General features: G+C 43.5%; 1 protein-coding gene and 1 non-coding gene across 2 annotated transcripts; one reads left to right on the top strand and one right to left on the bottom strand.

The window, feature by feature from the left end:
* Positions 1-28,526: 28,526 nt before the first annotated feature.
* On the top strand, positions 28,527-28,633 carry LOC120105659. Its single transcript, XR_005508004.1, has one exon. It is a non-coding gene; the product is annotated as a small nucleolar RNA R71 (small nucleolar RNA).
* A 9,897-nt stretch (positions 28,634-38,530) lies between these two features.
* LOC103697928 (UDP-D-apiose/UDP-D-xylose synthase 2-like) lies at positions 38,531-71,538 on the bottom strand. Its single transcript, XM_039118340.1, has 9 exons — positions 71,059-71,538; positions 70,788-70,880; positions 70,588-70,695; positions 39,810-39,924; positions 39,591-39,724; positions 39,418-39,519; positions 39,249-39,341; positions 39,028-39,163; positions 38,531-38,898 (listed from the first exon to the last, which is right to left on the bottom strand). Exons 1-9 carry the CDS (start codon positions 71,344-71,346, stop codon positions 38,783-38,785), a joined length of 1,185 nt encoding a protein of 394 aa, XP_038974268.1. The 5' UTR covers positions 71,347-71,538; the 3' UTR covers positions 38,531-38,782.
* Positions 71,539-72,089: the final 551 nt, after the last annotated feature.

Raw genomic sequence — 72,089 nt, 5'->3', positions numbered from 1 at the left:
TCGCCTGTCCTCCTCAACCCGCGTTCCTTCCTCTCCCATGGGGAGGAGCGCCGGCGTGAGGAGGATTCTCGAGCACGCTCCATTCTGCCGGGACCTTCCCACCGGAGCTGCGTGTTGGGGTATGTGGAGACCTTTGGTGATGAAGAGAATTGAAGAAAAATCAATTCTGCATAGTTTTCTGTCTGGCGGACTGTCGGAGTCGACTCGAGCTTCAGTCGAGTCGACTCGGGAACAGTCGAGTCGACTCGAGGTCTGTCGAGTCGACCCGAGAGGAGAAAGCCGCAAAAACCATGTTTCTGTCTGGACTGTCAGAGTCGACTCGAACTACAGTCGAGTCGACTCGGAGCATCGTCGAGTCGACTCGAGATATAGTCGAGTCGACTCGAGATCGTGCCAGTTAAACTGGAAGTTGTTCAGACGTGCCAGAGTCGACTCGGACTTCAGCCGAGTCGACTCGGACTTCAGCCGAGTCGACTCGGGCTCGCGAAAAATCGTACGGACGATTTTCTTTTGGTGTTTTTGGTGGCGTTTCGACGGCTATGATCATCTGAAGGTCTTGAGACTATATATAGGACTCATTAGAGCCCTAGGAAAAATGTGATTGGCCGTATATTTGAGAGAGACTCTTGTTTGTGAGGCTAGGGTTCTAGAGAAGAAGAGGATTGGGATCCTACTTCTTGTGCAAAGGGAATTCTGTGTGAATCTCTTGTAGATCGATCGCTTGTGATCGTTCGGGTGTGTGCTATCTCTGTAATCAGTTCATCCTTATTGAGATTTGGAGCGGTGGAGGACGTAGGCTATTTGTAGCCGAACCTCGTTACATTTTTGTGTTTGCTTTGCTATTTTCTTCCTTCTTCTTCCTTTGATCTTTGATAATCCGTTGCGGTGCTCAAGTGTTTTACCCTACTAATACCACGGGGTAATCTTTTGCCCTTCGTAGGCGGAGCGAAGAGGTGATCCTTGAGTCCGGAGTCGAGGGAGCAAGAGAGTGCTTATCCGTTTGTATCTCTCTTGCTTGTCCAACGTCGGTGGCGGCGCTGGTGTGAGTGGGTTCCGGTGCGGGGCGCTGACAACAATTGGTATCAGAGCTATTGGTTATTCTGCAATGGCGGATGAAGGGAAGTTGCGAATTGAGAAGTTCAATGGCACGAACTTCGGGTTTTGGAAGATGCAAATAGAAGATTACCTTTACCAGAAGGATCTCTATTTACCTCTTAGAGGTAGAGCAAAGAAACCAGAGAAGATGTCCGATGAAGACTGGGAGGTCCTCGATCGGAAGACGCTCGGCACCATCAGATTGTCACTTGCATCCCAAGTGGCATTCAACATCAAAAACGAGAAGACGACGATGGAGTTGATGGCAACATTGTCGCGGATGTACGAGAAACCCTCAGCATCAAACAAGGTATTTCTCATGAAGAGGTTGTTTAATCTTCGTATGAAAAATGGCGGCAGCGTAGCAGAATACCTCAACGAGTTCAATGGACTCACGGCCCAGTTGGAGTCAGTGGAGATTAGTTTTGACGATGAGATTCGGGCATTGCTAATCCTCTCCGGATTGCCTGATAGCTGGGAGGGCCTGGTGATGGCGGTGAGCAACTCTTCGGCAACGGGGAAGTTGATTTTTGATGACGTTGTGGGAGTGCTTCTGAGTGAAGAAGCAAGAAGGAAATCTTCTGGAGCTACGGAGTCGTCTGGAAGTGCACTAAACACCTTTGACCGGGGAAGACAAAAGAAGGACGGTCGATTTTGAAGCGACTCGAAGTCGAGATCCAGCAGGTCTCGAGCACCTCAGAACAAGGGAGCGAAGTGCTGGAACTGCGGGAAGACGGGGCACTTTAGGAGGGATTGCAAATCTCCTAAAGGGAAGCAAGGCGACCACACCGAAGGAGTCAGCAAGGATCTGGCAAATCTTGCTGAAGACGGTGATATGGATGCCCTCGTTCTATCTTTGTCTACCTGTGACGAGTCTTGGGTGATAGACTCGGGCGCGTCTTTCCATGCTACATCCCAACGGAAGCTTCTTGGAGGATATGAGAAGGGAGACTTTGGCAAAGTCTACCTAGGGGATGGAGAGCCTTGCACCATACAAGGAAGGGAAAGCGCGGAAGTGAAGTTGGTTTCTGGATCTTCACTTGAGCTTGAGGACGTACGGCACGTACCTCAACTGCAGAGGAATCTGATTTCTGTTGGACAGTTGGCGAGCCAGGGGTACAAGGCTACTTTCACAGCTGATCAGTGGAAGATATCCAGAGGTTCGTTGACGGTGGCTAGTGGCAAGAAGGTTGGGACACTTTATGTCACCAACGGCACGGAGAACTCTATTGGAGTTGTTGCAGCAGATGTGGACACCAAGTTATGGCATTGTAGACTTGGGCACATGAGTTATCAGGGACTGGAGGTGATGCACCAGTTGGGAAAGCTGCAGGGTCTCAGGAGTGTTGAGATGGACTTCTGTGAGGATTGTGTTCTCGGAAAGCAGAAGCGTGTTTCATTCAACAAAGAAGGTAAACCTCGAAAGCAAGAAAAGCTAGATCTCGTGCACACGGACGTGTGGGGGCCTGCACCAGTTTCTTCCATTGGTGGATCTCAGTACTATGTTACTTTTATTGATGATGCTACCAGGAAGCTTTGGGTGTTCTTCTTGAAGCACAAGTCAGAGGTATTTGGGGTCTTCAGGAGATGGCAGGCGATGGTAGAACTCGAGACAGGAAAGAGGTTGAAATGCCTGAGATCGGACAACGGTGGTGAGTATTGTAGCAGGGAGTTTGAGGACTACTGTGCAGATGCTGGGATCGTCAGGCAAAGGACAGTTCCAGGAACACCACAACAAAATGGAGTTGCTGAAAGGATGAACAGAACAATTAATGAGCGTGCCAGGAGTATGAGGATACATGCTGGATTGCCACAGCAGTTTTGGGCGGAAGCAGTTAACACTGCTGCCTACGTGATCAACAGAGGGCCATCAAAGAAACTTGAATTTGGGATTCCTGAGGAAGCATGGACAGCGAAGAAGATTGATTTGGCGCACTTACGAGTATTCGGTTGTACCAGTTATGTCCATGTTGATTCCAGTCAAAGAAGCAAACTAGACGCCAAATCAAAGAAGTGTATTTTCGTTGGATACGGAGGTCAACAGTTTGGGTACCGGCTTTGGGATCCCGAACACAAGAAGATCATTCGTAGTAATGATGTGGTATTCAATGAGAAAATGCAGCAGAGCACTGAATCAGAAACAAAACCTGTTGAGCCGTGTTTTGTGGATCCTGAAGAGGAGTCTACAAATTCTGGTCAGAAGACTCAGTCAGAGCAAGAACCTGAAGCATTGGCACCCCCTCCACAACTAAGAAGGTCCACTCGTAGTACTCATGGGAAGCCTCCTCAAAGGTATGATGGGACTCTTAGTTATTTGCTGCTCACAGATAATGGCGAACCTGAATGCTTCACGGAGGCATTGGAGGTTGATACCAGGAAGGAGTGGGAGTTGGCCATGGATGATGAGATGAAGTCATTGGAGCAGAATCAAACGTGGGATTTGGTGGATCTGCCCAAGGGGAAGAAAGCACTGTCAAACAAATGGGTTTACAGGCTGAAGGAAGAGCAAGGCGGGAAGAAGCGATACAAGGCCAGGCTGGTTGTAAAAGGATTTCAGCAGAGAGCAGGTATCGACTTCACAGAGATCTTTTCTCCTGTAGTCAAGATGAGTACTATTCGAGCGGTGCTGAGCATGGTGGCAGTAGAGGATCTTCACTTAGAGCAGCTTGATGTGAAGACGGCCTTTCTCCACGGAAATCTCGATGAGGAGATATATATGCAGCAGCCGGAGGGATACATTGCAGCTGGCACGGGTGACTTAGTCTGCAAACTAAAGAAAAGCCTCTATGGTTTGAAACAGGCACCCAGACAATGGTATCTCAAGTTCGATAGTTACATGCTTGAGATAGGATACAGGAGATGTCAGGAGGATCACTGTTGCTACTTCCGGGACTTCGGTACATCTTACATTATCTTGCTATTGTATGTTGATGACATGTTAGTTGCAGGAGCTAGCATGCATGAGATTGCAAAATTGAAGCTGAAGCTGTCAAGAAAATTTGCAATGAAGGATCTAGGAGCAGCAAAACAGATCCTTGGGATGCGGATCAGTAGAGATAGGTCTAAACATATCCTCAGACTATCTCAGGCGGAGTACATCAGCCGAGTACTCAGGAGATTCTGCATGGAGGGTGCCAAACCTGTTGGCACACCGCTGGGTGCCCATTTTAAGCTCTCAAAAGGGCAAAGTCCGAAGACGCGGGTGGAGGAGCTCAATATGTCAAAATTCCGTATGCATCGGCAGTGGGGAGCTTGATGTACGCTATGGTGTGTACGAGACCAGACATTGCTCAAGCAGTGGGAGTTGTAAGTCGCTTCATGAGCTACCCAGGCTTGGAGCATTGGCGCGCAGTCAAATGGATACTGAGGTATCTGAAAGGCACTGAGCACATGTCATTGTGCTATGGAGGTTCTGAGATCCGGTTACAGGGCTATGTGGACTCAGACATGGCAGGGGACTTGGACGGCAGGAGAAGCACGACAGGGTACTTGTTCACCTTGGGCAGTGGAGCCGTCAGTTGGATTTCCAGGTTGCAACCAGTTGTTGCATTGTCGACTACGGAGGCGGAGTATGTGGCAGCCACAGAGGCGTGCAAGGAACTAATATGGCTTCAAGGCTTGATGAAGGAGCTTGGGAAGGAACAGAAGGATTGCATGTTATATTCAGATAGTCAATGTGCAATTCATCTGGCAAAGAATTCAGCTTTCCATTCAAGGACGAAGCATATTGACATACGGTACCACTTCGTGAGGTCATTGCTCGAGCAGGGACTCGTCAAGTTGGAGAAGATTCATACAAGTCAGAATTCTGCAGATATGTTGACGAAGGTCGTCACGGTGGAGAAGCTGAGGAGTTGTTCAGCTTCTGCTGGTCTTCATGCTTGAAGACGTTGAGGAGGCATCGTACCTATTTCACTAGGATGATTTAGTTTCAGTGGGAGCACAGAGGAGAGCCAAGTAACAAGAGGATATACCCAAGGTCTCCAAGTGGGAGATTATTGGGGTATGTGGAGACCTTTGGTGATGAAGAGAATTGAAGGAAAATCAATTCTGCATAGTTTTCTGTCTGGCGGACTGTCGGAGTCGACTCGAGCTTCAGTCGAGTCGACTCGGGAACAGTCGAGTCGACTCGAGGTCTGTCGAGTCGACCCGAGAGGAGAAAGCCGCAAAAACCATGTTTCTGTCTGGACTGTCAGAGTCGACTCGAACTACAGTCGAGTCGACTCGGAGCATCGTCGAGTCGACTCGAGATATAGTCGAGTCGACTCGAGATCGTGCCAGTTAAACTGGAAGTTGTTCAGACGTGCCCGAGTCGACTCGAACTTCAAGCCGAGTCGACTCGGGCTCGCGAAAAATCGTACGGACGATTTTTTTTTGGTGTTTTGGTGGCGTTTCGACGGCTATGATCATCTGAAGGTCTTGAGACTATATATAGGACTCATTAGAGCCCTAGGGAAATGTGATTGGCCGTATATTTGAGAGAGACTCTTGTTTGTGAGGCTAGGGTTCTAGAGAAGAAGAGGATTGGGATCCTACTTCTTGTGCAAAGGGAATTCTGTGTGAATCTCTTGTAGATCGATCGCTTGTGATCGTTCGGGTGTGTGCTATCTCTATAATCAGTTCATCCTTATTGAGATTTGGAGCGGTGGAGGACGTAGGCTATTTGTAGCCGAACCTCGTTACATTTTTGTGTTTGCTTTGCTATTTTCTTCCTTCTTCTTCCTTTGATCTTTGATAATCCGTTGCGGTGCTCAAGTGTTTTACCCTACTGATACCACGGGGTAATCTTTTGCCCTTCGTAGGCGGAGCAAAGAGGTGATCCTTGAGTCCGGAGTCGAGGGAGCAAGAGAGTGCTTATCCGTTTATATCTCTCTTGCTTGTCCGACGTCGGTGGCGGCGCTGGTGTGAGTGGGTTCCGGTGCGGGGCGCTGACAACACTGCGCGGGGTACGAGAGGCGGGCCCGGGCGCGTTCCCAGACCCCCTAGTCCTCGAGGAACCCGCGCTCCAGTCGGTCCCCCTCTCGCCGCTCCTTGTCTCCCACCCGCCGGTCGCGTTCCCTGGACCGGCGGGTGGACGATCTCCACCGACAACTCCAGGTCCTGAAGGGCCATTCCAAAGATCCCTTCGCCGACTTAGAGATCTCCTCCCAGCCGGCGCTCGCCTCGAGGATCCTGCGGACCCCGAATCCGCCGGGGTTCAAAATGCCGGCAATCGAGCCCTATGACGGGGCGGCGGACCCGCGGGATCACGTCGAGAGTTTCAGGACCCTTATGCTCCTCCACGGAGCATCAGATCCCCTTCTCTGCAAAGCTTTCCCCGGCAACCCTCCGTGGCCCGGCGAGGGCATGGTTCGCCGGGCTGGAGGCTGACTCAATCCGGTCCTTCGACCAGTTCACTCGCCTCTTCATCACTCATTTCGCCGTCAGTAGCCGGCGGCGACTGGTCTCCGACTCCCTCTTTGATGTCCGGCAAAACGAGGGAGAAAGCCTGCGGGATTATCTTACCCGCTTCAACAGGGCTACGCTGGAGGTCCGGAACCTGAGTCAGGAGGTAGCTCTTTCAGCCCTGAAGCGTGACTTCCGGAAGGGCAGACTCACCTTCTCCCTGGACAAACGCCTGCCGCGGAGCTTCCCAGAGCTGTTGTCCCGGGCGAACCAGTATGCGGACGCCGAGGAGGCGGCCGCCCACCGGATCAAGGAGGCCGCCGAGATCCCACAAAGCTTGGGAAGAAAAGGCGGAAAGAGGCACGCCAGAGGAGGAGCCCGACGCCCCAGCGTCGGCGCAGAAGCCCGTCGCCGGCGAAGAACCCCGGCGCCCCACGCCCTCGTTCTCCGCCCCGACGATTCAACCGGTACACCCCTCTCCTGACTCCCCGGGCCCAGATCCTTATGGAGATCAAGGGCGGGAGGACCTCCCGGCCCCAAGACAGATACGAAGGATCCCTGGGAAAGAGGCCCTCCCGGGCGTACTGTGAGTACCACCGAGACCACGGCCACGACACAGAGGACTGCTTCCAGCTTCGGAACGAGATCGAGGCTCTTATCCGTCGGGGGCGTCTCGGTCGATATGTGAGCGACCGACGTCCCCCCGCAGACCCGCGTCCGGCCGACCCGGCTCCTCCGGGGCCTCGGGAGCAGAATCGACCCGTTGCGGGCGTGATCCACACTATCACTGGGGGCTGCTCTCCGGCCCGTGAGGAACGCAGGGGGCTCGACGGAAGCGACAGGGACGGCCGTCGTAAAGAGGCAGAGGGTCGGCAATGTAATCACCTTTTCTGATGAGGATGTAAAGGGGGTTCAGACTCCCCCGATGACGCCATGGTGATCTCCCTCACTATGGCAAACTATGATGTAAGGCGTGTTCTTGTGGATAGTGGAAGCTCAGCTGATATTTTGTTTTACGAGGCCTTCCAAAAGATGAGCTTGTCCAGACAGTTGTTGCACAAAATGTCCACCCCCCTCGTAGGATTCACCGGTGACGCTGTCCCGGCGGAAGGTGTCGTTGAGCTGCCTGTGACTGCGGGCGTCGCACCCGCAGAAGCCACGGTGCGACTCGGGTTCTTGGTCGTCCGTGTTCCCTCGGCCTTACAACGCTATCCTCGGACGACCCGGGCTGAACGCCCTTCGTGCGGTGGTCTCCACGTACCACTTGCTCATGCGGTTCCCCACGGCGGTCGGGATCGGGAGGTCCGAGGTGACCAATCGACCGCACGGCAATGTTTCTAGCGACCCTCAAAGGGAAGAAGCCCGTGGAAGCCCTAAGCGTCGAGTCCCTTGATGCCAGAGACGAGGTGGCCTTGCGGCAGAGAGAGCCGGCCGAGGGTGTGGTCGAAGTCCCCCTTGAGGAAGGCCGCCCGGACCGGGCGGTCCGGGTCGGCGCCAATCTCGACCCGGGAGCTCGGGCCCGGTTGGTGGAATTCCTCCGAGCCAATGCCGACGTATTTGCTTGGTCGGCGGCCGATGTACCTGGGATCGACCCGGAGGTCATTTCTCACGCCCTCAACGTCGACCCGACCCACCGACCAATAAAGCAGAAGAAGAGACACTGTGCCCCGGATCGGATCCGGGTGGTCGACCAGGAGGTAGACAAGCTCTTGGAGGCAGGATTCATAAGGGAGGTAAGCTACCCCGAGTGGCTGGCAAATGTTGTACTTGTCCGGAAGGCGAGCGGAAGTGGAGGATGTGCGTCGACTATACCGACCTGAATAAGGCGTGCCCTAAGGATAGCTTTCCGCTTCCGCGAATAGACCAACTGGTCGACGCGACTTCCGGATATCAGCTGCTGTCTTTCATGGACGCCTTCTCCGGTTACAACCAGATAATGATGGCCCCACAGGACGAGGAGAAAACTGCCTTTATAACAGACCGGGGGCTGTACTGCTACAAGGTAATGCCCTTCGGTCTGAAGAATGCTGGCGCCACTTACCAGCGCCTCGTCAACAAAATCTTCAAAGAGCAAATCGGCCGGAACATGGAGGTGTACGTAGACGATATGCTGGTGAAGAGCCGCCAGGCAGACCAGCACATCGTGGATTTGGAGGAGACTTTCACCATCTTGCGGAAGTTTCGCATGAAGCTGAACCCAGCGAAGTGCGCCTTCGGCGCTTCGGCCGGGAGGTTCCTCGGTTTCATTGTCAACCAGCGGGGTATCGAAGCCAACCCGGATAAAATCAAGGCCATCCAAGGTATGTCCCCTCCGACCAAAGTAAAGGAGGTTCAGGAGCTCGCTGGAAGGGTCGCCGCGCTTGGACGATTTGTGGCAAAATCGGCCGAACGCTGCCAACCATTCTTCAAGGTGTTAAAACGCCCGAAAGACTTCCTCTGGACGGCCGAATGTCAAGCAGCATTCGACCAGCTCAAGGAATACCTGGCGTCTCCTCCCCTACTGTCCAAGCCGCAAGAAGGGGAGATGCTCTACCTCTATCTGGCGGTCTCCCCAACCGCGGTCAGTGCGGTGCTGGTTCGGAAAGAGGCAAAGCTCCAGAAGCCCGTGTACTACATCAGCCGGGTCCTACGGGATGCCGAGACGCGGTATACGAAGGCTGAAAAGATCGCCTTCGCGCTGCTGACCGCGACTAGGAGGCTCCGTCCCTATTTTCAGGCCCATTCTGTCACCCTCTTAACTGATCAACCACTACGACAGATCCTCAGCAACCCCAAGAATGCGGGACGGCTGGTGAAGTGGGCAGTAGAACTCGGTGAGTTCGACATCCGCTACCAGCCTCGACCCGCCATCAAGGCCCAGGTGCTCGCGGACTTCCTCGCTGAGTGCACGGTGCAGGTGGCGGAACCTAGACCGCCGGAAACGCCCAGCCTCGACCTCCCGACCTGGACGCTTCACATCGATGGGTCGTCGAACCCCGAGGGTGGAGGGGCCGGACTGGTCCTTACCAGTCCTGATGGAGTGATAGCCGAGTATGCCTTGAGGTTTGGATTTCCAGTGACCAACAACGAGGCGGAGTACGAGGCCCTAGTCGCGGGACTCAAACTCACCGGAGAGCTCGGCATTCCGGCATTTGAAGGTCTTCACCGACTCCCAGCTGGTGGTCGGGCAGGTCCGTGGGGAGTTCGAGGCCCGGAGCCCGACTATGCAGAACTACATCCGGAAGGTGCAAGCACTCATTCCCGACCTCGGCAGCGTCGACCTCCAGCAGGTCCCCAGAAGCGAAAATGCCAGGGCCGACAGGTTGTCCCGCTTGGTGGGCGCAGAGGCGCACAACCTGTCGAGGGCAATCTACCTGGAGACCCTGGATGCCCCGAGCATCGGCGAGGCTGGGCGGTGATGGCGATTGATCCGGAGCCGTCTTGGATGGACCCGCTCGTCGCCTACCTCGCCGAAGGGATCCTCCCTGAAGACGAAGATCAAGCTCGGCGACTTGTCAGGAAGTCCGCCCACTACGTACTCTATGAAGGAAGGCTGTATCGGACCTCGTTCACCGCCCCCCTCTTAAGGTGCCTCCGCCCCTTGGAGGCGGCCTACGTCCTCGGCGAAGTCCACGAGGGCGTCTGCGGATCGCACTCGGGGGCTAGGTCCTTGGCGCACAAGATTATGAGGCAAGGCTATTATTGGCCTACCTTGTTGGAGGACTCAAAGGATCACGTACGGAAATGCGACGCCTGCCAGCGCCATGCCAACGTCCAGAGAGTCCCTTCTGTCCCCTTGGCACCAATCACCGCACCCTGGCCCTTCGCACAGTGGGGAATGGATATCCTCGGACTATTCCCCGTCGCTTCTGCCCAGCGAAAATTCTTGATTGTTGCAATCGACTACTTCACCAAGTGGGTGGAGGCAGAGCCGCTGGCCACTATCACGGAGGCGCAAGTCCGGAAGTTCGTGAAGAAAAACATCATTGTCCGATTTGGGGTACCCCGGGTCCTCATCTCGGATAATGGTCGACAGTTCGACAACAAGCATTTCCGTGACTTCTGCGAGGAGTTCGGGATCGAGCATCGGTTCACATCTGTGTCGCATCCCCAAACCAACGGTGAGGCCGAGGTGACAAATCGGACAATCCTCCAAGGAATTAAGGCGCGAATCAGTCGGACGAGGCAAGCTTGGGTCGAAGAACTCGAGAACGTCCTTTGGGCTTATCGGACCACGCATCGGACCCCTACCGGGGAGACGCCTTTCGGCCTAACCTATGGCACGGAAGCGGTCGTCCCATGGAGCTCGGACTCCCCTCGCCCCGGGTGGCCGCGCACCGACCCGAGGCCAATTCGGAGCAGCTCCGAGGGAACCTGGACCTCTTGGAAGAAGCGAGGGAAATGGCGCAGGTCCGGATGGCGATGTATCAGCGGAGGGTGGCCCGATATTATAACTCCAAGGTCCGACCAAAACTTTTCAGAATCGGAGATCTGGTGCTAAGGCGGGCCAAAGCATCTCAACCCGCGGAAGGTGGGAAGCTGGCGCCAAATTGGGAAGGCCCGTATAGGGTTCGCTGGGTAAACCGACCTGGCTCCTACCAGTTGGAGGCACTAGATGGTCGAGAAATTCTAAGGAGCTAGAATTCCGCTAACCTGCGGGTGTATTACCAGTAGAAAGACAAAGCCAGAAAGACAGTTCAAAAAATATATAGTTCTTTTCATTTCAATAATTCCTGGTTACAATGGCGTGTTCGTGTGATTACAAAGAATTCCCAGAGGGAGATTGGGGAGTAAAGAAACTAAGGAAGAGGTGGGGACTCCGTGGAGCTGAAGATCTGGGATCCCGAACCCTCCGCCCGAAGCAGCTGCAATCCCACTGGCCGTGGGTGCTTCCCCCCGGAGGCGCCATCGACGCCTCACGCAAAAGACGAAGAGCCGGCGCGGACGAAGAAGAAGTTCACACTGCTTCTAGAGGAAGGCCACCTCCAAGGGATATTCCGGTCCTCCCCAGGAGAAGGGGAGGAAAGGAATATAAGGGAGAAGAGCGCGAGGAGGCGTGATCCCGGATGAAGCGTCTAGCGCAGAAGCTCCATGGGGAGGTGGGACTGAAAAGAGGGGGGATGTGATCCCGGATGAAACGCCTAGAGCGGAGTTCCACCAGGGAGAATCTTCCCGTTGATCCCAGATGAAACGGCTAGTTGGTGGAAGTCGCGAGGGCGCGCCTCCCGTTCCTCCGGCAGGATTTCCCAGCCACGCGCCGGAGAGGAGGTCCACGATCCATGGCAACCTGAACAGCTCCGGCTTGGCAGGCTCCACCGCACCTGCGCTTATATTTATAGCCAAACTGTGGCCCCCCGGTCGTTCCGATGCGGGTGGCTCCAATAAATGCGGGCACATCGAATCCGGAGCCGTTCCGGCTCTCGAGGTTTATCCCCCATGATCTCCTAAGCTTCGTTCTCCTTAATTGCATTCTTCGTGCAGGACACTTCCGGACGGCGTGTATCCCGCGGCCCACGTATCTCCGCACGCGCCCAGGCCGCATCCGCCTCGAAGAACGCGCGTATCAGCGGCCGCCTTAACTAGCACTCCTCGCAAGCAGCAACTGGCCGGTCCGATTTCCCAGGTAACGCCTCAATAGCATTTAATGCCTTCTGGTGTTCCCCAGGCGACGCTTCGAGAGAGGAGAAACACGATCGCAGCTGGCCACGGATAAACCCCGTCGAGCGGCAAGTGACAGGCACGTGGCCAACGAGCGGAATTCCCGAGGCTCGGCCCTCGGATGCCCAGGCTAACCCGATGATCATTCCCGGGAGGCAAGACTAGCCTGAAGCCCCGACGTTCGCTCGGGCTTGGCCAGCCTGGCCGACCGGTCGCCTCGGCTTGCGCCAGCCTTGGCCGACCAACGAGCGGAATTCCCGAGGCTCGGCCCTCGGATGCCAGGCTAACCCGATGACATCCCGGGAGCAGACTAGCCTGAAGCCCCGACCGGTCGCCTCGGCTTGCGCCAGCCTTGGCCGACCAACGAGCGGAATTCCCCGAGGCTTGGCCCTCGGATGCCAGGCTAACCCGATGATCATCCCGGGAGCAGACTAGCCTGAAGCCCCGACCGGTCGCCTCGGCTTGCGCCAGCCTTGGCCGACCAACGAGCGGAATTCCCGAGGCTCGGCCCTCGGATGCCAGGCTAACCCGATGATCATCCCGGGAGCAGACTAGCCTGAAGCCCCGACCGGTCGCCTCGGCTTGCGCCAGCCTTGGCCGACCAACGAGCGGAATTCCCCGAGGCTCGGCCCTCGGATGCCAGGCTAACCCGATGATCATCCCGGGAGCAGACTAGCCTGAAGCCCCGACCGGTCGCCTCGGCTTGCGCCAGCCTTGGCCGACCAACGAGCGGAATTTCCGAGGCTGGCCTCGGATGCCAGGCTAACCCGATGACATCCCGGAGCAGACTAGCCTGAAGCCCCGACCGGTCGCCTCGGCTTGCGCCAGCCTTGGCCGACCAACAGCGGAATTCCCCGAGGCTCGGCCCTCGGATGCCAGGCTAACCCGATGATCATCCCGGGAGCAGACTAGCCTGAAGCCCCGACCGGTCGCCTCGGCTTGCGCCAGCCTTGGCCGACCAACGAGCGGAATTTCCCGAGGCTCGGTCCTCGGATGCCAGGCTAACCCGATGATCATCCCGGGAGCAGACTAGCCTGAAGCCCCGACCGGTCGCCTCGGCTTGCGCCAGCCTTGGCCGACCAACGAGCGGAATTTCCTGAGGCCTAACCCTCGGACGCCTGGCCTAGTGCCGGAAGAATTTCCTGAGGCCTAACCCTCGATGCCCGGCCTAGCGCCGGAAGAATTTCCTGAGGCCTAACCCTCGGATGCCTGGCCTAGCGCCGGAAGAATTTCCTGAGGCCTAACCCTCGGATGCCGGCCTAGCGCCGGAAGAATTTTCCTGAGGCCTAACCCTCGGATGCCTGGCCTAGCGCCGGAAGAATTTCCTGAGGCCTAACCCTCGGATGCCTGGCCTAGCGCCGGAAGAATTTCCCTGAGGCCTAACTCTCGGATGCCTGGCCTAGCGCCGGAGAACTTCAAGAGTCAGGAGTCGGCGAGGCGCTACTAAGAGTTAAAAAGAGGAAGGACGAAAGTGAAATGAGGAAACACTTTGTTTGCATTAACTTTCGTTGCATCAGGGCCGAGACCCATACAACGTGGCAAAACGCCAACATACAAAGAAAAGAACAAAGAAAAGTACAGAGAGTCAGCTTGGAGGAACCCCTGGGTCGGGAAACGGCGAGCGCGTCCGCGAAGGGTAGGGAGACGGTTGGAGAATCGGCAGGCAATGGCATCAGAGGGGAGTCGAGGAGGGAGACCCCACTCAGGTCAATTCGGGGTATTTAGCGGACACCCTTGCCAGGCCTTCATCGAAGCCTAAGGCAAAGGAGTCGGACCCCGCGTCCGACATGTCACGGATGAACTCGGCGGACTGACGATAGGCCTGTACCGCCTGACGCCCGATTTCCCGCGCTCTTCTCGGCCAGCGCCGCCTCCGCTCGCTCCGTAATCTGAGCTTTCGCTTCCATGACCTTCGCCACAATCCGGTCGTCCGCCTCGGAGGAGACCCTCAGCAGATCGGCCCGAGCCTCCATGTGCTTCGCCTCGGCAGCGACGCGAGCAGCCTCAGCCTCCTCCAGGCGCGAATGAAGCTCCTGGTTGCTCGCACGAGTCCCCTCCAAGGCCGACTCCAATTCGGCCAGCTTGGCTTCAAGAGATCGGGTTCGGTTGCGGGCGTTGTCGGCCGACTGCTGGGCCTTCTCCCACCTCTCCCGGAAGTCGGCAGCCTTCCGGGACTGCTTTTCGGCCCGCTCCTCCGCCTTCCTGATCTCGCTTTCGAGACCCGAGGCAACCTTGAGTTGCTCCTGAGCCTCCAACAGTTGCCTCTCGAGGGCGGCGAAGCCGAGTGCCCGCTCTTCGGCCACCTGGAGCCTCGTCTCGAGGTCCCTGGTCGTCCTCCCCGCCGCAGCCCGGCCTCCCTCCTCTGCAGCTTTCAATCGGCTCTCGGCCCTCACCAGAAGCCTCGCCTGTTCCTCGTGGCTCTCCTCCAGGCGGATCATGTATTGGGCGAGCTAAGAGGTAGAAAAAATGAGAGCGTCAGACGGGGATCAATAGAGCCTATAAATGACGAAAGCGACCAAAAGAACACTCACCGACATGAGACAGACGCAGCTGGCAGCTCCAACTTCAGGGATACCCATCTGCCGGACCTGCCTACGGTCCCCCTCCAGCAGCACCGTCTCGACGAGGTTTCGAGCGCCGGCGAAAGTGAAGGCCGACCCCGACTTCGCCCCGGAGCCGGATGGTGGTTCTGCAGCCTTACCCTTACCCATCGCTTGGGGGAGAGTCATGCCGACCGTGCTCGGGGCGGGGGCCGTGCCAGAAATCGACAGGGTCCCGCTCGGCCGGGGCCTCGGCGCGCCCCTTCTTCCCGTATCATCCGAAGCCGACCGAGTCGAAGGCCGGGCTGGGGACCGACCGCGTCCGACCCGGCCGTCTCGGGCGCGCCCGGATGACACCTCCAGAAAAACGGTAGTCTCATCACCGAAGGGCTGATGCGGCGTCAACTGTCGGTCCGAGCCCGCGGCGTCCCCCTGATCGGTGGGCCCGGACCCGTCTGTCGGCGTCGGAGTCGCCTGCTGGCGGGGCTTCTTCGCCGGTGGGACCCCGCTCGGAGGAGTCCGTTTCTTCCTCCAGACCGCTTCCAGTAGGGACGCCCTACTAACAGCCATTGCCTTGTCCGACTGCATGACGTCGTCGATTTCTGCAAAAAGGACGAGATGGTTAGAAACCGAGAAACCGATGGAAAGAAGAAATGAAAGAGGAGAAAAGAGCTAAAAAGAAGAAGTGGTGGCGGGCTCACGGTCGGCGGGGACCGAGCTCAGACCAACGTTCACCAAGGCATCCTCGGAAATAAGGCGAGCCACCGGGGGGAGCCGGCCCTCGGCAACCAACCCCCTCAAGACGGCGACGCCATCGGACTCCTCCCTCGACAACCTCGATAGGCCGATCGGGGACTTCATCGGCGTCTCCCAGGTTGTCCCGATTCCCCAAGAGGGATCTACGTCGATGAAAAAGAAACGCTCCTTCCAGCCATGAATGGAGGAAGGAGCCTCCTTGACGAGGCCGCACCAGCACCACCACCCTCTGTCCCGGGGGTGGCCGTTTAGGCCGTAGCATTCCCAAAAGACGTTCAGGGTGGCGGGAACCTCGTGCATGCGGCAGAGAACCTGGAAAGCCGTCAGGGTACGCCATGAGTTCGGCACCAGTTGCGTCGGCGCCACTCTTAAACCTCGAAGCACCTGCACGACTAAGTCTGAGAGGGGAAAGCGGAACCCAGCCCGAAGGATGTCCTCATTGATGGCGACCTTCCCTGGAGGAGGATGGGACATCCTCTCCTCAGGCCCCGGAAGCGTAACGTTGCAGGCTTCGGAAAGGTGGTACCGGGCCACGAACCTATCTAGGTCTTCGGGGACCAGCTCCGACTGAATGCGGTCCGCTCTTACTTCGTCCATCCCTAACGGCTAGTGAATCTACGGTCAGGACGGGGTCAAGAGGGGAGAAGGGACCGGAACGACTGGGGTACACTAATACGAAAGGAGAAAGTACGGAGAGCCCTAAATTGAAGAGTGGGGCAACTCACCGGAAGGGAAGGAAGAACGGCTCCAAGAGCGTCAAAGGAGGAGCGAACGAACAGTCCGACGGCAACGGCAGCAGCACAAGGGAGAAACTCGAGGATGCCTGTGAAGAGAAAGGCGGACGGGGGAGGGCCCCCGGTTAAATAGGCAGAAAGGCGGGTGACGCCTCGGTGACGCCAGAGGACGCCTGGCTACCGAAGGATCGTTCGCGCCCCAAAGGCGAATCGACGCCATTAAGGAAGGATGTCCGCCGAAATCCGCAGACCGCCAGATTAGCGACAACCGCCATACGCCATAAAGAAGGCGGGGAGCTCGGAGCACGCGCGCCTTTCCGAGGGATGGCGGCAATCTCGAAGCATCACTCCCTTCAACCGTTCCCCTCCTGGTTCCAGGCTCGAAAGTGGGGGGCTACTGTTACGGGGGAACTTAGCCACCATGCCCCACGTGACCGGCACGCGCGCCCAGGAAGACTACGGCTGCCCCTTGATCCAGCAATCCGACCTCGGGTCGGATATCTTCGGCTCCGCAGCCCGACCCCGAGTCGGCTGCCCCTTGGTCCAGCAATCCGACCCCGGGTCGGATATCTTCGGCTCCGCAGCCCGACCCCGGGTCGGCTGCCCCTTGATCCAGCAATCCGACCTCGGGTCGGATATCTTCGGCTCCGCAGCCCGACCCCGAGTCGGGTGCCCCTTGATCCAGCAATCCGACCTCGGGTCGGATATCTTCGGCTCCGCAGCCCGACCCCGAGTCGGGTGCCCCTTGATCCAGCAATCCGACCCCAAGTCGGCAATCTCTTGACAACAACAGACTGTTCCCCTGAGGCACGCCGCGGCCCCCTGCTCCACTACTCCCTGCAACGGCCGTATCCGGCGCTGCCCCACGATCCCCTGTAACAGCCGTACAAAGCGGAGCTCCACTACGCCCTGCCATGGCCGTACCCAGCGCTGCCCCACGACGCCCTGTAACGACCATGTCAGTGGCAACCCCATCGTGCCACACGATGACCAATCCCCAAAAAAACTCCCCAGCCTGATATATATGCGGCTGGGGGGGAAGGAGAGGGTAAGCAAGATTTTCCAGAGTATTATCTTACCTGCTACCTCTTCTTCTCCTTCGATCTCCCCTAACTTGATCGTCGGAGGGCCCCCACTACCCCGGTGGTGGTGCGAGGCTTGCTTGCAGGTCTCCCGGCGGAAGGCGGAGCGCAACCGAAGTAATTCCAAGGGAACCCCATTCACACCGCTGTGCCAATCGTTCTCGGTTTGGACCCGGCCACGCACAGACCTTCCCGTTGGGGGGGCTGTGTTGTGGGATGGGGTTCCCAGTTTAGTCCACATCGGCTAATCAGCGGAAAGGTCTATGCCTTAAATGGGGGGCTCAATAACCTCTCCTTACCGAGGGCCCTTTTGTAGGACAAAATCGTGAGGGTAGGGGTAGTACCTCCGCGGACCCCCGCGCCGTTAGGGCTCGGGACTGTCATTGGGCAAAGACCCTGGGCGACCTCCCGGAGACCCGAAGCGGCAATCCCAGAGCGGACAATACCTCGGGAGGGACGCAGATGCTTTCCCTGCTCGGCTGGTGTGTGGGCTGCTGCCGGGGTGAAACCCCGCAACAGTTGGCGCTAGAGGAAGGGCCCCGGCCACGCACAGACCTTCCCGCTGGGGGGGCTGTGTTGTGGGATGGGGTTCCCAGTTTAGTCCCACATCGGCTAATCAGCGGAAAGGTCTGTGCCTTAAATGGGGGGCTCAATAACCTCTCCTTACCGAGGGCCCTTTTGTAGGACAAAACCATGAGGGTAGGGGTAGTACCTCCGCGGACCCCCGCGCCGTTAGGGCTCGGGACTGTCATTGGGCAAAGACCCTGGGCGACCTCCCGGAGACCCGAAGCGGCAATCCCAGAGCGGACAATACCTCGGGAGGGACGCAGATGCTTTCCCTGCTCGGCTGGTGTGTGAGCTGCTGCCGGGGTGAAACCCCGCAACAAAATCCATTTGCAATTCCTTGCGCATGGTCATGCCGAGCTTCTCAAGCTCCTCTAAGTCCTTTATCATGGTCAAACCATGATCATGGATGGACTGCCCTTCGCGTATCTTGGCCTTGAAAAGCCTTTTGGACACTTCAAACCGTGCTGCGCAACTCTGTTCACCCTACAACTCTTGCAGGTGATTCAATATGTCCCTAGCAGTCTTCATGTTCTCATGCTAGCAATAAAGTTCATTGGACATTGATGCCTTTATGCAGCACCTAACTATATTGTCATCGTTCGTCCACTTAGAATGTGTCTTACGCCGATCAATGATCGAACGGACTGGTAACATGGAGATTTCATGGTCTAGCACATACCCTAATTTCTCACAATTCAAAACTATTTTAAAATTGCTAAGCCAGTCTTTATAATTGAGTTTGGTCAAACGGTTATTCTCTAGAATATGAGTTAAGAGTTTGGAAGCTGACTTTATAATCCTCAAAGAGTAAAGATTCTAATTAAAATTTTGTACTTGAACTTTATTTGTTTTAGGGCCTTTTAGAACAAACACCTTCCACTATTTCCTCGAATCTCTTACACTCCTTCGGTAGAGAAACGAAAATATGCGAATCTAGGTTTTAAGTGGGGTGCTATGGTCCCACCAATTTACATGTCACCTCACCTAACAGTTATTGGTGACAGATAAACAATGAGTGTAAACTCCTTGTACAATGCTTCTCAAACAAGTTGGAGCCAACTTGGTCTCCAAGTCATAAGGATCTCACCTAACAGTTATTAGCCCCATTCCTTGGTTAAGTCAGACCCACCATATATCTCGCAGAAGTAAAGTCGTCATTGGATCCTCACCTAATAGTTATTGGCGCCCAACCCCACCTTTACCCCTACTACATCTCATATTAATAGAGAGATCCAGTCCTCCGATGCAACTTGCCCACTATATCCAGCCGAGACAAATCAACGCCGGAAAAATCTTAGCAGCTTTACTATGATGAAAGACCTATAGACTTAATATTAGATAATCTAGTCTTAGTGATTTCAACTTTGAGCTCTTCATAGGTGGTAATCGATTAATTGGCCAGGTAAGCAGGTGAGAGGCTCTCCTTATGCTACGATTTTAATCTTGCTCTTTTAAAAAGGGAAATTAAACGTAGGATACGCCAAGTATAGGGTGTAGCAAAGTAATATTCTCGGTGAGTCCGAGATCGAATCCACAGGAATTTGACAGTGAACAAAAACTAAAGGCTAAATAATATTCAGATTGACAAAAATATAACTAAGGCATTAGGATTCAGCCTAGCACTTCATCATGCTTTTCTTAAAATCACCTATTAATCATAATAAAATAGATTTAGTCTTATGGGCAGCATTACAGTAATTCTATTTTAAACTACAGGGATTTCTAAGCATCTGTTATACTCGGGGGAAATAACAAATCAAAGAAAATATATAAGTTTGAAATAATTTCTTTAAATTTACTGCACCATAAATCAAATCAATAACATTAAAATCCCATTGATGATTAAATGAAATACATGAAGAAAATGCTAGGCTTTTCCTTAGCCTTAGCTAAAAGATATTTAGCTATCCATATGAGATGCAAGCAATTTTATAAAAGGGATTAGCATAAAATAAATAAAATAAACATAAACCCCTTTTTTTTCGATTAGGAAACAGAGTACTCTGTTTCCTTTCTTCTTCTCCCGTGGGCTCTCCTCTTCTCTTGCCCGGCTGAGAGGATTGATCGGAAGAGGAGATGCTCCGCTGGTAGATCCTCCCTTGGCCTCTTCCTCCTTCGTCGCACGGCCGGCTGTCCTCTTCTCCTCTCTCCCGTCGGCTGCTAACCTCTTCTTCTTCCGATGGCTGGTTCTCCTCCACCCGATGGCGCACGGCCGGCTGTCCTCTTCTCCTCTCTCCCTCTCTCGCTCGGACTTGGATGGATCTGGCCTCTCCCCCTTTTCTTCTTCTTCCCGAATGGCCTCCTTTTATAGACACTTCACCGGATTGGAGAAGCTGGAACGCTGCTGGGAGCGGATGAGGCGTGGATTTGAATGCTTGGGACTCTTCGGATGAGAATTTGTTTGCTGGGAAGGAAATTTGAAGATGAAACGATCGGATGTTGAATGCGGCTTGGAATTGAAGAGCCGGTTTGCATGTGCTGGGAGGTCCACTGTCGGTTGGGAAGCTGAGATTGAAGCGTTGCTGTTCGTTGGAAGCCACTGGGAAGCTCCTCACGCGTGCTCTGTTCGTTGGGGAGTTGCTGAGGTGGGATGCAAGAAAGAGCCAGTTTGGGAGCGGATGAGACACGGGGTGGAGGTCGTGAGATGCCATGCGAACGGCTTGGGACGCTTCAAACGGATGGGGAATGAGATGGTTGGATTGATTCAAATGGCCGAAATTGGATGCTGGGATATTGAATGCAGATGATTTGGTAGCTGTTGGGAAATTTGTTGACCTCGAACTGCCGAACATTGGGTTCAAACCCAGCGTTATTGGGTCTTTTGAATTACTTGCACTCAGACACAAATAAAACATTAATTAATCAATTTTATTAATAAAGATTAGCTCTAATATTAATTATGATAGTATGAAAATTATACTTTTGTACTCTCATCACACCCCCCAACTAATTTATTGCTAGTCTCTAGCAATTTAGTGTGAAAATGATAAAATAAGGGTGCAAAAGTATTGTTTATTAATATATGCATGAATTAAAATAAATACTCATTTTCGTATAGCATTACGATTGCACTTAGCACGTGCAACAAGCCGTTAAACCCCTAGGTTACCCTAGTGGACGAGTGTTGTCTCGTGAGGGTTTGCAGTGATGTTACCCACAAACATCATTTTTTTTTTCAAATTAAAATACTTTAAAATATAGCAACCCTTAAGGCAAATGTAAATGTGACGTCTCAGAATACCTATACTTCCACCACAATTAGGTACCCCTTGAGTTCTAGGTGCATTACTCAAATTCACAAGTGTTAACTATCATTTGTTAGCTCCCGACCCACTAAATTTTCCGAATATCACATGTTATTTGTCCAGAATGGTTCGCATATAAAAATGAAGCTATCAATCCCAACTAGACATCCCAGGTACACAGAGTTCTAAAACAATGGAGTCAAACCAGTCATCCACATGTCACTTGGTTTAAGTTTAACTAACTCACTCATGTTTAAAATTTTTTTTTTTTTTTTTTTTTAAGATGTACATTGACTACAACAGTCCAACTCCATTAGGCTCTAGTAAGGTCTATATAACGAGCATTGGGTCAATGACTCTTGATCTAGTTGGCTCAAGGCATTAGGTGAAACACCCCTCAGACTTAATTACTCGAACCAGACTACGCCACGAGGCCAGACTAATCACTTATTTCAGTTATTTTCACCTTTTTACGCGAACACTCGCTGCTTTGTAGGCAAGAGACCCGGTTACTCAGTGAAGAAAAACTGTATTATTTCTTTTTTTTTTCTTTTTTTTTATGTAACGTGACTGTATTGTGACTATAGGTCAACCAATGTCAGAACATAAGGCACCCAGGTGATCTAGCCGGGAATTTCAAGCTCTATCATTATGTGAAAACCAAAACATAAACTTTAAGACAAGAACACTCGTACTTCTCTTGCGAATAAGGTCAACAAATAAATAGGTAACACAAGTGAACTCCTGAGGCTTTTCTATTGTCATTGAATACTTGTGTGGGGATCTAGTAATAGGTCTCTGATAAGTCATAATGCGCTCCTTGCCTTAATAGCTACACATGTTTAATTCTTTGAAAAAAATTAAAGTGGTAATTAAATGAAACAAAATATATGTTTGTTATTATTATTACAATAATATATTATATATATATAATATATTATTATTATTATTATTATTTTTTGAAAGATATGACAATTGGTATGATATATAGAAAAATACAGTAATCTCTCCCCCCCAACTTAATTTCAACATTGTCCCCAATGTTGCAACATGAATGCATAAAATATGGCATTAATGATTGTATGAAGGATAATAAGGCTGAAGGTTAGAATTTACCTGATAGAATGACTGCACACTGTTGTTGCTCACCAATTGCCATATGAAAGAAAGAAAAATTATGTACAAACAGAGGATCTCTAGCAGATATAGAGATCAATCCTGATAAACAGGATCTCCCAGATTGGTCGATTCAACCTCCGGGGTAAAGTTGTCCAAAAATAACTTCAAACGTTGGCCATTTACTTTAAAAATATTACCGGTGTTTGGATTCTCTATCTCAACGGTTCCATACGGATAAACAGTTTTAACTATAAAAGGGCCGGTCCACCTAGATCTCAATTTTTCTGGAAATAAATGAAGTCTTGAATTATACAATAGAACTTTCTGGGAAGGCTCAAATGTTTTCCTTATAATATTTCTATCATGAAAGACTTTCATTTTGTTCTTATAAATTCGAGCATTCTCATATGCTTCATTTCTGATTTCTTCTAGTTCATTAAGTTGAAGTTTGCGTAGTGAACTAGCCTTATCCATATCAAAATTAAATCTTTTAATAGCCCAGTAGGCCCTATGCTCCAATTCCACAGGCAAGTGACACGGTTTGCCAAAAATAAGACGGTACGGAGACATACCAATTGGACTTTTAAAGGCAGTACGATAAGCCCAAAGTGCATCAGTTAGACGCAAAGACCAGTCTTTGCGATTTGGGTTAACCATTTTTTCCAAAAAATTCTTAATTGATCGATTGGAGACTTCAACTTGTCCACTTGTTTGTGGATGATAAGGGGTGGCGACTTTATGGGTGATCCCATATTTTCGCATTAAAGCCTCAAAAGGCTTATTACAGAAGTGTGAACCCCCATCACTGATGATGGCTCGAGGCGTTCCAAATCTGGAAAGAATGTTTTTCTTTAAAAATTTTAGAACAGTTTTGTGGTCATTATGTTTGCAAGGAAATGCCTCAATCCATTTGGAGACATAATCTACAGCTACTAAGATGTACAAATTTCCGAATGAAGGAAGAAATGGACCCATAAAATCTATTCCCCAACAATCAAATATTTCGATAATTAAAATTGGGTTGAGGGGCATCATATTCCTACGAGTTATCCCACCTAACTTTTGACAACGCTCACAAGCTTTGCAAAAGTTATGGGAATCTTTGAACAAGGTGGGCCAATAGAAACCGCACTGTAAAATTTTTGCAGCCGTTTTCTTAGCAGAGAAATGACCACCGCAAGCTTCAGAATGACAAAAGGAAATGACACTAATAAATTCGTCATTAGGTACACATCTCCTAATAATTTGGTCTGGGCAGTATTTGAAAAGATAAGGATCATCCCAGAAAAAATTTTTTATTTCAGTCAAAAATTTTCTTTTGTCTTGTTTATTCCAATGACTTGGTAGTTCACCTGTGACTAAAAAATTTGCAATGTCTGCAAACCAGGGTGAAGATGTGATCTCAAATAGTTGCTCATCAGGAAAAGTGTCTTTTATGGGTGAATTGTCTAAGGAATCTGAAAGAGTCAGACGGGACAAGTGATCAGCTACTACATTCTCTACCCCCTTTTTATCTCTTATTTCTAGAAAAAATTCTTGGAGCAGAAGGATCCACCTAAGCAAACGCGCCTTAGCATTCTTTTTTGAAAGAAGGTACTTAAGGGCAGCATGGTCAGTGTAGATAATGATTTTGGATCCAATCAAGTAAGACCTAAATTTGTCTAGTGCAAATACTACGGCGAGTAGTTCCTTTTCCGTAGTGGTGTAATTCTTTTGTGCACTATTTAAAGTCTTACTTGCATAGTAAATAACATAAGGCTTTCTTTCTTTTCTTTGCCCTAGAACTACCCCAACTGCATATTCACTAGCATCACACATAATTTCAAAAGGAAGCGACCAGTCGGGTGGTTGCATAATGGGAGCAGAGGTCAGTAAGCTTTTAAGTTTATCAAAAGATTTTTGACATTCTTCAGACCACACAAATTGGGTTTCCTTTTGAAGGAGATTACATAAGGGTTTAGATATTGAGCTAAAATCTTTAATGAATCTCCTATAAAATCCTGCATGACCCAAAAATGAGCGTATATCTTTGATAGTTTTTGGGTTGGGTAAGTTAGCAATTAAGGCCCTGTTTGGGGGAGCTTTTGGAGGGCCAGAAAGCACTTTCTGACCCTCCAAAAGTACTTTTAGATGAAAAACTGTGTTTGGTAAATTTTTCAAAAAGCTGTTTCAGCTTTTGCGGGAAGCTGAAAACAGCTTTTGGGAGGAAGCTCCAATTTGGAGCTTTTGGGAGGAAGCTGTTTCAGCTTTTTCGGAAAGCTGTATTTTTTGACAAAAATACCCATATTAAAATAACATAATTACATAGTTTGTCCCTTTATAAACCTAAAAATCTGCTGGAGCCAAGAACCCTAGCCGTCAGACTCCCTTCCATAAGAAAAGGTATTTTTCTTTTCAATTTTTGTATGCATCTCTTGAACCATATTTTAGAAGAAAAATATTTTAATCCTTTTCCATACCTTCCAAAATCAATCTATTGTTTTTTTTATCATCAACCTCGCGGCCTACACTGAGGTCCTCCTCGACCACGAAGAAGAGCCCCTAGACCACGAAAAATTATTTTATGGGAAATTATTTTATACTAATAATTATAATATTTTATACCTTTATTTTTGTGTTATACTATAAATATAATATCATATTATATTATATCATAATACATTAATATGTTATGTTAAATAATTTAATATTATGTTATATTATGGAAAATAATTTATACTAATAATTATAATATTTTATACCTTTATTTTGTATTATACTATAAATATAATATCATATTATATTATATCATAATAGATTAATATGTTATGTAAATAATTTAATATTATGTTATATTATGAAAAATTAATTTATAATAATAATTATAATATTTTATACCTTTATTATTGTATTATACTATAAATATTGTATTATATTACATTACATTATAATACATTAATATATTATTTTAAATAATTTAATATTATATTATATTATGAGAAATTAATTTATAATAATAATTATAATATTTTATACCTTTATTATTGTATTATACTATAAATATTGTATTATATTACATTACATTATAATACATTAATATGTTATTTTAAATAATTTAATATTATGTTATATTATGAGAAATTAATTATATTAATAATTATAATATTTTATACTTTTATTATGTATATACTATAAATATAATATATATTACATTATATCATAATACATCAATATGTTATGTTAAATAATTTAATATTATGTTATATTACCAAATATTAATTTACTCTAATAATTATATTACTATTATGCTATATCAACATAATATTATTTTATATTACAATAATATTATACTATATCGTATATTTATGTATTAATTTATGTTATGTTTTATTATGTTCTGTTGTATAATACTATGCAATGTCTTTTATGGTAATTTTGTCATACAAAAGTACCTTCTCAGTTTGTTTACCAAACACAAAACAAAGTAGCACAGCACTTTACGAATGTGGTTACCAAACAGCAAACGGCTTTTTATAACAGCTCTACTTCAGACAGCTCTACTTCCAACAGCTCTACTTCTAACAGCTCTACTGCCAACAGCTCTCCCAAACATGGCCTAAGTCAATTTTAGCCTTATCTACTTCAATTTCTTCAGATGAAATGACATGCCCGAAAACAATTCCCCTAGTTACCATGAAATGACACTTCTCCCAGTTTAAGATTAGATTCTTCTCCTCACACCGAATTAAGACTAGTCTTAAATGGTCCACACAGTTTTCAAAAGAAGAGCCAAAAACCGAAAAATCATCCATGAAGACTTCCAAAAAGCGCTCAACCATGTCGGAGAAAATATTGAGCATGCATCTTTGAAAGGTTGCAGGAGCATTACATAATCCAAAAGGCATTCTCTTGTAAGCAAATGTGCCAAAAGGACATGTAAAAGTGGTCTTTTCCTGATCTTCAGGATCAATTACAATTTGGTTGTAACCTGAATAGCCATCTAGGAAGCAATAATATTTATGACCTGCCAACCTTTCTAAGATTTGATCAATAAAAGGTAGAGGAAAGTGATCCTTCCTTGTGACAGAATTAAGTTTTCTATAGTCAATGCATACACGCCAACTAGTGGGGACCCTAGTTGGAACTAATTCATTGTTGGTATTTTTGACTACAGTAACACCAGATTTTTTCGGGACCACTTGGGTTGGACTTACCCATTTACTATCTGAAATTGGGTAGATCATACCCGCATCCAGAAGTTTCAGAACTTCTGCTCTAACCACATCCTTCATGTTTGGGTTTAATCGACGTTGAGGTTGACAAGAAGGTTTGGCATCAGCTTCTAAATGAATTCTATGAGTGCAAATTGAGGGACTAATCCCTTGATATCAGCAATTGTCCACCCTATTGCTCCCTTATGTTCCTTGAGAATTTCTAACAATTTTAATTCCTGATTTTGTTCGAGTTGGGATGATATGATCATAGGAAAAGTCTCTTCTTGACCAAGGTATGCGTACTTGAGCTCAGATGGCAAAGGTTTTAGCTCAAGTTTAGGTGCTTGAACACTAGATGGTAGAGACTATTGTTGCGTGTGGGCAATTCTTCAAAACGAGATTTCCACCTATCTGTATCCAACAAAGGAGCTGAATCTAATATAGCACTGATTTCTCTAAAGTTTTGGTTGATATCTGTATTTCCGAAATGAGTTAGGCATGTTTCTAAAGGATCAGAAGAAAGAGATGGGACAAAAGCATCCTCTATAATGGAGTCGATCAGATTAACTCCATGAATTTCATCATTTTCGTTATCATTATCGGGTTGTTTACAAATGTTAAATATATTAAAATCTATAGTCATATTCCCGAATGACATTTTCATTATTCCATTTCGATAGTTAATCAAAGCATTGGAAGTAGCTAGAAATGGGCGTCCCAAGATGACAGGTATTGGAGTGGTACAATTCATGACAGGCTGGGTATCTAATACTATGAAGTCGACTGGAAAATAGAATTTATCAATTTGGACAAGTACATCCTTGACTACTCCTCTTGGTATCTTTATAGATCGATCAGCAAGTTAGAGAGTAACCTTGGTGGGTTTTAGTTCACCAAGTCCTAATGTCACAAACTGAATAGGGCAGTAAGTTAACACTAGCACCTAAATCCAGGAGGGCTCGTTGTATCCTAAAGTTTCCTATGATGCAAGATATGGTAGGACAACCAGGATCTTTATATTTAGGTGGGGTGTTGTGTTTGAGAATAGCACTCACCTGTTCAGTTAGAAAAGCTTTCTTTTGTACGTAAAGCTTTCGCTTATGGTACAAAGATTTTTTAAAAATTGGCATAAGATGGGATCTGCTTAATGGCATCTAATAGAGGAATGTTAATCTTTACTTGTTTAAAGATATCCAAAATTTCTTGATCAGGTACTCCTTTTTTAGCTGCAAGCAAGCGCTGAGGGAATGGAGCAACTATTTTATGATGAGGTATTGGATCATCTTGTTCAGTATTATTTTCATCCCTTTTCTCAATGGATTTTTTAGGTCTGTCATCCTTCATTGGAATTTCTTTGTTAATTATTTTTTCCGCTCCGAAGAGTTGTGACAGACTTAACTTGTTCAAATTTAGGTTGGGATGAACTTGCTTCATGGACTTCATGTTGACCCTTTGGGTTAGATTGAGGTTGGGCTGGAAATGTCCCTTTTTCCCTAACATTGAGTTGAGCCTCAATTCTACCTACAGAATTTTTAAGTTCTTGAAGTAACTGCATGGTATTCTGATTTATCTGGGTCTGCCCTTGCATGAATGCCTGCAAAGTATCCTCAAGAGATCTCTTATGGGGTGGCACATAGGGTATGGAATTCCCTTGAGATTCATTGGCAGTGGGTCCATGTCTCCAACTAAAGTTAGGATGGTTTCGCCAGTTAGGATTATATGTTTCAGGAAATGGTCTCTTATAAGCATTTGTGAAATTCGCTTGATCATGCAACACTTCTTGGAAGGCGGGGATTGTAGGACAATCCTTGGTTAAGTGTGCATTACTCTCACAGATTTCACATATACTTTCATCTATAGTAGGTGCCTTTCCTGTATGGGCTCTGCTTAATTCAATGGCTTCAACCTTCCTAGTTAGATTAGCAATCTTTAAATTTACATCATTTTCTTCTTTAACATGATACATTCCTCCTTTAGTATTAGTCGATTTTGAGGTTTCTCGTTCTTATCTATTGTATCCCAAGCCTGTGCATTTTCTGCCAACAGATCAAAATAGTCCCAGGCTTCCTCTGGTTCCTTATTCATAAATTCACCATTACACATCATTTCCACGAATTGTCTCATATTGGAGGACAAACCATCATAAAAGAAACTAATGACCCTCCAAATTTCATATCCATGATGTGGGCAAGCAAGCAGAAGGTCCTTAAATCTTTCCCAACACTGAAAAAATGTTTCTTCATCTTTTTGTGCGAAGTTCATGATATTTCTTCTAAGTGTGTTTGTTTTATGTGTTGGAAAGAATTTCCTTAAAAATTCCCTTGTCATCTCTTGCCAGGTAGCTATGGTCCTAGGTCTTAAAGAATGTAACCATGACTTAGCTTTTTCCCTTAAAGAAAAAGAAAATAACTTAAGCTTCACTACCTCTTCATTGATATTATTAAATTGAAGTGTTGAACACACTTCATCAAATTCTTTTAGGTGCAAGTAGGGACTTTCGGAGTCAAGTCCATGAAACTTTGGGAGTAATTGGATTATTCCTGGTTTCATGTCAAAAGCTCCCGCAGCAGTAGGAATGACCATACAGGATGGGGTACTGATCCTAGTGGGTTGTAGATAATCACGAAGCGTTCTAATAGGTAAGTCATCTTGAAATTCATTATCTCCCTGATTACTACCATTATCTTCCATTTGATTATTTGAACTTTTATCCCTTGATTCAACTCGGAATAATCTTTTCGTTTTATCCCTTTGCCACAACCGCATATACTGACCAATTAACCAGCCAACTTTTTTTTTTAATTATTATTATTATTAATTAATTATTTATTTTGTATATATATATATATTTTTTTAGAGTTTTGGATGAGTATGAATATTACCTAAAGCTATGAATATTGACACCCTGCTACTAAAATTATTCACAATCAAACAGTATCAAAGCATAGCACCCTTATTTCTAATGTTTTTCTAAAAATTTCTAGACAGCTCCTAACTGGTTTGAAGAGTACACTTAAGCCTCCAATCCGGTCTAATAACCTAGTCGACCAGGTAAGCTCCCAGGTAAGTGGAGGGGTCACGATGCATGTAGCAAAGGTCCCACTTAAAACCCACTTTCCATCGAACAGAAACTGTCTCCCTTTAATCACTTAAAGGGACAAAGCTTGCCTAGACATCGACCGGGGTCATAGAGCGAAATTAGTGCAACTTTCAGTGGTCTTCGTCCTATTGAGCTCGAATATCCTTAGGGGCCAACGTCTAGTTGATTTTAATTAGGATTAGGATTTTTATGCACTAAGATGATTTTTGGGCTAAGGACGAGTGATGAAATTCCGACCTTATCTTTTTAATGGGTTCAGCCCTTAGATTATTTTATGCAAATGCTTTATACTATATGCAACAATCAAGAAGATTTTTAACATTTTATGTCATGACATTAAATTGCATTTGAAAAGTTGATCAAGCAAACTAACTAAATTTTTTTTCTTTTTATTTATTTATTTTTTATTATTTCATTATTTTAATTAATAAATTTTTTTTTTAATAATTTTTTTTTAAACAAGAGTAAAATTCTATCTAGGAAAAATAGGACTAGTATGAACAAAATAAAAAAAATTAATTTAAATACTCACGGCCGGAGTTCGTTCACTCCGGGAATCCAAAAATTTGATCTTGATCTTCCTCGTTACTAGTCCTGCTTTGTGTCGTCCTTGAATCTATAAAGATTTGAAATTTCAGCTGTGTTAAAAATAAAGAAAAATTGAAGAAACAGAAATTAAAAATTGAAATGTGCAGCCTTGTTCTCGTTCGCACGTTGCAAATCCCCGGCAACGGCGCCAAAAACTTGCTACGATTTTAATCTTGCTCTTTTAAAAAGGGAAATTAAACGTAGGATACCCCAAGTATAGGGGTAGCAAAGTAATATTCTCGGTGAGTCCGAGATCGAATCCACAGGGATTTGACAGTGAACAAAAACTAAAGGCTAAATAATATTCAGATTGACAAAAATATAACTAAGGCATTAGGATTCAGCCTAGCACTTCATCATGCTTTTCTTAAAATCACCTATTAATTATAATAAAATAGATTTAGTCTTATGGGCAGCATTACAGTAATTCTATTTTAAACTACAGGGATTTCTAAGCATCTGTTATACCCGGGGGAAATAACAAATCAAAGAAAATATATAAGTTTGAAATAATTTCTTTAAATTTACTGCACCATAAATCAAATCAATAACATTAAAATCCCATTGATGATTAAATGAAATACATGAAGAAAATGCTAGGCTTTTCTTAGCCTTAGTTAAAAGATATTTAGCTATCCATATGAGATGCAAGCAATTTTATAAAAGGATTAGCATAAAATAAATAAAATAAACATAAACCCCTTTTTTTTTCGATTAGGAAACAGAGTACTCTGTTTCCTTTCTTCTTCTCCCGTGGGCTCTCCTCTTCTCTTGCCCGGCTGAGAGGATTGATCGGAAGAGGAGATGCTCGCTGGTAGATCCTCCCTTGGCCTCTTCCTCCTTCGTCGCACGGCTGGCTGTCCTCTTCTCCTCTCTCCCGTCGGCTGCTAACCTCTTCTTCTTCCGATGGCTGGTTTCTCCTCCACCCGATGGCGCACGGCCGGCTTGTCCTCTTCTCCTCTCTCCCTCTCTCGCTCGGACTTGGATGGATCTGGCCTCTCCCCCTTTTCTTCTTCTTCCCCGAATGGCCTCCTTTTATAGACACTTCACCGGATTGGAGAAGCTGGAACGCTGCTGGGAGCGGATGAGGCGTGGATTTGAATGCTTGGGACTCTTCGGATGAGAATTTGTTTGCTGGGAAGGAAATTTGAAGATGAAACGATCGGATGTTGAATGCGGCTTGGAATTGAAGAGCCGGTTTGCATGTGCTGGGAGGTCCACTGTCGGTTGGGAAGCTGAGATTGAAGCGTTGCTGTTCGTTGGAAGCTACTGGGAAGCTCCTCACGCGTGCTCTGTTCGTTGGGGAGTTGCTGAGGTGGATGCAAGAAAGAGCCAGTTTGGGAGCGGATGAGACACGGGGTGGAGGTCGTGAGATGCCATGCGAACGGCTTGGGACGCTTCAAACGGATGGGGGAATGAGAATGGTTGGAAGTTGATTCAGATGGTCGAATTGGATGCGTGGATATTGAATGCGGATGATTTTCGGTAGGCTGTTGGGAAATTTGTTTGACCTCGAACTGGCCGAACATTGGGTTTCAAACCCAGCGTTATTGGGGTCTTTTTGAATTAGCTTGCACTCAGACACAAATAAAAAACATTAATTAATCAATTTGTATTGAATAAAGATTAGCTCTAAATTAATTATGATAGTATGAAAATTTATACTTTTGTTACTCTCAATTCACCTCTTACTGCAGAGAGTTAGGTCCTAATTAAGTAAACCCACCTTGAATTGGCTTTCCTAGACAACCAATTAGATCAATTAAATCAAATATGGGCTAGCTCAGATGTTTTCATTTCCGACTCTCGATTGATTGAGGAGGTTTTAATCGATTTAGGTTTCGATTAGGGTTTACATCTTATGTAAATATGAAACTCCTTTCATATGTTATGCATTTGCATCTTATATAAATGACATATTTGTTTAGGTTTACATCCTATGTGAATATGAAACCCTTTCATATGTTATGTGTTTATAACTTATGTAAATGACATATTAGTTTAGGTTTACATCTTATGTAAAATGACCTAACTTATTTGGGTTTTTATTTACATCCCATGTAAAGATTGCTTAACATATATATATATATATATATATATATATATATATATATATATATATATATATATATATATATATATATATCATGCATATAGAATTTTCTTTTAAGCATTGGCCTAAATAATATTATCCTTTAATTATCATGAATCCATGATTTGATCATATCTTATTCATCTCATGCATATATAATTTTCCTTTTAAGCATGGGCATAAACAGAAAAATATATTTTTATGATCATGAATCAATGATTGATTTCTTATCACATGCATCTCATGCATACAATTTTCAGATCCGATAATTTAATTTAATCATGCTACCAACTAAATCTCTGATCATACAAGACATGATTTTTAATTGTTTCAAATCTAATTGTGAATTTAAAAGCAACATGCAAGATCATAAGAATAAAAAATCAGCATGCTAAAATTTATAAAATCTGAAATTTCAGCACGCAGAAAAATTTCAGCAGAGCATGAATATTAAAATTCAGATCTAATAAAATCCTAATCAAGCCTATTAATGTTAATCTTAATCCCAAAAAATGCGGCTCTAATACCACTTCGGGGTTACCTCCGCACGCGTTGCGACAGATCGCAACGGAAAGACGCGCTGCGGGTCGTTCATCTCGATGAACGTCCGAGGAACGTAGATTTTAAAAAAAATTCTGAGTTCTCTAACTCAGAAGATCATGAAATCTAAAGGAAAGATTAAATTAATTGCTTGATTATTTTTCAGATCTACAAAACTTGTAAAGATCAAATCTTCACCTTGTGCGGGGTAGATTAACGCCGCAAACTGATGATCGTGGATTTGTTGGTAGGTTCATTTGAAGCCGCACACGCGTTCAGCTTCTACGGGTATCCACACAAAGATTTTGCTCGATCAAGGTCGTGATCTCACCGGGGTGCTAGCTCCCTTGCAGAGATCCCTCTTTGATGGTTGGAACTCCTCCAAGCAATCAACTCTTGATTGCTTTCAAGAGGAGAAAGAAGGAGAAGGAAGAAACACTTTCTTCCTTTTCTTTTCATGAAGAAGGAGGGAAGAGAGAGCACCCTTCCTCTCTATGTTTTCTTCCATGCGGCTAATGGAAGAGGAGAAAGAAGGAGAACCATGCTTGCTGCCCCCTTTCTTTGGCCCTTGCGGATGGAAGAAGGAAGAAGGAGAGAGGTCGCCATCATTGAAAAGAAGAGTCTCAATCCCAAGGGGCTGCCCCCCTTTTTATTTCTTTTCATCTAGATGCCCTAGGCGTGGCCTCCTCCTTAAAATTAGGAGGAGCCACGCCCCAACGGGGGGCTCGCGTCCCGGACACCCGGGACGTGGATCCTGGGAGCACGCCCCACTTGATTAAATCAAATGGGGTGTGGGGCCTCCTTTGATTAGATGCTGAAATCCTCCTCTAAGGAGGATTAGGTGAATCCAATCCTTATCCATATTAGTCCTAATTTAATTAGGATCCAATTGGATCATGACTCAATTGAACTCTTCAATCCTAATCTAATTAGAAGTCATCTTCATCTATTAGACCAATAATTAATTAGGACTCTAGGAGTCCTAATCTAATTAGGACTTATATAATTTTAGTCCTAATCCAATTAGAACTTTAGGAATCCTACCCTAAGTAGGACTCTAATAATTTGAAGTCCTAATCCAATTAGAACTCTAAGTGTCCTACTCCAAGTAAGACTCTTGAACCTTATCATATAAAATCGAGCCTAATTAATTAAGTCCAATTGATTCAATCAAATTGCAATTAATTTCTTCTTCAACTTACTAACTCTTAGTGGGTTAAATTAATTATCAATCAAATTGACAATTACAAACTATTATATTCCAAATATCCAACCATTAGATCAATCAGATCCTCTATTGTGTGTGACCCCATAGGTTCTATTTTGTTTGGTGGTGAGATATATTGTGATCCCTATCACAATATCATTGAAACTCCTTTCAACGGGTTGAACCAATTCCAACTCTTCTCATTCGGGTTCACTGATCACCAAGTGAATGTCTTTGAGTCTCACCATCCACCAGTGATACCTAGCAGCATGTAGTGGCAACCCAGCAGAATGGAATGATGAACCTCTAGATGGTACTGTTAGTGGTAGACTAATAGAAACCCATGTAATTTTTAGATTATGGATAATGGATTGAATTCTCAAGGAGGTTTCCATGGGGAGAGGATATAGGAGCTGGATTTGGCTCCGAACATCTATAACTATAATCCTGCGTGTGCTTCCTATGCGACTGATTTCTTTCTCTCTTTCCTTCTGCTTTCATTAGTTTTATTATATTTGATTTGATAATTAGTTAACTTGTTTGTGCTTATTATCAGTTACTCATCACTTTTCTCACAGCACAAAGTCTCACTTTTCTCACAGCACAAACTTTCACTCTTCACCGCCAACTGATCAGCATCGTGGCCTAGGTATTCCCCCTGAACAACCAAAGATTTGGCCTCGATGACAAAGCACATCTCCCCCCTCCCCTCACCACTCCCTTCCTCCTGTTTGGAAAGCTATTTGCTCATTCACCCTTGCCTTACTTTCCAATCTTACATGACCATAGGAGATAGGGAACTCTATCAATGTCTTTGATGATCTATGGATCCCTCTCCCACCACTTAATCACCTTCCTACATGCACCCTGCAAAACTTTCTTCTAAAAAACTTGTTTGTAGGAGAGAGGAGGTGGAATGATAACTTTGTCCATCAAACTATTGGGGTGTGCCCTGATGCTCGAGTAGACACAAAGGACTTCTACAGGATAGTGACATCCTTGACCAGAGAGGTTGCTCGGGTCGATACTTACGCAAGACAAGGCACTTTTCATATGGAAAGTAGTTTCGAATCGCCTGCATTACTGAAGTGTGCTTCATTGATGTGGATTTCATGTTTCTCCTCACTGTGACTATTAACTAGGCATGGAGGAAATCATCATCCGTATTCTGTGGATGCCTGAGGGCTGCAAGCGTGTGGAAGAATGCACCTCTAAGGATCAGAGTACATCCAGACGAAGGCCACCAAGAGATCCACAGAGACCACCAGCAGACCCTTGATAGGTAGGGAATCTGGGGTTCTTTCATCAGCAATCTTTTCAACCTCCCATGTGACTTTTTTTTCACTTAGAAGCCCCACCTCCTGCTAAGGAAACTTTAATGGTAGTGCGACCAACAACAGCTTTTGCCTAGGGGTGCAAACCGTGTCGGGTCGACCCGACTCGGTTTTTTATTCGGGTTCTAGTTTTGGACTTAGATCCGATCCCATTGAATATCGGATCGGGTAGGATCGGATCCAGAGCTACAATTTTTGACCTAACGGGTCATTCGAATCGGGTCGAGTCTATATCTAACCCGGACTCTCAGGTCTAGTCCGGGTTGGGTTCAGATCATGCATACCAATAATGTAGCATTAAAGTACCAGATCATTCATTACAAACACCAAATCTATTGAGAGTCAAAGCTAAAGTAGACCAAAAGAACAGCAAACAATATAGATCTACGTGGTGGAAGTAGCAAATCTACAGAATCTCTAAGAGACCCAATCCCAGATGTATGCATCCTTCCAAAAGGGACTATATAGCAGATAACTGCAGTGACCTCAAAACAAAAGCTATGCCTATTAGCTGATTTCATTTTGGTATACCATTCTTGCATCTCTATTCTCTGGTACTAGAACACCTAAGCCGAACCCTTGAGGCCTACCAAGGCCAAGACCATGGATTAATCCCCCTTCCAAAAGTTTGGGTCTCTTTTTTTTTTGTCTGTAGCACTCCATGGAGACAGGCAGCATTACGGTCTAGGACCTTGAAGGGCCACAGAGAGCAGAGACGCGGGAGCCCCAGAGAGACTTAGGATTGCATCATTTGGCCATGATTCCTCCACATACAAACCTCACAGCCCTTTCCTTAATCCCAAACAGTGCCAACCCACCCCACCAACATCCCTCATAAAGGGAGCATCCATCCCAAAAGCATCTCCCGCTGTCACTGTAGCTTAGAATGACAACAGGGGCGGGGACAGCTGATAGGACTGGAGGGGCTGACCCATTGAACAAGGAAAAAGTGCTCCAAAAGTGAGCTTAAGGTTTTAGATCTAACCACAAAGAACCACAAAAGACGAATAAGGAGATGTGATTCAAACAACGCTGTGAGAAAAAACCAACCAAAATCTCCAAATAACCACATATACAAAGTATGTAGACCAAGAGAGGCATTGTCCATCACAAAACCCAAACCGGAAAAGCCGCCGAGCTGCAGAGATCTACGGATCTGACCTAGCACCGGCGGAGATTTTAATGCCAGAAAGATCGGAGAAGCGATGGACGAGGCGATGATAGCAATGGCGAGAGAAGCGACAGAACCAGCAGCGGAGGTGGGGCACAGGGCGGGAGCGTCCGCCACAGTCGCTCCACCAGCGAGAAAGACGATAGCGAGCACGGCCATTAGGAGAGCAACGACAATCTTGGATCCGATGACTGCCATTGTCTCTCGGAGTCGAGAATTCGAGAGATATCTGGAGATAGTTTAGGGTTTGGTGAAGGAGAGAGTACAACAGTACTCAGGAGAGGCGACGGATGAGGCGGACAGACGGGGGCGGAGGGGTATTTAAAGCGGCCTATGGGCCTGCAAGTCTAAACGGATAATTCGGATTTGGGTCAAGTCGGATCGGATCTTTCGATAAACAATCCAAAATTGGCCCCCAAAAAAAAAGATCGAGTCGGATCCAGGTCGGGTCGAGATTGGGTTGACCCAGATCCGACCCGAAAAATAAAACGGGTCCAAATTTAAGGCCTAACCCAACCCCACAGGTCATAAAATTCATGGACGCAGGCGGATCACATTTGTAGATATCACAATTCTGATGGCAAAATGCGAGAAGCCTTGGAAGGCCTTAACCATTGTTCTTCAGGCAACTCACATTACATAGGTGGGTAATTCAAAAAACTATGATTAACAGCATTATGAAGTTAGATGCTCAAATAAATGGTGCGCACCTGTTACCTATGGACATTTAGAGGATTGCATCTTCTCTGAGTGTTTATTTGAGGCAGCCCACAACTATAGAAATCCAACAATGCTGCAGACTGAGTCACCCCGCATATTGTGTACCATATAGGTACTACCTGTGCTCTCCATTCTATTTTATCTGTCTTATGATTCTAATGGATGTATAGATACTAGAGTTGTATGAAATATCAAGAAACAAAACAATGGCTATGATTTGGTGAAGGACCATGAAAAGGATCATTATTCTCCAAATTACCATTAGCGTCAAGTTTTCAAGAATAATTACAAGATGCAAGAGATACTGTATGTGGGATCAGCAGAAGAGTTTTAAATTGGACGATTTAGTGTAAACCAAATCCAACGTTCAAGAAGCTCGCCCAAGAGACCTTACTCCTCCATTGAATTGTTTAAATTAATTTAAAATATTGTTTATTGCCACCATATTTTAATTTGATCTTCTTTTATTGCTATAATCATGGGATAAGGATTTTAAGTTTTAATCAATAATGATGAAAATTCACTTCCTCGTGATTGTTAATATATTAATAATCATATTATAAAATATTATATTATTACATTAATATTACTATTATAATACAATAATATCATAAAATTTTATTATACTTTTAATTAATATAGAAATTGATTAATCATTATATTATTTAGATTATAATAACTAAATAAATAATTTATAAATTAAAAATACTTCATACTATTTGTTGTTGATAGTACAATAAATTGTTCGTCCTTTATTACCATTTATGAACTTGACACTTTTTCAGTTTAGTTACCATACAGATGTTAAAATCCTACAATACTTAAAATCTTATGACCTTTCGGAAATGTAATTACCAAAAGCTTTTCATTAAAAGTTTTACTAGCAAAAGCTTTACAATAAAAGCTCTACTAATTACAGCAATATGAAATAGAACCTAAATCAGATTTGCCCAAAAAAAATATTAATATAATAAGAAAACAGTCAGCAAGAAATTTGCACACATGGAAAGAACATCCAAAGAGCACAAACTTGAAAAGACAATTGCTGACATGTATGCATGGACATAGCATCTTTTCACAGGTACCAACATATATATCCAAAAAAGTGTAGGTATCAGGACGTATCCAAAGCAATGGGCCCCAACTTCACATGGAATGGTGATTTAATTATTGGATAATGCATTTCCAAAAATCTGAGTCTGGATAATTAATTTATTATTACTGATGGATCTTAAGAATGACAAAAGCTCCAAACTGCTGTAAGCCTAAACATCTTCTGAAAAGATTTATCTGCAAAACTATTAATACTAAATCTCCTCTAGGGTATTATTCCTCAATGAAAGCAGGAGAAATTCATCGATGATGTCTATGATTTTTTGGTATACTACCTGAAAAATAAACCATGGGATGACTCAAATAAGGCCGTTAGCTGCATGGGTAGGAAGAAGGGTCAGATAAAAGCTGGCACCAACACAAAAAACATCCCTATCATCCTATCCTTGCAGCGTGCATACAAATAATGAATTTTAGGGTTGCAATACTTTGCCATCACTTACTAACATCAAAAAAAAATTGCCAAAGAAAGTTAAATGCATATGGTTACTTTTAAAGAATATCAGAAACCCAAGTGATGACTAGTGGTAACCAACTTGCTGATCCGATCCAAGTGTCCTGACCTTAACTGGATGCAACAGTTTTTGCAAGTGCCCTCTTGATGGATTCTGCATATGTTCGGTGCTGGTAAGTCAATGTTGTCTCAAGCAGATCCCAGAGTGGAGTCTTTGGGTGCCAACCTGCAAGCAGAATGGTCATTCATGTTATTGTATTTCTCTACTTATGTAAACGTTTTTTCTGTTTTTTTGACAATATAAACTAGCACAATCATAGGGCTTGTAGATGTGAGCAGTTAGGGCCTGACTTACCTAGTTGCCTGTTGATTATAGTCATATCTGGAATCCGCTTATCACTGTCATCATATCCATCACCGTAGAACTGCTTGGAGCTTATATCAATTGTTGGCTGCTCAAGTGGTTGCTCTCCTGAAACTTTTGAATAAACCTGCAAGAGCAACAATAAATTAAGATGAAGGGCAACACAATATCCTCCACAATGTTAGCAATCATCATGAACTTCCCATAAGTACCTGTGTCATCATTTCAGCAAGTTGCTTTATTGTAACCTCATTATTAGGATTTCCCACATTAAAGATCTGACCATTTGCTCGGTTAGGATTTTCCTGAAAGACAGCCAGTTATTCAGCTCACTTCAGGATATAAATATGAGGCAGAGAAGAGGGGAAGAAAATAGCATACAATCATTAAGAGAACAGCTTCTACGGCATCCTTGATGTACACGAAAGTTCTTTGGGACTGGCCACCATCAACAAGCTTAAGAGGCTCACCACGTAAAAGGTTCTGCATAATTTATTAAGATAAGCATACTTGATAACAGAACTAGCAAAACTGAATTTCAGATGTGTACATACATTACTAAAGCATGCTAAAACCCTAGGAACACCCTCATTTGGACCATCAATTCCCGGTATAAAATCCATCCTTGGTCCAATCCAGTTGAAAGGCCTTACAATGGTAAACTCGAGTCCATTTTCTGCACCCTCAGCTGAAGAGTTCCAATGTAACAAGAAACAGTCAGAAAAATAATAATCATATGCATATCTGCAATACAGTGCATGAAACATGCATACCATATATTAGCCTCTCAACGAGTTGTTTTGCACATGCATATGACCATCTCTGTTTCTCAATAGGACCAAAAATGCATGGTGAGGCATCTTCTTTGAGAACATAAAACATTGGATCCTATACCAGCAAGATTTGACATTGTTAGAAAGTAACCAAAATGAATCAAGCAGCACTAAAATTGATAGGTGTTCATCTTATTCAACCACAATTGGCATCAATAAGCTAAACACAGTGTATTGAGAATAACAGATTATATAGAAAGAATCAACACAAAAGACCAAGTCATAGCTAACATATACTAGAATATCTGGATTGCATTTACACCAGAGCATTTCTTTTCTTAAATCTAAACAGCAGATACCATTCAGTTAGTATGGATTTGTAAAAGTTTGTTCTCAAAGATACATTATTTTTGTTTTAGTTATATTGGTGATCTTCCATAAAAACCAATGAAAGAAACTTGATAAATTTGAAAAGGTAAATATGGAAGAGTAAACTTGTAAGTATATAAAGAACATGGGTTAAGAAGTCAGGACTCGGGATCAGATCAATAATGCCAAAAAAAAAAAAGAATTTTGACTTGGTTAGTCAACCAGGAAACATGGCTAAGTTATGATCTATTTTGACCGGAACATCTAGGTAAAGGGAAAAAATAATAGAATCATTAGCATTCACCATATAATCAAATGAATATATTTAAACTCCTAGTATTGATCATAGAGTTCATTGAACTTTTCTATGCTGAAGTTCATAATGTCCATAAGAAAATAAAGACAAATGCAAACTTTATCAACAATTGTTCTTCACCTTCCAGATCTGGAATTTTGGAAGGATGTGAAATTGTAAATAGAACATATGACTATATCAGGGAGATGCATCCATCGAAAAGTATATACAATTAAGAAAAAATTGAATAGCTATACTCGAAAAAACAAGAAATCCAGCATTGGCAGCCCACCACACATTCTTGCAGCGGGCAGGCATGGGGTTTGCCCTATCAGGCACTGGTATTAGAAGTATGCCCTAGAAGCCAACGTGGCTGACGCATATTTGTAATCTGGGCATAAATTTGTAATTTGACACTTATTAATAAATAAGATTGGGCAATTTATTTTTCATTCATGTTTGTATGTGTCCATGAATCGTCCAAGAAATTAATAGATGATGACACATAATTTCAAGGAGTTGAGAATTTGAGGCATGTGTCATTAGGGATTAATTTCTAAATGCTCCTGATCGATGGATCCATCACGAGGACGGTGATCGATCCGCTGAGATTAGTGCACAGATCACTTAGTCAGATGGACGAGTCTCGAGTCCACGGTGTAGAGACACTGGAGTGATTATGCAAGTACTTGTTAGAGAACAAGGTACTGAGCGTGACCAAAGATAGTAGTCACATGGATGTCTATCCACTCGTCAGTGACTACTTATGCTGCAGTTGTATGACTGGTCCTTTGACCTGCGATGCCTCAGCTATTCACTGTGAGGTTGCTGTAGTTTGACGAGCATGTGAACTTGGGCCCTAGTCATTCGGGTCCTTGTAGTGCGAATTGGCTGCAGTAGGTTCATTTTGGAATAGGGTTGCATCTAGATGGGATCTATCGACCTTGATAGATTAGGAGTGATCCTATGTGATTTATGAGACTGAGTTCGATAAATTTCTGGCCAGGTATTTTGGAAAAAGAGTTTTCCATATCTCGAACTGGAAGTCGTATAAATTTACATATGACAGACGATGGGTTTGACGAGATATCCATAACCTCCGTCACGTCGGATCCATGATAGAGGGACTATCATACGCTAACTGCACAAGAGGTTCAGATATTCCATTCTGCTGGGTTGCCACCACATACTGCTAGGTGTCACTAGTGGATTGTGAGACTCGAAGGCATTCACTTGGTGATCAGTGAACCCTAAGAGTAGAACTGAAATCGTTTCAGTGATATTGAGATGGAGATCTCAATATTTCTCACTACCAGTCAGAATAGAACCTACGGGGTCACACACATAGAGGATTTAATTAGTCAGACTATCATAATTGTGATTTGGAATCATAATAGAAATCAATCATCAATATGATTGGTGATTGAATTAACCCACTAAGTGTTAGTGAGTTAATGGAAGAAGAATTAAGTGAATTGATTGCAATTGGATTGCAATTGGGCTGATTTAATGAGCCAAATCAAATTGGGTTCGACCCAAATTGATTTGGGTTCATGATTGGGTCAATTTGATTAAACCAAGATTTGTGCGGATTTTAAAGACCACATGTCGTCGTAGGATGAATATGACTTAAGTCATGTTCACACTATGCGGACTTTAAAGTCCACATGGCGTCGTAGGATGCATGCTCCCAAATCAATTAATTCTCCTAATGAGATTAGGAATCCTAATGTGATTAGAAAATTAATCAATTGATTAAATAGACACATGTCATGCATCTATGAGCACAAGGATTGGACACTTGGCATTAATCCAAGGGTGGGTTATAGTCCCATACTCCTAATAAGATTAGGAGGAGCCCTAAACCCAATCTATAAAAGGGTAGCAAGGGAGAAGTTATGAATTAATTCTCTCCTCTTCCTCTCCACGCCTCCTCTTCTTTCTTCCTCCACGGCAGCAAGGGGTCTTCATCCTCCTCTTCTTCCACGGTAGCAAGGCAAGGAAGATCCACGTGCAAGGTTCCTCCTTCCTCTTCCTCCATCGCAGCAAGGTTGAAGAAGAAAGGGTTCTTCTTTAAGGAGGTATGTTGCAGATTTTTATCTTCTAATCTATATGATAGTCATGAGAGGTCTTTGCAAGGAGCTAGCACTCCGGTAAGACCCTATCTCAGATGATTAGATCCTCGTGTGGATACCTGTAGAGGCCGGACAATTGTGTGGCTCAAACAGGAACCTAGATAGATCATCAGGCTGCGGTGTTCTTCACCTGCAGAATTTTTGAAGATGAGATCTTCAAATTAATTTCTTCTGATTTTAGTTTCAGTTTTATGAATCTTAATCAACCTTCCTCAGATCCTAATCTCTCCTCCCTAATGAATTCAAAGATCTTCTGGATTTGGATCCAGAAAAATTTTTGAATTCTACGATCCGAGGCGCGTTCATGCGATGAACGACGTCCCGTTCGAATTCCGCTGCGAACGTCGCATCGAACGGGGCGTAACTCAGCAGTGGTATCAGAGCCATGGTTCTAGGAGCATGATTAGGACCTAAGGATTGATTACCATATTTTTAATCTATTTTTAAAGAATTATGCTTGCTGGATTTTCTGCGTCTGAAATTTCAGGTTGCTGAAATTTTCAGCATGCAGATTTTTATTTGCTATGATCTTGCAAATTATTTTAGAATTGCAATTAGATTACAATGTTTTAAATCAAGTAATGCATGATCTGAAATCCAGAGAATAGCATAATAGGTTTAAAATTTCAGATCTGAAAATATATATAATGCATATGGTAATCATAATGTTCATACTTGTTTAAGGTTATGTTTAAAATAATATATGCATGAGATGTATGTATTAGTTAAACAAAAATTTATTTGCATGAGATGTAAATAAAATCTTAAACAATAGGACATTTACATAAGATGTAAACTGAAACAATTATGTCATTTACATAAGATGTAATCACATAATATATGAAAGGGTTTCATAATTACATAGGATGTAAACCTGAACCAATGTGACATTTACATAAGATGTAAATCGAATGACATATGGTATGGGGTAGATGGTTACATTAGATGTAAATCCCAAGAGACCTAAAACCTTCCTAAATCAATCGAGAGTGAACGATACATTGAGCTAGCCATATTTGATTAATTGATCTAATTGGTGTCTAGGCAAGCTCAAAGGTGGTTACTTAATTAGGACCTTACTCTCTGAGTAAGGGGAGCCTCCCACCTGCTTACCTGGCCAATTGATCGATTACCTCCTATGGAAAGCTCAAAGTTGGAATCACTAAGATCTGATTACCCAATATTAAGTCGATTGGTCTTCCACCGTAGTAGAGTTGCTAAGATCTTTCCGGCGTTGATTAGTCTCGGCTGGATACAGTGGGCTAGTTGCATCGGATTGGACCTCTCTATTAACATGAGATGTTGTGGGGTAAAGGTGGGGTTGGGCTCCAATAACTGTTAGGTGAGGACCCAATCACAGCTTTATTTTCGCGGGATATACGGTGGGTCTGACTTAACCAAGGAACGGGTCCAATAACTGTTAGGTGAGGTCCTTATGACTTGGAGACCAGGTTAGCTCAATATGCTTACGAAGCATTGTACAAGAGTTGTACACTCATCGTCTATGTGTCTCCAATAACTGTTAGGTGAGGTGACATGTAGATTGGTGGGACCGCAGCACCCCACTCGAAATCCTAAGTCGCAGGTTTCCGTATCTTTACCAGGGAGTGTGAGAGATCCGAAAATAGTGGAGGATTTGATCCAATTTTGTTTTAAAAGTTCCTAAAACAAATTAATGTCAAATACAAATTTCTAATTAGAATCTTTACTCTCTGCAGATGTCAATGGCTTCCAACCCGATAGTTCGAATTCTAGATAACAATAGGTTGACCGGACCAAACTATAAAGATTGGCTCCGCAACTTGAAGATTGTCTTGAGTTGCGAAAAGATAGCTTATGTTCTTGACCATGAACTCCGGTGTTACCAACCCGTGCAACCAATGAGCAGCGTGAGACGCATGCAAAATGGTTGGATGACGACAATAAGGTTAGGTGCTACATTTTGGCATCCATGTCCAACGAATTGCAATGCCAGCATGAAGACTGCTAAGGACATACTTGATCACCTACAAGAGTTGTATGGTGAACAGAGTCGTGCAGCAAGGTTTGAAGTGTCCAAGCGGCTCTTCAAAGCCAAGATGCGTGATGGGCAGTCCGTCCATGAACATGGTTTGACCATGATCAAGGATCTTGAGGAGCTTGAGAAGCTTGGCATGACCATGCACAAGGATTTGCAAACGGATTTGATCCTACAATCGTTGCCATCTTCATATGGGCAGTTTATTGTAAACTACCATATGAATAAAATTGAATGCACCAAACTTGAATTGTTGAATATGTTGGTGACAACTGAGGGAGCCTTGAAAGGTTCAAGGGGCACAGTTCTCGCTGCTGAGCTAGCTTCTACTTCCAAGAGAAAGTCTACTGGGAAGAAGAAGAAGCCTGCGAAGAAGCAGAAGACCGAGAAAAAGCCGAAGAAGGAAGTTCCTAAGAAAGGCCGAACCCAAAGAAAATGTTTCCATTGCAATGAAGACGGCCATTGGAAGAGGAACTGTCCTATCTACATGGAAACATAAAGAGCAAGAAGGGTGACACGCCTTCTGAAGGTATGTCTAATATGCTCATTATTGAAACTAATCTAACGTTTCTTCTATTTCCAGTTGGGTTATAGACTCTGGTTCTAGTGTTCACTTGTGCACTACCATGCAGGGTCTAAAGAAAAGTAGAAGGCTTACGGAAGGTGCGGTAACCCTAAGGTTGGCAATGGAGCAAGAGTTGCTGCTGTTGCTGTGGCACATTCCTTTGCATTTACCGTCAGGATTTAGTTTGATACTTAGAGATTGTTATTTTGTACCTAGTGCTAGCAGAAATCTGATTTCTGTATCTTGTCTAGCACAGGAACATTATGAATTCAATTTCAATAAAGACTACGTTTCTATTTATTTGCGAAATAAACTGTTTGGACGTGGTTTTATGATTGACGGTCTCTATCACACTTACATATGGATGTATCTGTGAACGTATCTGAGCATACAGTGAGTACCATAGGATCAAAAAGATCTAGAGATGAGATAAATCAAAAGTATTTATGGCACCTCAGACTTGGTCATATAGGAGAAGACAGAATTAACAAATTGGAGAAACATGGGCTTTTGAGTTCATTGACTTCTGAGTCATATCCGATTTGTGAATCCTGCCTTCAAGAAAAAATGGCCAAATTACCCTTTGTAGGACATGGGGAGGTCCACTGAAATACTTGCCCTAGTACACACTGATGTGTGTGGCCCATTCGATGTGCAGGCTAGGGTCAATTTTTCTACTTTATTACTTTTACCGATGATTTCTCACGGTATGGTTATGTCTATCTTATGAGACATAAATCTGAAGCATTTGAAAGGTTCAAAGAATTCAGATTTGAAGTAGAAAAACAGACAGGAAAACTCATTAAGGTTCTTCGATCAGATCGAGGAGGAGAATACCTTAGTGGAGAGTTTCGCGATTATCTCAAACAAAATGGTATAGTTTCACAATGGACACCTCCTGGAACACCTCAACTCAACGGAGTGTCAGAAAGGAGGAATCGGACCCTATTGGATATGGTCAGGTCCATGATGAGCTTCACTGACTTACCCTTATTCTTGTGGGGAGATGCCCTACTTACAGCTATCTATATATTGAATAGAGTTCCCTAAGTCCGTTCCTACCACACCGTATGAGATATGGCATGGTAAGAAACCAAGTCTTGGTTATCTCAAGATTTGGGGATGTCCAGCCCAAGTCAAGCGACAACAGGCGGACAAGTTAGAGTCTAGGACAATTGGTGCTCGTTTCATTGGATATCCTAAAGAGTCGTTAGGATACAATTTTTACATCCCAGAAGATCACAAAGTGTTTGTGAGCCGACATGCCATCTTCTTGAAAAACAGTTTATCCTTGATAGAGGCAGTGGGAGAAAAATTGAGCTCGAAGAGAAAGTCTCTGAAGAGCAACGAGCAATTGAGCCTAGTGAACCTATTCACATTGAGCCAATACATGAAGAACCTCGTCCACTTCGTAGATCCAGTAGGATCTCCCATCCTCCTGAAAGATACTTAGGTATGCTTACAGAGGAAATAGAGAAGAGTTCCTCATGGGAGAAAGAGATCATAGTAATGATCCCAAGACCTACAACGAAGCGATGTTAGACATCGACTCCGAAAAATGGATGGATGCGATGAAGTCAGAAATAGACTCCATGCATTCCAACCAAGTATGGACCTTAGTAGATCCGCCTGAAGGTATAGTACCTATTGGGTGTAAATGGATCTACAAAAGAAAAATGGGTTCGGATGGCAAGGGTAGAGACCTATAAGGCAAGGTTGGTGGCAAAAGGTTATAGTCAGCACGAAGGCAATTGACTATCAAGATACTTTTTCACGGTAGCCATGCTGAAGTCCATTCGAACGTTATTGTCATTGCAGCATTTCACTGATTATGAGATATGACAGACGGATGTGAAAACTGCTTTTCTTAATGGATATCTTAAGGGAAGATATCTATATAGAACAGCCTCAGGGTTTCATTCCAATGATGGTGATCACAAGGTCTGCAAGCTGCAAAGATCCATTTATGGACTAAAGCAAGCATCTCGGAGTTGGAACACTCGTTTCGATGATATGATCAAATCGTTTGATTTCATCAAGAACGAAGAGGAACCATGTGTGTACAAAAAGGGTCAGTGGGAGGGCTACAGTATTCCTCGTATTGTACGTGGATGATATATCCTAATTGGGAATGATATTCCATGCTCACATCAGTCAAGTTATGGCTGTCTAAGAAGTTTCCTGAAAGATCTAGGTGAAGCATCTTATATTTTGGGGATTAAGGTTTATAGAGATAGATCTAAGAGGATGCTTGCTATCACAGAAAATGACATAGAGAAGTGCTGAAGAGGTTCAGCATGGGAAAACTCTAAGAGCGGATTGTACCCCTAAAGGCATGGGATAAATCTTCTCAAAAAAGATGTGCCCCAAACAATCTGAAGAGATTCAGCGCATTAGTAGGATCCCTTATGCATCGGCAATAGGGAGCCTCATGTATGCCATGCTATGTACTCGACCTGATATAGCACATGCTGTGAGTGTCACGAGCAGATATCAGTCAAATCCCAGGCGAGGAGCACTGGATAGTGTGAAAAAATCCTTAAGTACTTGAGAAGGGACTAAGGATCTGTTTTTGGTCTTTTGGGGGAGGCACAGAGTTAAAGTTAGAAGAATACTAATTCAGACTTCATGACTGACCCTGATGATAGAAAGTCTACATTCAGGATATGTATTCTTATGCAATGGAGGATCGGTAAATTGGAAGAGTTCCAAGCAACCGATTATTGCAGATTCTACCATGGAAGCAGAGTACATTGCTGCATTGGATGCTACGGAAAGAAGCGTTCTGGTACAAGAAGTTTGTCGAAGAGCTAGGAGTCATGTCATCAGATGCCATACCCCTTTTCTGCGACAACAACGACGCCATAGCACTAGCTAAGGAGCCGAGGTCTTACCAGAAGTCCAAGCACAGTAGAGCGGCGATTTCATCTAATTCGCGACTACCTCGAAAAGAAATAGAGGTGCAGAGAGTACTGATAACGTGGCGGACCCATTCACTAAGCAGCTGAGTCAGAAGAAATTAGAAGTCCATCTTGAAAAAATGGGACTTAAATATGTCTAATTGGCTTTAGTGCAAGTGGGGAGATTGTTAGAAATATGCCCTAGAAGCCAACATGACTGACGCATATTTGTAATCTGGGGCATAAATTTGTAATTTGGACACTTATTAATAAATAAGATTGTGCAATTTATTTTTCATTCATGTTTGTATGTGTCCATGAATCGTCCAAGAGATTAATAGATGACACATAATTTCAAGGAGTTGAGAATTTGAGGCATGTGTCATTAGGGATTAATTTCTAAATGCTCCTGATCGATGGATCCATCACGAGGAACGGTGATCGATCCGCTGAGATTAGTGCACAGATCACTTAATCAGATGGACGAGTCTCGAGTCCACGGTGTAGAGACACTGAAGTGATTATGCAAGTACTTGTTAGAGAACAAGGTACTGAGCGTGACCAAAGATAGTAGTCACATGGATGTCTATCCACTCATCAGTGACTACTTATGCTGCAGTTGTATAACTGATCCTTTGACCTGTGATGCCTCAGCTATTCACTGTGAGGTTGCTGTAGTTTGACGAGCATGTGAACTTGGGCCCTAGTCATTCGGGTCCTTATAGTGCGAATTAGCTGCAGTAGGTTCATTTTGGAATAGGGTTGCATCTAGATGGGATCTATCGACCTTGATAGATTAGGAGTGATCCTATGTGATTTATGAGACTGAGTTCGATAAATTTCTGGCCAGGTATTTTGGAAAAAGAGTTTTCCATATCTCGAACTGGAAGTCGTATAAATTTGACATATGACAGACGATAGGGTTTGACGAGATATCCATAACCTCCATCACGTCGGAATCCATGATAGAGGGACTGTATCATACGCTAACTGCACCAAGAGGTTCAGATATTCCATTCTGCTGGGTTGCCACCATATACTGGCTAGGTGTCACTAGTGGATTGTGAGACTCGAAAGCATTCACTTGGTGATCAGTGAACCCTAAGAGTAGAACTGAAATCGTTTCAGTCCACTGAAAGGAGTTTCAGTGATATTGAGATGGAGATCTCAATATTTCTCACTACCAGTCAGAATAGAACCTACGGGGTCATACACATAGAGGATTTAATTAGTCAGGACTATCATAATTGTGATTTTAGAATCATAATAGAAATCAATCATCGATATGATTGGTGATTGAATTAACCCACAAAGTGTTAGTGCGTTAATGGAAGAAAAATTAAGTGGAATTGATTGCAATTAGATTGCAATTGGGATTGCAATTGGGCTGATTTAATGAGCCAAATCAAATTGGGTTCGACCCAAATTGATTTGGGTTCATGATTGGGTCAATTGATTAAAACCAAGGTTTGTGCGGATTTTAAAGACCACATGTCATCATAGGATAAATATGACTTAAGTCATGTTCACACTATGCGAACTTTAAAGTCCACATGGCAATCGTAGGATGCAAGCTCCCAAATCAATTAATTCTCCTAATGAGATTAAGAATCCTAATGTGATTAGAAAATTAATCAATTAATTAAATAGACACATGTGATGCATCTATGAGCACAAGGATTGGACACTTGGCATTAATCCAAAGGTGGGTTATAGTCCCATACTCCTAATAAGATTAGGAGCCCTAAACCCAATCTATAAAAGGGTAGTAAGGGAGAAGTTATGAATTAATTCTCTCCTCTTCCTCTCCACGCCTCCTCTTCTTTCTTCCTCCTTCTCCACGGCAGCAAGGGGTCTTCATCCTCCTCTTTCTTCCACGGTAGCAAGGCAAGGAAGATCCACGTGCAAGGTTCCTCCTTCCTCTTCCTCCATCGCGAGCAAGGTTGAAGAAGAAAGGATTCTTCTTTAAGGAAGTATGTTGCAGATTTTTATCTTCTAATCTATATGATAGTCATGAGAGATTTTTGCAAGGAGCTAGCACTCTGGTAAGACCCTATCTCAGATGATTAGATCCTCGTGTGAATACCTGTAGAGGCCGGACAATTGTGTGGCTCAAACAGAAACCTAGATAGATCATCAAGCTGCGGTGTTCTTCATCTACAGAATTTTTAAAGATGAGATCTTCAAATTAATTTCTTCTGATTTTAGTTTCAGTTTTATGAATCTTAATCAACCTTCCTCAGATCCTAATCTCCCCTCCCTAATGAATTCAAAGATCTTCTGGATTTGGATCCAGAAAAATTTTTGAATTCTATGATTCGAGACGCGTTCATGCGATGAACGACGTCCCGTTCGAATTCCGCTGCGAACGTCGCATGCGAACGGGGCGTAACTCAGCAACTGGCACATCTAAAAGTTTGATGGGTTACTGATGCCAAAAATAGATGAAAAAATGTCCAATAATTAGCATGAAGCATAGCCCATTCCTATTGGAAAACCTTATTTGTGTCATGTCATGGTACTTACCATAAGCAACAAAGGTTTTAGGAGGCATAATAATAAAAATATTGATAGGAATATATAGAATTATGATCATGTGATGTAAATTATAAGCACAAATATTAAGGTAAAGCTCATCCAGATACAAAAACGTTTGGCCCTTAGCTTCCAAAATCATAAGCAGATGCAATTGCAACGGTAAGGAAGAAAATATGCTAAAAGCACTAGAAGTAAGAAGGCACATAGGAAGTGATTGCTTGTTTGGCTGATCCAATAAGGCCTAGACAAGTTTAAACTCGGACTGGCAAATTCTAATACCATGTCAAAGAAAGCTGATGTGTTGGACTTCAAAGGATAGAGCAACAGAGTTTGATACATGTGATGAAAGCTAGAAGGGGCTGGGACGGTGCATATGGCAGCGTTATAGAATTAGAAAGGGGGGTCATCTAACACAAGAATCTCTCAGGTTTATGGAAAGGAAGAGAGCTTTGCTCTCTATTACATGTTGGGTTAAAGTGGGTCCAAATCTCCTAGATTGCGAGAAACAAGAGGTTCTGACCCTTCTATCCAGGCCTTGACAATTGTTTTGGACGCTAGGACCAGGCTTAAACAACATAGTACAGCCCATTTGCATCTAAACTTGTCTAAACCATAATTGACTCAGACCTAAACCACATTGTGGACCATCCCATGTCACACTCGAGAACTAAGTCTACTTTTATCAAAATTCACTTTGTTGGGGTTCCAACCCAGAACCCCATGCCTTGAAGACAAATCTGCAACCAATAAGCCATATAGAAAACAACTTAAACACCTTAGAATCAAACACTGGTGATGAAAATGCCCTCAAGAAACTATCTCCACCTCTGAAATAAGTCTTTTGGGAAAGTTTAGTGCATAAATGAAGATATTCAGAAGAATTTGAATCAGCAACAACTAGGTGCCCCCTAAACTGATAACAATGAACAAAGCCCTGATTTGTAGTTCTCCTATGTCAAGATTGTAAAATTACAGCTTCTTATAAGGCCATGTACGGCTTGCTGAATTACGTTAACACTAGGGGAGGATGCCTACAATGCCCATTGGATATGACCTATTTTCACACTCCTATAGGTGATATTATTCAATGTGAAATATCTGAACTGGACCAAAATAAACCATGAAGAATATTTCGTAACCATTATTAGCAATTTTCTTAAGGGTTGAACCATCTTTGAGAAAGCACCATAATAATAGCCATGCCAAAATGGAGTCAAAAGACAAGTTCTATGTCAGTGAATGCCGTCAGATATTCAGCTAAAGGGGATAGTTTTCTTTTTGTTTTTGTGGCATTAACTGGAGCCTCATTGTGTCAATGTTTTATGAAGCTAAGGGCTTAATTTTGATTGGGCAATGAATCATATGTATAGATATTTGTTTTGAGCAAGTTTTCGAGCACAAACAACTGGTTAACTTTATAGACACCTGCCGAGCTTTTTTTATATAATGAATGCTGGGTAAAATAAACAGTAAAGTTTGTTCTCTTATATTTCCCTTGAATTCATAGTTTTAAAAAAATGCCATCTGGCATCATGTTTGGGTATGTTAAAAAACATTTTTTTGTAAATTAGTGCAAGATGTACCAAGCGAAATAGCCATCGCCATCTACCTATCTTATTTTTTGACCAATCTTAATCTCTTATATTTATATTTATCTTTTTAGGTTTCTCCTTTTATTTATTATTTATTTTTAGTTTATTATTTTTGACCACCTTGACCTTTGTACCCATATAGGTACCCCATGCATAGGCACCCATCTAGCACCTAGGTGCTAGGCAGCCCCTTGACCACCTCTTTGCATCTCACTAATGTGAACACCCGGTTCTGTACCACGTACAAAAATTATTAAAAACATATCACAGAAACAAATTGATTTGATATCATATATTCATTTCTATACAGGTTTGCAATATGCAGCATTACCAGTTTAGTAAGGCCTTGAATTTGTCTATAACTTGACAATTGACTGAAAACTAAAAATGACAGAGCAATGTATGTTTGCAGGATTGTTAACACTTCATGTAAAGGAATTCAAAACTGGCCACGGATATATCAAACAAGGATTGGTTATTATCAGTATTCTTAACTCTGCCTATATTTTGAACATAGCCAGTCCCAAGCCTGGATAAACAAAGAGGGTTGCAGTAGATTCATGGCCAGCATAAAACTATAATCACATCCTATGAACATGAACCTGCTTGCATCTAACAGTCCCTTAAAACAATGCTTCATTTCAGATGTGGACCAAGCCAGAGAACTTTTGGAGTGAGTTGAGGCTTCCATCTCTGTCTCATCTCCACCTAGCAGCTTTCTCATATAAATAATTTCTGGCCATCCTATAAACAGCTCTTATGCAGGCAAACACCTGCAGCCAATTAGCAAACAGACAGCCACCATAATCTGCCATTGTTTTGCTGATCTTAACCACCTTTCTTTGAGATCTTTCAAAATCTACCAGCCAAGACCGCATACCTTTTTTCATGGTTAACTGCAACCTTCAAACCTATCTCAAATCAGTCCCAAAATCTTTCCTGAGCTTGAAATCTAACTGCACCATCCCCTTTTTCACTAACCTGAAATAAAGTTGCTGTTTAGCCCTCTGTAGGCCCCTTTCCAGTGAGCACTCAAGACAGAATGAAAGTGCCACTATATGGCTGTTTCTGATGACATGCATCAATAATTATTGCAAAGGTGGAGACTACCCCTAGGACCCATTAGAGATTGTTTTAGTGCTCAAACTTAGAGGACTGATTTATTTCTTTAAACACTTTGCCTAGCATCATTGGGGAGTGCATAAAGGTGATCCTGTAGATTTGCCCTGCATTTTGTGTTTTCTAAGCAGGAGCAGCAGCCACAGCAGCAGATATGTAACATTTGAAGTAACCTGATTACACTGATCTTATAATGTAAGGAACTGGAGGATTAGCTGAGAACCTAAAAATATGTAAATTCACTTGAAATCGAGGCCTATGCCTGATTAATAAACTTACTCTAGGCAAATGACATGACGAGATGCTTACCAAGCAACCTAATGTCCAACAGTTTCCCAGTGAAGGCACATAACTAGACATGTAATGCTTCGGAACTCCTCTTGTACAAAGCACAGATACTCTAAAACAAGTGCCAAGCAAGTATTGAATACATATTGGATATGGATACTCTGATACAGGCCCAAAACGCATTCAATACAGGAAATAAGTATCCTCATTATTTTATTATTTTTTGGAACCCGGATACTTTTTGATATACTTGGATACTTCCGGTGTACTCCTAGGATACTTTTAGGGATATGGATACTTCCTAGATACTCCTAGATACTCCTAGATATTTAAGGGAAACTTTTAGTGTCAGTAGAGTTATCAAGCTTAAGACAACTAAATTCTGAACCAAGATTTCTATCTAGGTTCAATAATCTTAAAGAAACAATGATCTGAATTTAGTTAGTTCATGTTTTAACTACTAATTTTTTGCTGAATTCTTATTTTTTTTCTTCCTATATTCTCATTATTTTTTCCCTAGGATGCATTTGTCTTCTAATTATGTTGCTAGTTTGCTGGCTACTGCATGTACTTCTAGTATAACAGATTTAGAATGTTATTTGTATTATATTATATATGTCTATTGCCTACTTATGTTTTTGATTAATAGTCAACATTTTAGTGATGGACATTGTTGCTGCCGATCTCCAAATTCGCTTACGTGTGCTACTTCCATCGATCTGCAAGACAACCAAAGGGGGTCATCAAAAGGCTTGTTGGATTGGCTCTGGCTAAGCCCTTCAATGCTTAAGTTAGAAGGAAATAGTGGAAGAAACGTGTGGAGTGATTGATTATAACCCTATTTGATTTTGATGAGCTCAAAGCATTTGAGTATATCTTTTGTTTACTAATGAATTCAATCAAGTGTTTCAGTGAAAATCTTGTCTAAGTGTTTCTAGATTTGGTTCAAGATATTTTGGATAAGTTAAGAAGTCAGTTTGAACCAAAGTCTGAGACTCGAGTCGACTCCGGGATATTACGAGTCGACTCCAAGCGTATCAGAAGCACTGGCACGGGCTCGAGTCGACTCCGGAACATTACGAGTCGACTCCGACTGAGAACAGACAGATGAACAGAAAGACACAATTTATAACCTGTCAGCGAGTCGACTCCTGAAGTGCGCGAGTCGACTCCAATGCTTACCGAGTCGACTCCGGAGTAGTTTGAGTCGACTCCAGGGAGTTACAGACAAAAAGTCAGAGAGCAAGTTTCGACCCTGAGAGCCGAGTCGACTCCTGAGGAACGCGAGTCGACTCCGATGGTTGGCAGGTCGACTCCAAAGAAAGCGAGAGTCGACTCTCAGTTGTATTCAAGGCAAAAGTCAGAGAGCAGTTTTCGGACACTGAGATCCGAGTCGACTCCCGCAATGCGCGAGTCGACTCCGAGACAACGCGACCCCAAAAAGACAGTAGACCAAATTGTTGTCTCTGAGAGCCGAGTCGACTCCAAGACAGCTCGAGTCGCCTCCAAGGCAGCGCTACACCAAAAAGGCAGAAGACTGAGTTTCGGAAACTGAGAGCCGAGTCGACTCCGGAACAGTTCGAGTCGACTCCAAGACTGGATGAGCCAAAAGACAGGAGATAGGGAGTTCGGGCTCTGAGCGCCGAGTCGACTCCCAGGACTGTCGAGTCGACTCGAGTGGGCCAAGTTGAAAAACAGCTCCATGAATTCCATGGGATGAGCCGACTCCAAGAATGCCAAGTCAGCTCCAGTTTTTGGCGAGTCGACTCCGGGTTAAGTCGAGTCGACTCCCAGTCGAGGAGGTCACTTTCATTCAAATTCGGAACAGTTGCCGAGCCGACTCCAGAAAAGCATGAGTCGACTCCTGTTACAGCCGAGTCGACTCCAGATCGCGCGAGTCGACTCCGACCCCAACGGACACATTGTCAGGATGTACAGAGTGTGCAGAACGAGCAGAAAAATGTGTCTAACGGCTAGTTTCCGTGGGGGATGGCTTAAATAGCCACAGAGGACTGTAGCAAGGCAGAAATATACCATTCCACTCAAAGAAATCAAGCATCCTTTCTCCGCAAACTGATTTCAACGGAAAAGAAGGAAGAGGGCCATTAACTCCATTCAACCGACTCTTTCCAGCATTAAAAGAAGTCTCCTCCTGCCTTCAAGTCTTCCAGATTTTCAAGAGGAGACCCAAAGTTCAAGAAGCCCTTCTCTTCTCCAACTCAAACGTGTTTGAGGGCTCTTAACTTTACTCTTATTAATATCGCTGTATATCTGCTTTTTAGAAGCTCTGTTTTTTTCTATTTGTCTTTGTTCTTTCCATCTTGTCCTTACTTGATTCAATCAGGGGATTGAATCAAGGGTATATAGGTTTGTTGGTGAGCCTAGGTTGAAACCAACGGTGTAAGGGTTCGATTGTGATCCCGGAAAAACAATCGGGGTGGTTCTAGTCGGTGAGCCTGGGAAAACCGACCGAGTTCGTTGTGACCTCGTAAAACAACAAGTTTGGTTGTGAGCTTGGAAAACAACCGGCTGTAATCCGAGGGGTTATAGTGAATTCCCAAGTGAGACTTGGGGAGTGGACGTAGGAGCAAGGGTTAGCTCCGAACCACTATAAAAACATTGTGTTTGTGATTGCTTGTGTCTCTCTCTCTTACTCTCATTTCACTCACAGCACATAGCAACTAATTAATCATCTTGCAACAGTATTAATTAGTCATCCACAAACGTTTTAATTGCAAAATTATTTTAAAACCCAATTCACCCCCCCTCTTGGGTTGTCTATCTGGGCAACAAGTGGTATCAGAGCCTAAACTCTTCTACCCTAAGAGTAAAAGATCAAAATGACAACCCCATTTGGATCTTCCCACATTGAGGGTCAGTCCACCCAAAGACCCCCATTCTTTAATGGATCCGACTACTCATATTGGAAGGCTAGGATGAAAATATTTATCCAAGCCCAAGACTATGAGATGTGGACCATTATATTAAATGGACCATACATCCCATCCATCTATGTAGAGGGTGTCACTGTACCCAAACTTGAAAAGGATTAGGATGACCATGACATGAGAAAGGCACAACTCAATGCCAAAGCAATGAATGTGCTTTACTGTGCATTAGATAGGAATGAATTCAATAGGGTCTCTACTTGCAATTCTGCAAAAGAGATTTGGGAGAGACTCGAAGTGACCCATGAGGGCACGAATCAAGTCAAAGAATCCAAAATAAATATATTGGTTCATAAGTATGAACTATTTAAGATGGATTCTAATGAAACAATCACTTGCATGTTCACTAGATTTACTGACATTGTCAATGGCCTAAAAAGCCTTGGCAAAAACTATACTAACAGTGATCTTGTCAGGAAGATTCTTCGCGGTCTACCAAGGTCATGGGAAGCCAAAGTGACGGCAATCCAAGAAGCCAAGGACTTGAACAAGCTACCACTTGAGGAGCTTCTTGGATCCCTAATGACGCACGAGCTAACAATGAAGCAACACAGCGAAGAAGAGTCCTCCCATAAGAAAAAGGTAATAGCTCTCAAATCTACATCATCTAACAAAGACTTGTCTTGCAGTAGCAGCAGTGAAGAAGAAGATCATGAGGGAGATGATGATGAGGCTCTTCTCGTGCGTAAGTTCAGAAGATTCATCAACCGGAAGAAATCCTCACATCAAAGGAGAGGCCCCTCAAATTTCTATCACAAGGATAAAGGTAAGGAAAGAAAAATGAGGGGATCGGTTGTTATGAGTGCAACAAGCCGGGGCACTTCAGAGCTGAGTGTCCCTTGCTGAAAAAGGGGAGCAAGTACAAGAAGAAGAAAGTCCTCGTCTCCACCCTATCGGACTCCGATACCTCATCATCATCATCGGATGAAGAACAAGAAGAAAAGGCAAATCTGTGTTTTATGGCCAACGACAATGAGGTAACATCCGCACCACATTTAGATTTTACTTTCGATGAATTATATGATGCTTTCAATGAATTAATGGATGAATACAAAACAATAAACGTTAAAAACAAAGAACTAAAAGTAACTAACCAAACTCATCTCCGTAAGTATGATTCATTAGTTAAGGATAAAGATGTTCTTATCAAAGAAAATGCAGAACTTAAAACAAGCAACCAAATCTTGATACAAAAGAATAATACCTTAACTAAAGAAAATGAAAGGCTGAACAAAGAAACATTAGAACCCAAAAACAATAAACATATAAATGAGAGTCTCACAAAAGAACTAAATGATCTAAAAACAGAAAAACAAAAATTGACACTAGAACTTGAAAAATACAAGCCCATTGTAGAAAAATTTACATATAGCTCAAAAAAATTAGAGATGATACTTAATAGTCAACGAGCTGTATTCAATAGAGCGGGTTTAGGGTATAAACCTAAAAATAAGCAAAAACTCCTTAGTAACTTCTTTGTTAAAACAGGAAAAAGTAAAACTAAAAAAATAACCTGTTTTTGTTGTGGAACTTTAGGACATAAAGCAAATGTATGTGATTATAGGAAAGAAAAAACTAAAAGAAAAATTAAAAGAATTTGGGTTCCAAAAGGAACCAACACTACTAACCATGAAGGACCCAAGAAAACTTGGGTACCTAAAACTATATGATTTGCTTGTGTAGGAGTGTCTTGCAGCCAAAGTCGACAAAAATTGTTGGTACTTGGACAGTGGCTGCTCAAGACACATGACGGGTGACAAGGATCAATTCTTCACCCTTGAAGCTAAGAAGGGAGGTGCTGTGACTTTTGGAGACAATAACCAAGGTCACATCATTGGTATAGGTAAAGTACAAATTACCCCTTCAACTTTTATTGATAATGTTCGATATGTTGATGGTCTTAAGCATAATCTACTAAGCATTAGTCAATTGTGTGATAGAGGTTATGATGTTATGTTTAAACCATCACTATGCATCATAACAAACCCAAATGACAATAGTTTAGTTTTTAAAGAAATAAGACGTGGAAATGTGTATGTTGTAGACCTTGAGGATCTTGCCAAACATAACCCATGTTTAGTTGTTAATGAAACTAAGGAAAATGATGCTAGTTGGTTATGGCACCGTAAGTTAGGTCATGCAAGCATGGACACCATATCAAAACTAGTTAAAAGAGATTCCGTGATAGGTTTGCCAAAACTAAAATTTGAAAAGAATAAAATATGTGAAGCATGTCAATTTGGCAAACAATCAAGGAACTCCTTTAAATCTATAAATTGTGTCTCTACCTCTAGACCTCTAGAACTACTACACATGGACCTATTCGGACCAACTAGAACCACAAGTCTAGGTGGAAATAAATATGGTCTAGTTATCGTAGATGATTATTCTAGATACACTTGGGTCATGTTCTTAGGTCATAAGGATCAAGCATTTTCAATTTTCAAGAAATTTCATAAAGAAGTAACAAATGCTAGAGACACTTCAGTCATAGCTATTAGAAGTGACCATGGAACCGAATTTGAAAATCATTTATTTGATGAGTTTTGTAGTAAAAAGGGGATAACTCATAATTTTTCTGCACCTAGGACACCACAACAAAATGGAGTTGTGGAAAGGAAAAATAGAACTCTAGAGAAAATGGCTAGAACCATGTTATGTGAAAGTAATCTCCCTAAGTACTTTTGGGGAGAAGCCATAAATACCTCATGTCATATATTAAATAGAGTTTTATTAAGACCCATTATAAAGAAAACACCTTATGAACTTTGGAAAAACAGAAAACCAAAAGTGAACTATTTTCATATCTTTGGATGTAGGTGTTTTGTTCATAATAATGGGAAAGATAATCTAGGAAAATTTGACTCTAAATCGGATGAGGGTATATTCTTGGGGTACTCTACAACTAGTAAAGCCTATAGAGTCTTTAATAAAAGAACCCTAGTTATAGAAGAATCCATACATGTCGTTTTTGATGATTCTAGTGATATCTCTTCTAGTAAGAGAGTTAATCTTGATGATGATGCTGAAATTCTTGAAGAAAAGATAGATGAGATGACATTACAAGATGATAATCAAAAATTAATTGGAAATGCATCATCAAGCCAAGAGGCTATTATGGATCATGAGCTAACTAAGGCTTGGAGGTTTGCTCACGGGCATCCTAAGGAATTAATTCTAGATGATCCATCTCAACCTGTTAGGACTAGAGCATCTCTTAGGAACTTAAACAATCATCTAGCTTTCGTTTCACATTTTGAGCCCAAACACATAGAAGAAGCTGAAAAAGATGTAAATTGGATAAATGCAATGCAAGAAGAATTAAACCAATTTACTAGAAACAATGTATGGAATCTAGTTGAAAGACCTCCTAAATATTCAATCATAGGTACCAAATGGATATATAAAAACAAACTTGATGAAAATGGAATTGTAATAAGGAATAAGGCTAGACTAGTAGCAAAGGGGTATAATCAAGAAGAAGGTATAGATTTTGATGAAACCTTTGCTCCTGTAGCTAGACTCGAGGCAATTAGATTATTATTAGCATTTGCATGTTCTAAGAATTTCAAGTTATTTCAAATGGATGTAAAAAGTGCATTTCTAAATGGGTATATTAATGAGGAGGTGTATGTAGAACAACCTCCTGGGTTTGAGAATCATCAATACCCTAATCACGTGTATAAACTTAACAAAGCACTTTATGGTTTGAAACAAGCACCTAGAGCATGGTATGAGAGGCTTAGCAAATTCCTATTAGAACATGAGTTTTCTAGGGGAAATGTAGATACAACATTGTTTCTAAAGAAGAAAAACAAAGATATGTTGTTAGTGCAGATTTATGTTGATGATATTATTTTCGGTGCTACTAACAATCGCCTCTGCGAAGAATTTGCTGACTTGATGCAGAGTGAATTTGAGATGAGCATGATGGGAGAGCTGAACTATTTCCTCGGGCTTCAAATCAAACAATCTGAAGAAGGCATCTTCATCAATCAAGCCAAATACATCAAAGAGATGCTTAAGAAGTTTGATATGGAGGGAAACAAGTTAATCAGCACCCCCATGAGCTCATCATGCAAATTAGACCAAGATGAATCAGGTAAATCTGTAGATCAGAAGTTATATAGAGGGATGATAGGATCTTTATTGTATCTTACTGCAAGTAGACCTGATATCATGTTTAGTGTTTGCATGTGTGCTAGATATCAGTCTAACTCTAAGGAATCTCATCTAATTGCAATCAAGAGAATCTTTAAATACCTAATAGGAACAAAGAATATAGGATTATGGTATTCTAAAGAATCTAGCCTGAACTTAATAGGATACACAGATTCAGACTTTGCTGGATGTAAACTTGATAGAAAAAGCACCAGCGGGTCATGTCAATTCCTAGGAGAAAACTTAATCTCATGGTTTAGCAAGAAACAAAATTCGGTTGCATTATCTACTGCTGAAGCTGAATATGTTGCAGCCGGGAGTTGTGCTCAAATCATGTGGATCAAACAACAATTGGAAGATTACGGCATTAAACAGGATAAAATTCCCATTAATTGTGATAATACTAGTGCCATTAATCTAACTAAAAATCCAATTCAGCATTCAAGAACTAAACATATTGAGATAAGACATCACTTCATAAGAGATCATGTAATGAATGGTGATGTGACACTTCAATTTGTTTGCACTAATGATCAATTAGCTGATATCTTCACAAAACCCTTGAGTGAAGAGAGATTTAGTGTACTTAGAAGAGGATTAGGAGTGATTGATCCATCCTAGTGATATTCTCTTCTAGTTCATTGATTTTGATGATTAGATTGTGGTTAATATAGAGTTTCTTTTCAATGATCATCAAATCAGACCATAACTTAGTGATTTTCCCTCATTCGGCACGAACATAGCATGATTTTTAGGTGCGTGCCAGAGTTCGAGACGACTCGAGTAAGTTTCAGAGTCGGCTCGTAAGGGGGAGTCGACTCGCATATTTACGGGAGTCGACTCGAGATCGATGGCAGCAGAGGGGGAGTCGACTCGCATACAGTCGGGAGTCGACTCTAGGTCAATAGGCGCATAAGGAGAGTCGACTCGCGCATATTTTGGAGTCGACTCGAGGTCGAGTCGACTCAAGACTTACAGGAGTCGACTCGCAATTGGGATCCGACTTTTTTAACCCTAATTCAAGCATTTACTCAACACTTCTATTCACCGCCGCCACTATTCACAGACCCTAGAGTCGTCTCCTACGTCGTCTCCGGCCACCCTTAGTTTTTTTTTTCCCGTCGACCTTCCTCCATCCATTAGCGTTTTACCCCATTTTAGGTCGACCATGCCTCGTAAAGTCGTTGTCCCAAGCCGGAAGAGACCCCAACCCGCGACCGGTGCCGAGAGACGTTCCAAGGCTCGGAACGATCCCGTGAGGCCACAACCTCCGGTTCGTTCCCCGCCGAGGGAGGTTCCCTCGAGGCCGTGCGCCGGGAAGGCGGTCTCCACCGGGAGATACGTCGATTTTGACTATCTCTCCCGGGAGGGCTTTACCATAGGAGAGAGATTGCGGGCCCAGGGTTTAGAGTATTTTTGTTCCTTAGATCTCCCCACATACCCTGGCCTAGTTAAAGAGTTTTATGGTACTGTCCATAGGGGCAATGGGGGAATAGAGGGAACTGTAGCCGGTGTCCCATTGTTTATTTCCGAGGATTTCATAGCCCAAATCCTCCACCTTCCACAAGTAGGGGTAGCTCCCACACACCCCGAGGATAGGACTGAGGCCCTTACGGCCATTCTAGGATATCCACCCCAGTCCCCCTTAGATGAGGTGTCCGCTAGCTCACTTTCTGTTGAGATGCGGCTCCTCCTTAGCATCATCTCTAGGACCCTCTTTCCGAAGACTGGCCGCTTCGATTTTGTTTCTGAGAGGGACCTAGCCCTTATGTTCTACATCCTCTAGGACACCCCAATCAACTTCCCGAAACTCATTTATAGATATCTATGTAAGCCACTAGATAGACCTAGGCTCACCCTCCTCTATGGCATGCTATACACACTTATCTTTAGGGAGGCCGAGATTCCTATTCCTGAGGGGGAACCCTCTCGCGCATTGCGATGGACAGATCGCATGCGTCCGGAAACCCTACACAGGATGGGGTTTCGTAAGGTAGAGGAAACCTGGGTTAGGAAATCATCTACCTCCACACATACTTCCAGACACTCCCCCAGTCCTAACCCTGATTCTGACTTCCCTACCTTTCCCTCCACCTCAGCTCCCACCACTTCAGCCGGACCCTCCTCCTCAGCTCCACCTACTCAGCCCATGGAGGTTCGCATTTCTCCTGAGCAGCTCCGGGAGTTGCGGCAGGAGATAGTGAGGGATCTTCGGGACGACCTGCTGAGGGAACTCCGAGGTCCAGCGACTGCTCCCTCCCCTGCACCCTCTTCTGCATTGGTTCCTTCCCTGTCAGCCGTGACCGAGATGACGGCCCATGTGCGGGAAGAAATCTACAATGTCAGGAGCCTGGTACAAGCCCAGTTCTCTAGCATAAGCGATGTCACGAGCACCACTCGGAAGATGCGCGATGACATCCGACATGACATGGGCACCACTACTCAGGGGGCCGAGCGCTTGGCGAATGTGCTCATCGCCAAGCTGGACACACTTCAGCAGACTGTGACCGAGCACGACACGACACACAGCAGGGCCACCTCGGCCATTATCAGACAGTTAGAGCACGTCACCAATGCGGTCACCCTACTCGCGGAACGAATGCCCCGGGGAGCCGCATCCTCCTCGAGGAAGCCTTAGCTTTTTTTTGTATTTTGACTTGTATTTACAGCTTTACTTATTGTATTCACAACTACATATACATCAATACAATGAGTAGACAATTTTCTTCAATATTGTGCACATTTATCTCTACTTGCTTGTGTGTTCTGCTTACCTCCTTTTTGATACAATGACAAAAAGGGAGAGAAATATTTAATAGATATGTAAAAGGAATCAAAACAAAGTTGAATGCATATGTTGAGGGGAAGAATCTGAATTTTTTTTAAGAAAGCCAAATCATTATATCTATATAAGCCAAACAATTGAGTGCATGACATGAAGGCTTATATAATTCCAAATGAAAGGGGGAGCTTTAACTCCAAAATTTATTGTTTCACACCTTTCAAGTTTGGATAAATTAAAAAACCAGACACTTGAATTCATTTATAGATTTCATTTCCTTGTTTATTGAGCAATTCACTTTACATATACTCAATGTTTTGTCATCATCAAAAAGAGAGAGATTGTGGAGTGATTGATTATAACCCTATTTGATTTTGATGAGCTCAAAGCATTTGAGTATATCTTTTGTTTACTAATGAATTCAATCAAGTGTTTCAGTGAAAATCTTGTCTAAGTGTTTCTAGATTTGGTTCAAGATATTTTGGATAAGTTAAGAAGTCAGTTTGAACCAAAGTCTGAGACTCGAGTCGACTCCGGGATATTACGAGTCGACTCCAAGCGTATCAGAAGCACTGGCACGGGCTCGAGTCGACTCCGGAACATTACGAGTCGACTCCGACTGAGAACAGACAGATAAACAGAAAGACACAATTTATAACCTGTCAGCGAGTCGACTCCTGAAGTGCGCGAGTCGACTCCAATGCTTATCGAGTCGACTCCGGAGTAGTTTGAGTCGACTCCAGGGAGTTACAGACAAAAAGTCAGAGAGCAAGTTTCGACCCTGAGAGCCGAGTCGACTCCTGAGGAACGCGAGTCGACTCCAATGGTTGGCAGGTCGACTCCAAAGAAAGCGAGAGTCGACTCTCAGTTGTATTCAAGGCAAAAGTCAGAGAGCAGTTTTCGGACACTGAGATCCGAGTCGACTCCCGCAATGCGCGAGTCGACTCCGAGACAACGCGACCCCAAAAAGACAGTAGACCAAATTGTTGTCTCTGAGAGCCGAGTCGACTCCAAGACAGCTCGAGTCGCCTCCAAGGCAGCGCTACACCAAAAAGGCAGAAGACTGAGTTTCGGAAACTGAGAGCCGAGTCGACTCCGGAACAGTTCGAGTCGACTCCAAGACTGGACGAGCCAAAAGACAGAAGATAGGGAGTTCAGGCTCTGAGCGCCGAGTCGACTCCCAGGACTGTCGAGTCGACTCGAGTGGGCCAAGTTGAAAAATAGCTCCATGAATTCCATGGGATGAGCCGACTCCAAGAATGCCAAGTCAGCTCCAGTTTTTGGCGAGTCGACTCCGGATTAAGTCGAGTCGACTCCCAGTCGAGGAGGTCACTTTAATTCAAATTCGGAACAGTTGCCGAGCCGACTCCAGAAAAGCATGAGTCGACTCCTGTTACAGCCGAGTCAACTCCAGATCGCGCGAGTCGACTCCGACCCCAACGGACACATTGTCAGGATGTGCAGAATGTGCAGAACGGGCAGAAAAATGTGTCTAACGGCTAGTTTCCGTGGGGGATGGCTTAAATAGCCACAGAGGACTGTAGCAAGGCAGAAATATACCATTCCACTCAAAGAAATCAAGCATCCTTTCTCCGCAAACTGATTTCAACGGAAAAGAAGGAAGAGGGCCATTAACTCCATTCAACCGACTCTTTCCAGCATTAAAAGAAGTCTCCTCCTGCCTTCAAGTCTTCCAGATTTTCAAGAGGAGACCCAAAGTTCAAGAAGCCCTTCTCTTCTCCAACTCAAACGTGTTTGAGGGCTCTTAACTTTACTCTTATTAATATCGCTGTATATCTGCTTTTTAGAAGCTCTGTTTTTTTCTATTTGTCTTTGTTCTTTCCATCTTGTCCTTACTTGATTCAATCAGGGGATTGAATCAAGGGTATATAGGTTTGTTGGTGAGCCTAGGTTGAAACCAACGGTGTAAGGGTTCGATTGTGATCCCGGAAAAACAATCGGGGTGGTTCTAGTCGGTGAGCCTGGAAAAACCGACCGAGTTCGTTGTGACCTCGTAAAACAACAAGTTTGGTTGTGAGCTTGGAAAACAACCGGCTGTAATCCGAGGGGTTATAGTGAATTCCCAAGTGAGACTTAGGGAGTGGACGTAGGAGCAAGGGTTAGCTCCGAACCACTATAAAAACATTGTGTTTGTGATTGCTTGTGTCTCTCTCTCTTACTCTCATTTCACTCACAGCACATAGCAACTAATTAATCATCTTGCAACAGTATTAATTAGTCATCCACAAACGTTTTAATTGCAAAATTATTTTAAAACCCAATTCACCCCCCCCTCTCTTGGGTTGTCTATCTGGGCAACAAAACGAATGGAAAGAGATACTAATAGTATGTTGTCGTTATTGTGTTTACCAGTGTCGTACCTTTAATTCGAGAATTTTGGGTCCATATAGATGGAGGGCTAGAAAGTTTTTGAAGGCCCTACTATAACATATCAAAATCATGCTATAATCGTTGGAATTGCAGTATAATCGCCTAAAGATTTGGCATACCATAGAAGGTTATTATAGTAATCTTCATCCCCAGCTTGATGGAAGGAATGCCCTTCCACATAGGGTGGGCAAACCGTCACCCAAGGTGAGAAGATTCAGGTCGATCTGGAATAGACGCCGAGCTGAAAGAATGTTCACTCAAGTTGCGGGGCTTCATGTCGGGTGACATGTGACCTCGCAGGTCTTCTGGTATGCTCATCCCGTTTCTCAAATCCATCGATGTAGACTTAGTTTGGCCATGCGGAATGCCATATCAATTCTAAGTTGAACCAATCTGGTCATGCCATATCATCAGGCTCATTTTCCACCACAGCAGCCATGATGGTACATCTTGTGGACCATGCTAGTATATGCTAGTAGAGCATTATATGGAGCATAAACCATGTCTTTATGAAGTATCTTATAATTTGAGATGTTGAATATTGTTATATGGTGTTATATGCTAAACTAATCATGCTTGTTGGATGGCTATTTAATACATATGTAGGGAGAGAAGATTTTTTGAGCATACAAGAAAAACAAATGCATTTACTTATTGTTGTACATTTGACATATCATATCCTATTTTTTCAAGAATTGTTTGTATTCGCATATCCATATCCATGCTTCCTAGCTCCTCATATACTCTTTATATTTACGATCTATTTCACAACTTGCAGTGTTACCAACACAAAAGCATACGTAAACTTTATTTGCACATATTGCTCGTATCATATAAAATGCAAGTCATGAGACAAGAAAAAAGTTAGAAGAGTAAATGCACCATAATTACATTTATAACAAAGTGCACAATTAAGGTAAATAGCAAGAAAAATGTGAAGTGTTGAGGGCTAAAGATCAGTTTTTGCATAGCAAAGGAGACACAAGGAGAGAGAATTGTCCCTAAGACTTTAAAGATGGCCACTATGATCCATGAAACATTTAGAAGAGAAGAAAAAGCCACATAGTTGTTGTCTGGACTAAAATCAAGTTACTTTACATAGCACAGGGACAGGTCCAGCATTTTTAGCTCATACCTGGGGGCCATGGAGAGGTTTAGCTTTGCTCATAGTTATTTGGTTTATCCGAAATCTACAGCAATTTAGTCAACAAAAGAGTTCTAAAGGAGATTTTAGGAAAAGACTCGAAGGCATCTGAGTAACCATCTATCCTTCCATATTACTAAGCCAAGGTTTCCAAAAGAACAATGTTATGGGTGTCAATTAAGAGACATTATGTTCTTCACAATAAATGTTCGAACCTACTTTCAATCTCTCTTTAGTTCATTTTTCTTTTACACTTTCCCTCCTTTGCATCAGACAACCCTTGGTGTGCATCTATTCTTCCTTTACTTGTTCTCTTATATGGAATATAGAGGACAATAGAAAGCCACGTAGTAGTTGTTTTAACCAGCATCAAGTTTCTTTACACATCCTGGGGACAGGTCCAGCATCTTGCTCTCATATCTAGGGGCCATGGAGAAGTGTTTGTAATGGCTCATAGATTTTGGTTAGTCTGAATATACAAAAATTTAGTGAGAAATAGTCCTAAAGGACATTTTACGAAGTAGTTTGGAGGCATCCTAATAACCATATATCCTTCCAAAGCATTATGCCAAGATTTCAAAAAGAATAATGTAATGGTTATCCAATAAGAGATTTTGTCCTTCAAAATACCCATGTTCCACCCCACTTTTCTATAATCTCTCTCTATCTCTAATTCCTTCTTTTCCACTTTCCCTCTTCTGCATCAGATAGGCACTTGGTGTGTATCTTTTGTTAGTTGACTTCTTATTTTCTTATATGGAATATAGCAAAGTAGATTGAACCAGATTGAACCGCCTAGGTCAACCCGTACCGAGCCGACTCAGTCAGAGACTAGATCAGTTTGCTTATTAAAATCGGGACTGACCCCAAATCGGCCGGAACGAGCTGCAATTTGCAAGCCAAAATAAGGCGTGCTTCTTCTCCCCAATTTTATTCCTTCTATGTTTTTTGGCGACAAAAATAGCATGAAATTTACAAAATAAGAAAATATACCAAAATTTTTGATTTGGGCTTAATTTTATGATATGTTGTAGATCTATAGATGATCTACACGATAACATAAAAAATTTTAATTTTTAAATTATATATAATTTTAAAAAATTAAAATTATATTTATAGATTAAAAAATAAAAAAATATAAAGAGAAACAAACTGTAAAATCAGAATCATAGTTAGGGGCATGCAAGCTACTCTCCATCAAAATTTGATATCCATTTATTCAAGTTTTGATGTGATCATGGGCATAGTAGCCTAGGCCTAAATTTGGAATAAATTAAAAAATAAATAGCTTTTAATACATGCCCAAAGACCTAGAAAAATATATGTAGCATTTATTGTTGGGTTCAACATGGATCTGAGCTAAAATTAATTTTTTAAAATATTTATATTTAAAAATTATTTTTAAATTTTAAAAATAATTAAAAATAATACAATTAATATCAAAAATTATGAAAAGTTAGTAGTGCATATTACATAATTCAGAAGTATTTTCTAAAGTAAAAATATATTTTTCTGAATTTATGATATTTGAAAATATTTTTTAAAATTTAAAAATTATTAAAAAATATATAAATAAATAAACAAATATATATATATAATTAGTATTTAGATAAATCAGATGTATTTTGTGAAGTAAAAAAAATATATTCATCATAACAAAATTTTACTATTTTTAAATAATTAATAAACTGACATATTTGATAAACCTACAAGAACGGAACCATAAAAGAACAAGGAGCTAGAGTGTGACATTTATTGGAATCATAGATAAATGCTCTCAAGTCGGCACTATTAGAAGTGCAACTAGTACAACACAGAGTTCAAAGGATGTCTATGCGCCGAAAATGCCCACAGGATGTTCGGTATTTAATGAAGAAGCATTTCGCTGATTTCAGAGCAGCGAAAGAGAAGATTTCGAAGAAAGCGGAGGTGAGTCGCCGAGCGGCAGAACCACCTTTCTATCTCTAGAAAGTTAGAAGAGGCGTCCGCTCCAGATGACGAGGAATAGATCTAGACTGTAATGCAGCCGAGTCTGAATGATCAGTGATAGCAAGATGAGATGGCCAGGCATATAGCTCGATTTGGGCCCTGATACTACAAGTTGGGCTTCGATTCTGCAAGCAGCAGAATAGATCCAGAGTTTAGGAGGACCTCTCCAATCAGAAAGGCCGTTAGCAAAGACAGTGGCCATATTGCATCTATGCTAGGAGCTTGTGATAGAAAAAAAGTCATCCAGAAAAATTCCATCATGAGTCACCATTTATGATTTAGATCCACGTGCATTCTCCAACAAAGATTTAAAGTAGTAGAGGGTTGACACAATGCTGAAGAAGGATACAAAGAAGGATATATGATGAGCTATTGAATTTTGGTTATACTTTAGCCACATCCCAGCGAATGTAGCAAACAATACGTACTATAAGCCTGTTATTTCTTCCATACAAGCTGCTGGTACCGATGTAGATCCTCCAGGACTGAAAGACATCTATGGTGAGCTTCTTAATAATAATGAGAAGCTAGAGAAGTGGTCCACATATGGACTGATAGTAATTTGTGATGGTTGGACCGGTCCCACCAGCCAGAGTATTATCAACTTCTTGACATATTGTGATATGAAGATTTTCTTCCACAAGTCGGTTGATGCTTCCAATCAGGTGCACGATAATGGATCACAAAATAATGGCCTACATCCTCAGATTGATAGAGGTGATTGATCAGGTAGGAGAGGAGAATATTGTGCAGATCATCACTAATAATAGGCCACAAAATAAAGTTGTCGGAGAGATCTTGATGGAGCGACGGCCATTACAGTGATTGTAACTTTTGTAACCATTATAGCTAACCTCTCAAATTATGCCCCCTGACATATAAGCCAATGAAAAAATATTTTCAAAAATTAGGATCATTTTCAGTTAAAAGGAAGGAAGGAAAGAATATTGATTCATGGTACCCACCAGAACGTAGTTTTTGAGCAAGCATGATTGATGACACAAAAATTACAGTAAACTAGATCCATGGAAACACATGCAGATAGCTTGCACTGTGCAATCATCATAAGCTTATGCTGCAACAAGTCATGTATACACAACAAGATGCATTAAGTCATGTATATAAGACAAACAATTATCGATAAGGTCAAGGAATCATACATCATAATGCTCAACATTTACCGGATCAATAAGCATTTAAATGCAGATGGTTTGGTTGGATGAAACCAAGCAATTTACAAAAGAATTTCATACGGAATCAATAATTCTTGGCAAGAAAAAGCATTAATTTCATAATTAACAATTGAATTACTGCATTTTTCCCATTATAAGATAAAGGGAAGGATATCGAATGCACTTAATTATAAAGAGAAAATCATATGCATAGACTAATGATTCCTTATATACAAGCTCAAGAGACAACAGGCGCTACAACTATAGGACACACAAAAGAGATTGGTGCCACGTCACAAAAAGAACTATTTCTTCAAAGATCAAGATGAAAGCGAAAGATAACGACACCAAAATCCAAAAAAAAAAAAAACACCTGTCGCAGCGGATGATCCTTTGAGAGGAAGAACCCAATCGTCTTCCCATACACCTCACAAGTCGAGAAGTGAATGAGACGTTTGCCATTCTCCGAGCAATACTTGACCTGAACCATATCCATTGCCAGATCCACATCAAGAAGCACATTCGAAACAAATAGAATTGATAGAACATGAAGCTACGAACAGCAAAACTTACCACTGGAAGGGCGTCGATGAAATTGCTGTATATAGTGTCGAGAGGACGGGTGTTGTAGTCCGCCGGCGTGCAGATTGCCGCCAGATTGATAGTCTGCACAGCAAGAACTGATATATACTTTAAATACAGATCCACTTCAAACAAGATCTTGGAATGGGTAAGTTCCTGACCAAAAATACAAGGAAACAGATCTAGAAATCCAGATCCTCCAGCATTTGTGTGGAGAAGGAGAACGAGATCTGGAGAGGAGGGAAGGGGAAAGGGGGCGAACCAGATCAGACATCTTGATAAGGCCTTCGAGGCGGGAGTCATTCTTGATGTTGAGGCGGTGGAACTGGATCCGGCCGTCCCAGGGGTGGCGGCCGCCCTGCTGCTCCGGCGGTGGGGGGTCTAGGAGGTGCTTGATCTTGTCGTTGTAGACGTCGACGGCGAGAACGGTGTGAGGGGTCTCGGCCATCAGTTTCTCGCAGAGGTGGGAGCCGATGAAACCCCCGGCCCCAATCATGCAGATCGTCATCGGTTTGATGAGATTCCCGTCCAGATCCACCCTCGTTGCCATTGCTTCTTTTTTTTCCTTTCTTTTCTATCCAAATCTCTAATTCAAATCCCTTCTCCTCTACTGCTACTTCGTTCGTTCGGTGGTTCGACGGATCGAATGCTAGAGCTATATAGTGCCCACCACAACGGCGAGAGAGGGCGGGTCGTGGAAGCGAGCCGAGACAAGGAATATGAGCGGCGAGGCGATGGGCAGATTGGGCACGTGCGGAGATGCCGAGTTAGCACGGAGTGCTGTTCTGCTGCCCGGGCCCGGTGAGGGAGGCCTCCAACCTTGTGGCCAAGCTGTGGTTGCCCCAACTGGCGGGACCGGTGACACGTGGGAATTGCGGATCCAGGTGAACAGTGTATCAGCTATGAACCGCCAAGATCGTTGCCACTACCATTTAATGAGGCATCATACATCAACAACCTCTACTAGGAAAAACCAGCATTTTGGCCTCATCTTGTAGATGATTGTAGATGTTGTGCTTAAGAATATATGCCTTTGATACAACTGAGATTCGTCACCCTTTGAAATCTCGCCTACCAGCTCAGTCCATTGATCAAATAATGATATGTGTCACAAGAAATGGGCAGCTGATCAAATCTTCAAACGATCAGTACAATAATAGCATGATTGGTTATAATTTAGCACGATCTCGATGCATCCGAAAAGGAATGGCATAACTCGCAAAGCAACGAATGAAAATAAAGTTAGGCTACTTGTTTGTAAATAGCATGACTTTGACCGTAAAGATCAGCACA

Source organism: Phoenix dactylifera, unplaced genomic scaffold, assembly GCF_009389715.1.
Source record: "Phoenix dactylifera cultivar Barhee BC4 unplaced genomic scaffold, palm_55x_up_171113_PBpolish2nd_filt_p 000336F, whole genome shotgun sequence".
NCBI classification, from domain to species: Eukaryota; Viridiplantae; Streptophyta; class Magnoliopsida; order Arecales; family Arecaceae; genus Phoenix; species Phoenix dactylifera.
The sequence above is the reverse complement of the archived record's forward strand: the minus strand, read 5'-3'. Positions and strand labels throughout refer to the sequence as shown.

Bases quoted from the DNA above. Each gene is read 5' to 3' on its own strand.
- LOC103697928 (XM_039118340.1), bottom strand. From the start codon at position 71,346: ATGGCAACGAGGGTGGATCTGGACGGGAATCTCATCAAACCGATGACG. The intron at 39,164-39,248 runs GTACTTATGGGA...TTGCTCTTGCAG, and splicing joins TTGCTGAAATGATGACACAG to GTTTATTCAAAAGTTTCAGG. The intron at 38,899-39,027 runs GTAAGTCAGGCC...TTCTGCTTGCAG, and splicing joins TATAATCAACAGGCAACTAG to GTTGGCACCCAAAGACTCCA.